This window comes from Bos indicus, chromosome 15 (genome assembly GCF_029378745.1).
Source record: "Bos indicus isolate NIAB-ARS_2022 breed Sahiwal x Tharparkar chromosome 15, NIAB-ARS_B.indTharparkar_mat_pri_1.0, whole genome shotgun sequence".
In the NCBI taxonomy this organism is placed as follows: domain Eukaryota; kingdom Metazoa; phylum Chordata; class Mammalia; order Artiodactyla; family Bovidae; genus Bos; species Bos indicus.
In genome coordinates, this window is record NC_091774.1 from 42,090,235 (window position 1) to 42,162,323 (window position 72,089).

The 72,089-nt window shown below is 43.8% G+C and overlaps 1 long non-coding RNA gene and 1 pseudogene across 1 annotated transcript; one reads left to right on the forward strand and one right to left on the reverse strand.

Moving 5' to 3' along the window:
- Positions 1 to 32,067: 32,067 nt before the first annotated feature.
- LOC139187306 (uncharacterized) lies at positions 32,068 to 59,736 on the forward strand. The gene is made up of 3 exons (XR_011570856.1): positions 32,068 to 32,290; positions 56,108 to 56,195; positions 58,434 to 59,736. It is a non-coding gene; the product is annotated as an uncharacterized lncRNA (long non-coding RNA).
- A 1,115-nt stretch (positions 59,737 to 60,851) lies between these two features.
- Positions 60,852 to 61,548, reverse strand: LOC109569198 (leydig cell tumor 10 kDa protein homolog pseudogene; annotated as a pseudogene).
- Between the last annotated feature and the right edge of the window lie 10,541 nt (positions 61,549 to 72,089).

Consider the following 72,089-nt stretch of genomic DNA (forward strand, 5'->3'; position numbering starts at 1 on the left):
AAGGAAGATTTCAACCTATTTTCCAGCATTTCTTTCAGTGGGAATTAGATTTGGGGGAACACCAGAGATGTGACATCCTGGAGGCCAAAGCAGACCTTTTGGAGTTTTCTTGCCCCAATCTGAAACTTAGGGCTCAGGTAAGAGGCCAGAAAATGAATTTCCAAAATTATTCTTCACTTTGAATGCTAAACATTTTGCAAACTAAGAAAGACTGGACTTTCCACTGATGTTTATGTCTTATAATGTCCCTTGGTCAAATTAATGAATAGTAGAGGTTGGAGCCAAATAATAAATTGCAATTCTCCAAGGCCATCTCAACATGACACTTCTGTAGAAATAACAATGATCATGTTACAACAGGAGGACAGTCTCTCTGCATACAACATCAGGGCTGACTACCCAGAGGCCAGCAGGGCAGAAACCCCACCCCCCTCCAGCCAGGCTTCCCATCCCCAACACTGGGCATTTCTATAGTCTTAGCTGGATAACAACCACCACCTCTCCTAGAAAATCACTGCTGCAGAAATGTTTGACACTGAAGACAAGGGAGGCAGCTATAATTTGTCATTATAGAATTACCCAGTGACTATAGCCACCTGTCCTCGCTGCCATCAGTCTGAACTCTGAGCTCCACTCTTGTCACAGCCAGGGCCTGCCAGGTGACAGCCACGGAAGAGCTGCTTCTTTCCCCATCACCTCAGGAAGGTCCAGCAGCCTCTGCTTCTGATAAAATAGGTGCCTCCGAGGTCTCCCCCTGACTCTTGCAAGAAGAGTAGATGATGAGCAACCACACCTGCTGACCTGCCACCCCCTCCATCACGGCCTGGGAAGTCACTCTTCCTCCTCACTTTCCCACAAGTGGATGGAGTGGCCAGTGACAAGCTAAGGCGCTTGGACTTCGAAGCCAGGCAGGCCCAGATTCAATCTATATCTCCAGGACATCCTAGCTATATGTGAGCCATACCGGGGAGAGGACCCTCCATTGATGGAATGTCCCAAGGCAGAAGCAAATGGATGAAAAGCAGCTGAATGAGTACAATAGTAATAAGCCAACACTTACAGGTATTAACTGTTTTACATGTACTAACTCATTTCCGTGAGGGCGCAGGAGGGCCCAGAGGAGTTATCCCATGTTGAAGGTCAGGAAGGGCGGTGGTGAGGAGATATCCCTCATCCAAGGTAAGGAGCAGTGGCTGCGCTTTGCTGGAGCAGCTGTGAAGAGTTACCACATGCCCAAGGTAAGAGAAACCCAAGTAAGACGGTAGGTGTTGCAAGAGGGCATCAGAGGGCAAACACACTGAAACCATACTCACAGAAAACTAGTCGATCTAATCACACTAGGACCACAACCTTATCTAACTCAATGAAACTAAGCCATGCCCAAGGGGCAACCCAAGATGGGAGGGTCATGGTGGAGAGATCTGACAGAATGTGGTCCACTGGAGAAGGGAATGGCAAACCACTTCAGTATTCTTGCCTTGAGAACCCCATGAACAGTATGAAAAGGCAAAATGATAGGATACTGAAAGAGGAACTCCCCAGGTCAGTAGGTGCCCAATATGCTACTGGAGATCAGTGAAGAAATAACTCCAGAAAGAATGAAGGGATGGAGCCAAAGCAAAAACAATACCCAGCTGTGGATGTGACTGGTGATAGAAGCAAGATCCGATGCTGTAAAGAGCAATATTTCATAGGAACCTGGAATGTCAGGTCCATGAATCAAGGCAAATTGGAAGTGGTCAAACAAGAGATGGCAAGAGTGGATGTCAACATTCTAGGAATCAGCAAACTAAAATGGACTGGAATGGGTGAATTTAACTTAGATGACCATTATATCTACTACTGCGGGCAGGAATCCCTCAGAAGAAATTGAGTAGCCATCATGGTCAACAAAAGAGTCCAAACTGCAGTACTTGGATGCAATCTCAAAAACGACAGAATGATCTCTGTTCATTTCCAAGGCAAACCATTCAATATCACAGTAATCCAAGTCTATGCTCCAACAAGTAACGCTGAAGAAGCTGAAGTTGAATGGTTCTATGAAGACCTACAAGACCTTTTAGAACTAACACCCAAAAAAGATGTCCTTTTCATTATAGGGGACTGGAATGCAAAAGTAGGAAGTCAAGAAACACCTGGAGTAACAGGCAAATTTGGCCTTGGAATACAGAATGAAGCAGGGCAAAGGCTAATAGAGTTCTTCCAAGAGAATGCACTAGTCATAGCAAACACCCTCTTCCAACAACACAAGAGAAGACTCTACACATGGACATCACCAGATGGTCAACACTGAAATCAGATTGATTATATTCATTGCAGCCAAAGATGGAGAAGCTCTATACAGTCAACCAAAACAAGACCAGGAGCTGACTGTGGCTCAGACCACGAACTCCTTATTGCCAAATTCAGACTTAAATTGAAGAAAGTAGGGAAAACCACTAGACCATTCAGGTATGACCTAAATCAAATCCCTTATGATTACACAGTGGAAGTGAGAAATAGATTTAAGGGCCTAGATCTGATAGAGTGCCTGATGAACTATGGACTGAGGTTCGTGACATTGTACAGGAGACAGGGATCAAGACCATCCCCATGGAAAAGAAATGCAAAAAAGCAAAATGGCTATCTGGGGAGGCCTTACAAATAGCTGTGAAAAGAAGAGAAGCAAAAAGCAAAGGAGAAAAGGAAAGATATAAGCATCTGAATGCAGAGTTCCAAAGAATAGCAAGAAGAGATAAGAAAGCCTTCCTCAGCGATCAATGCAAAGAAATAGAGGAAAACAACAGAATGGGAAAAACTAGAGATCTCTTCAAGAAAATCAGAGATACCAAAGGAATATTTCATGCAAAGATGGGCTCGATAAAGGACAGAAATGGTATAGACCTAACAGAAGCAGAAGATATTAAAAAGAGATGGCAAGAATACACAGAAGAACTGTACAAAAAAGATCTTCATGACCAAGATAATCACGATGGTGTGATCACTGACCTAGAGCCAGACATCCTGGAATGTGAAGTGGGCCTTAGAAAGAATCACTACAAACAAAGCTAGTGGAGGTGATAGAATTCCAGTTGAGCTATTCCAAATCCTGAAAGATGATGCTGTGAAAGTGCTGCACTCAGTATGCCAGAAAATTTGGAAAACTCAGCAGTGGCCACAGGACTGGAAAAGGTCAGTTTTCATTCCAATCCCAAAGAAAGACAATGCCAAAGAAACTCCAACTACCGCACAATTGCACTCATCTCACATGCTAGTAAAGTAATGCTCAAAATTCTCCAAGCCAGGCTTCAGCAATATGTGAACCGTGAACTTCCTGATGTTCAAGCTGGTTTTAGAAAAGTCAGAGGAACCAGAGATCAAATTGCCAACATCTGCTGGATCATTGAAAAAGCAAGAGAGTTCCAGAGAAACATCTATTTCTGCTTTATTGACTATGCCAAAGCCTTTGACTGTGTGGATCACAATAAACTGTGGAAAATTCTTCAAGAGATGGGAATATCAGACCACCTGATCTGCCTCTTGAGAAATGTGTATGCAGGTCAGGAAGCAACAGTTAGAACTGGACATGGAACAACAGACTGGTTCCAAATAGGAAAAGGAATATGTCAAGGCTGTATATTGTCACCCTGCTTATTTAACTTATATGCAGAGTACATCATGAGAAATGCTAGACTGGAAGAAACACAAGCTGGCATCAAGATTGCTGGGAGAAATATCGATAACCTCAGATATGCAGATGACACCACCCTTATGGCAGAAAGTGAAGAGGAACTAAAAAGCCTCTTGATGAAAGTGAAAGAGGAGAGTGAAAAAATTGGCTTAAAGCTCAGCATTCAGAAAACGAAGATCATGGCATCTGGTCCCATCACTTCATGGGAAATAGATGGGGAAACAGTGGAAACAGTGTCAGACTTTATTTTTCTGGGCTCCAAAATCACTGCAGATGGTGACTGCAGCCAGGAAATTAAAAGATGCTTACTCCTTGGAAGGAAAGTTATGACCAACCTAGATAGTATATTCAAAAGCAGAGACATTACTTTGCCAACAAAAGTCCGTCTAGTCAAGGCTATGGTTTTTCCTGTGGTCATGTATGGATGTGAGAGTTGGACTGTGAAGAAGGCTGAACACCGAAGAACTGATGCTTTTGAACTGTGGTGTTGGAGAAGACTCTTGAGCATCCCTTGGACTGCAAGGAGATGCAGCCAGTCCATTCTGAAGGAGATCAGCCCTGGGATTTCTTTGGAAGGAATGATGCTAAAGCTGAAACTCCAGTACTTTGGCCACCTCATGTGAAGAGTTGATTCATTGGAAAGGACTCTGATGCTGGGAGGGACTGGGGGCAAGAGGAGAAGGGGATGACAGAGGATGAGATGGCTGGATGGCATCACTGACTCAATGGATGTGAGTCTGAGTGAACTCCGGGAGTTGGTGATGGACAGGGAGGCCTGGAGTGCTGTGATTCATGGGGTCACAAAGAGTCGGACACGACTGAGCGAGTGATCTGATCTGAACTCATTTCCACAACAGCCCTACATAGTAAGTGCTATTATTATGTCTATTTTGTAGTTGAGGAATCTGTGGCAAAGGAAGGTTAAGGGACTTAACCAAGGGCACCGAGCTGTGAAAGGCAGACTTGGGATTCACCCCTAGCTGTCTGGTTCAGGAGTTGTGCTCCTAATGTTCTATATTCCTCTTAACAGCTATGACTGGTATCTGTGTCCCAGACTCTATGTGAAGTTCTTTATACATATACGTCTTTTAGTCCCCACAAGACATTACCACCAGTGGACAGAGTATTAGACTGAAGCACAGAAAACTTCAGTAAATTACCCACATCCACACAGGTGCTAGTAGCAGAGCCAGGACTCAAATCCAGGGTTTCTGGAACCATCTGTGTGCCAAGCCATTGTCTATACAGACCATGCTGTGATGCCTTGATTATTTAATTAATCTTCACAACAGCTCCGGAAGAAGGTACTACTATTAAATCCATTATATAAATTGGGAAGGTGAGAATTATAAAATCCATGCAAATTACAGTCAGTACCTGAGGATCCAGAACTCAAATCCAAATGTTGTCTGGAACACTCTATTTAAACCCCTAGACTGCAGTAACTTCCTACCCTAACCCAGCACCTGCTCATGTGAATTCACAGAAATGTGGATTTGAATTCATTTGACCTAAAGTGTGAATGATCTGCTCAACACCTGGTTCAGATGCCACCTCCTCTGAGATGGCCTCTCTCAATCCCCAGCAGAAGTCATCTTTCTTCCTCTGTTGTCTCTGGGTTGTTTTTTGTTGTTGTTTTTTCCCTGACTTTTACACTCAAACTCACTCTTGATCACTCCCGTTGTGACTGAGAGCAATTTTCTGTGCAGAGGAGTTTGGTGTGCTGTGGCCTGACCGAGACCTCACTGTTGCGACCCTGGAGAACAGGGTCAGTGAAAACAGGGAAGGGAGCCATGGGTGAGCATGGTCTACAGCCGAGGAGCAGAAGCCTTGTGAAAAACAAGAACCATGGAAATGTGAAAAATAGACAAGAGACCACAAGAGCAAGCTGTGGAGAAATGGTAAGTGGTCACTGACTTGGCAGATCTGAGGGAGCTAAACCCTAAATTGACAGTGGAGAAAACTAAGAGTTAGCACAATAATAAGAGGCACAGACACTGGTGCATCTGGGATATGGAGGGAGGAAGTAAAGCAAGTTGGATTGCTTGAGATTACTTTGGAAGCAGTTAGAGGACTTCCCTGGTGGTCCAGTGGTTGAGTCTGCCTACCAATGTGGGGACATTCAATCCCTGGTCTGGGAGGATCCCACATGTCACAGGGAACCTACGCCCTTACACCACAACTACTGAGCCTGTGTCTAGAGCCCTTGAGCAACTACTGAAGTCCATGCAACCTAGAGCCTGTGCTCTGCAGCAAGAGAAGCCACCACAATGAGAAGCCATGCAGCACAACTAGAGAATTGCATCTAGAGAGTAGCCCTCACTTGTCACAACTGGAGAAAGCCTGCACGCAGCAATGAAGACCCAGCACAGCCAAAAATAAGTTAATTAGTTTTTTAATCAGTTAAAAAAAAAAAGAAACAAACAGAAACCTTGATTCCTTCCCCAACTCTAAGCCCCCCAGGTGGCTGCCCTGCCCCAGTCAGGAGAAAACTGGAGCCTTATTGTCTGCAGAGGACAAAGCAAAGGGTATCTGGGTAAGAGACAACAGAATCATCTGAAGGCCAAGACACTGTATTGACTGAAGTGAACACACAGAATGTTCAGGCTCCCATCTCGCTTCCTGCCCTGGGCTCCCAGAATTCAGCAAGCAGGACTTTGCCCTCCAGGCTGGAGAGTGGAAGAGTCTATAAGAGGAATCTGGGTGATTCAAGAGGAAGGACTTTTAAATAGACATTGAGGTTTTCCCCCAACAAATGGCACAGCTGGGTTACCCTACAGAAAGTTCCCAGTTAACAAGCACCACCTACAGGGACTTTAGTTCCCCTCCTCCTAAGCATGAGTGGATATCAGGGGCTTACCGGGAAGCTCAGGAAGGTTCCCAACATGAAGGACAGAGACCAAGAGACCCAAATCTGTGGGCTGGGTCTCCAGATCGAAACGAACACTGAGCGCCCAGAAAAAAAATGGATACAAATGCCCAAAACAAAGGCTCATTAATGTGAAATTTCAAAATGCAAGGAACAAAGAGAAGAGGCTACAACTTTCAGGGAGATTGCAGGGGAGGCACAGAATAAAGAACCAGTTTGCATATGTAGAATTAGGAGTTAGAGATTTCAGACTTCTCAAAATAATTCCAGCAGCTAGAAGGCAGTAGAATAATGCCTTCAAAATGCTGAGGGAAAATAATAAAGCTGGGTAAGGTCTCAAAAAATTTATATCCCATACCCCATTTCTCAGGACTCTGCTGACAATGTCTCCACCCAAATTTGAGTATAAACCCCAAAACTGAAAGAATATAATATCAGAAACAGGAGACCCGACCCAAGAGAGAGGCCAAAGGAATTCCTATGGATGCTGAGAGGTCTCCGGATGACAGCTGTGCACTGCCAGGCAGGGCAGCCTGCACCAGCAGTTCCGAGGCCACGGAAGAGCCTTCAGGAAGATGAATTGATGGAATATCTGATGTGAATGAAGAGGAATATGGACAACCTTTGAAGAGTTTAGGAGCATGGGAAGATGGAAAGGTGCATATGTTTGGAGGCACAAGAGAAAGAAAGGGAGCTAAATCTTCATTTTTTTTTTTTAGAGTGAGAAATCAATAGATGCTTTCGAACTGTGGTGCTGGAGAGTCCCTTGGACAGCAAGGAGATCAAACCAGTCAATCCTAAAGAAAATCAACCCCAAATATTCATTGGAAGGACTGATGCTGTAACTGAAGCTCCAATATTTTGTCCACCTGATGAGAAGAGCCAACTCATTGGAAAAGACCCTGATGCTGGGAAAGACTGAGGACAGAAGGAGAGGGGGTGACAGAGGATAAGATGGTTGTATGGCATCATCGACTCAAGGGACATGACTTTGAGCAAACCATGGGGGATAATGAAAGACAAGGAAGCCCGGGGCACTGCACTGCATGGGGCTGCAAAGAGTTGAACACAACCTCACAACTGAAGAACAACAAAAACCAACCCTCTCCCAAATCAAGAAACAGCCACACACATAGATTGTTGGATATAAGGTGATAATGACCAACAGACATCTAGAAAAGATGAACACAGTTGCCTCTGTGGAGGGGAAAAAGGAGGAGGTGACTAGGGGCTGTTCTTTGCCTTAACAAACGCTATAGCAGCCATTGAACGTGTGTGCAGGTATAATCCTAACAAAAATTAAAACTTAAAAATAAAGTTTTCCCTGGATTTGGAGTGGCAACTGAAGAGAACAGGAAGGTGATCTCTGAAAGAACCTGAGCCCTTTCATGCTTTGACAATGAAATAAATACCTATTATCAGACTGCTGCACTTTTGCACCACCTTAAAGTTTATTCGTTCATTTATTCAACAAATATTGACCAAGGTCCCACTGTGCAAAAGCTATTTCACATCCATTACTTCTGATGATTTGGCTTTAGAAATTAGATGGAAGTAGCGTGGCTCATGACTCCCTCTCTCACCAAGTTTACACAGAGGCCCCCAACTCCCCTGGGAGGGAGAGGGTGGGTTCTGATCCAGTGATGCCAGGGGGTAAAAGAAGCAGAGGCAGGTCAGTTCCTCTGAGCTGCAGTGGAAGCTCCTGTGGTGTGTCTAAAATGAGACATCTTGCCACCCAAGGCTCAGTTTCCTCCCAAACGAATGCTTGCTCACAACATAAACTCATATTTGCTGTATTAATGGGATGCATGAGAGAACAGTGTGGGATGGGGAAATAGGTGTCTGTTCTCCTGTTTGTGGACTATTTGTGAACTAGAAAAGGGATGTTGTTGAAGTTCAACACATTCCCTGATAAATAGAGAGGAATCTATATAGCCTAGTGTTTGGTTCTATGAAACATGCCCTCCTTGAGCATGTTTTGCCCACTGTAAGTCACCAGAAATTCTCAACAGCCTGTCCATTCACAGGGAGCCCGCATCGCCTCCTCTAATTGGCAAGCCATTTTGACTTTCTTGGCAATGTCCTCATCCACAGGAGAAGTGTCTGAGCTTTTTGTGACTGAGATTGCCTTAGGATCAAGGTGCTCAAAGGCGAAACCAATGACTCCTCATGCAAGGAAGAGTCACCAGGCACTTGCCTACTCATCAGGGTAGCTACTCTACCATGGAGGAAGAGAGGAAAAGAGGGAGAGAGGTAGGTTCAAAGTGAAGATGCTTAGGCAGTTTCCCTCTACAGTCTGTTTAATATCACACTTGACTATCACTCACTCCTTTCATTACAGACTCCCCGAATCACAGCCAAGACAGAGGGGGGACTAGTCAACACTGAGATTATTTGTTGCATTTGCCTGTTGTAAAAGCTACATTTCAGAGCCAAAAGATGAGCTAATATTCTTCTTCAATGTCAGTAGCAGAAAGCAAATAACTTAGGGCATGAGAACCAAGAATAAGAAGGGAGCTTAATGCTTCCATAGAGAAGCAAATATTTGCACTTATTAATATCCTGAAACCCATGTTGCCATGAATAGTTCCTTCTCCTTTTATCCCCCGCCTTTTGTCTAACACAGTGATATATTGCCACTCTTTCAAAACCCTGACACAGATGACATTGAAGCAAATTATGTACCTTGGCCAGATTTCTCAGTTGAAATGGAGATAGCTGATGTGTACTTTTTTCCATCTAATTAACATTCCACAGTCTGAATAGCTGTTATCATGCCCTGGGTCCCATATGAATGGGTGAATAGATAGAAAGATCCATAACAGCTTGGCTTGCATAGAATGAGATTTCTCTTCAGACAAAGAGAAAATGGAATGAATCACTGTCATCTGGATGGTAGCAGTCATCAGAGACTAGCACACAAGCCCTCTCTCCCATGTGTGCAGAATACAAGTATGTTGCCTGGCACCAGCAGCCATCTCTACAGAATCTTTGCCCACTCCCTGTTTCTGCAGTTGGCCAAATAATTGTTTTCACCCAGGTCTTTGTTTACACTGTGTGGTAGTTTTCAAAATTATGTTTCCTAGATTTTTTGCTACTCCTCCACTCAGATTAATTCTCCTCCCCTTGAACTTAATGATTAGCTTCCAAATGAATAGAATATGGCAGAAGTGATGGTATGGAACTTCTAAGACTAGATCAAAAAGCACATTGCCCTCTTCTTCTCTCCAAACCCTCGCTCTGGGGAAAACCAGTTGCCATTATGAGAGGCAGTCCTATATAAGATGCATGCCATCCTATAGAGAGAAACCAAGGCCTCCTGCCAATATTCATGGGAGCAAAACGTCTGGAAGTGGATCCCCAGCCCCAGAAAAGCCTTCAGATGAGACCACAACCCTAGCTGACATCACGACTATAACCCCATGAGAGACCCTGAGCCAGAACCACACTGCTAAGCTGCTCCTGAATTCCTGACTCAAAAAAACTATGTGATATATTAAATGTTTGTTGCTTTAAGATGCTAAATTTGGGAGCGATCTTCCATGTAGCAATAGCAAACTAATACACACTGTGACTTCTCTTGACTGTCATCACCATATTTACGGAAAAAATTTTCTCCCAAATATTCAGACCAGAGTGACTACAGCCTTTATAGCAAGACCCTAAAGACATTGCAGAGTGAACATGAGGGGATCAGAAGCTTGATCAGATCTTCTATAAACTAGTCAAGCCCAATCATTGGGAACTACAGAGACTGCTGGAGAATGAAAAAGAGAGAACAAAGGGAAATGTCAAGGGCATGCCATGGGCCCCTAATCTCTCCCTTCCTCCTTCCTCTGTGAATCCTCCAAGCCTTGTCTCACCTCTCACAGAACTCACTGTGTTCTTCAGCCTTTTTCATCAGTGGTGTGTATACTTTGGCCCCTAACTAATTCCCTGTACACTGGTCTTCCCCCAGAAACCTGTAGCTGGCCACACTGGTGCTCACACCTGCAGACTCCAGTCCATGGCAAGTCCTGAGCCAAGCCCAGCCAGGACAGACGGTGTCAGAGATCCTTCAGTGCTGTCAAAGCAAGCTGGATATAGAAATCCCCATAAATAGAGTAACTAAAAACTAGTAGAGGCTAATGGTCTTTGTTTCAGAGCTAGACAGAAATGGGTTTGATTCCAGAATCCACTCTTGACTACCTGATTGATTTTGGAGAAGATCAGTAATCCTTGGGTTCCTCTGTAAAATGAGAACATAATACTACCTATCTTTAATAAGATTATATTAAATCTATATAACCTCTTAGCAAAGGGCCTGACACTTTGCTTAGTAAATATTGCTGTTAAGATCAGGAGTGGAAGGGTTGTTATCACAGCTTAGAATCCACTCCTAGCCTTCTGCTGTAACTTCATTCCATCTCATAAATGCTGGTGATTCCTCATATCCAAAGTGGGTGGTTAGTTTGGGGGAATTTCCCCTGCTATTTCCTCATTCTTCTGCAGTTTCTATCAGCCCTAGTCATGGCTCCTCCACTAACCCCCAGCCCATTCCTAGGCTCCTGTCATCTTCTGCTATTGTTGGTATCTGCCCACACGCACCTTTGAACACCCTGTCTCACCCTGGCCAGCCCAGCTAGTCGGCAGGGGACAAAGAGGAGCTTACCACCTGGACAACAGTGTGTTTCTACACATCTTTAAAAGATTTCCTGTTTTGTCTTCAGCAGGAAAGATGGAACCTAGGCACCTCCCTTCATGCAGGCCAACTGCCTATTCCATGGAACATCAGCTGAGGTAATTTAAATTCCCTGCTTAATTACTTCACTACCAGACTCCCAGCTAAACTGCCCTAGCAACACCTAGCAACCGGCTGCTGCCCTCAGCAGCTTCTGTAAGAGGGTTCTTCTAATTGCTTTATAAGCAGTCATTATTGGTAGCCTTGGTACAGAAATGAGTAAGTTAAAGTAAGACCGGGAGTGATATGTAAGCCAGTTCCATGCTACCCGCTTTACTTGGTTTTGCCTCCACTTTCCTGTGTAGGCCCAATGTCATTCCTCCCAGGGCTGAGCTTGCCTTTTCAGAGATGGGTAGAGGCAGTCATGGATGTGTTTCAAGCACATCTTTAGAGTCAGATGGACACTCTAGCTATGTGACATTAGGAATATTATTTAACGTTGATGCCCCTCAGTTTCTTCATCTGTAAAATGGGAGTGGTAACATACAGGGCCTGGCATTTAGTACATATTCACTGTTGGCCGCTATGATTATAAATAATCTAAGATGAAGAAACAGCAGCCAGTTTTCCAAACGATACTGCCGCAGAGCCAGCCAGCCTGGATACCCATGAGATTGTGAACTGCAGACAGTCTGTACTTGGCTGGCCCCTCACCCTCCTGCTTGGTCCCCTGGCTGTCCCCTACCCCTTGTGTCCCATCCCCCCTCCCTCCGTGACATAAGGTCCATAAGAGCAAGAATTGTTGTCAATATTTTGTTCACTACTATATGCCAACACAGTGCTTGACATGTAATAGGTGATCAATAAATATTTGTTGGATAAATGTTTGCAAACTACTGCCTTATGCATATGGGTTCCCTTGGGAATTTCAAGTGCTAGGACATGGGAATTCCTGGATCCCTAACTTTATACATCTTTATAACATACCAACCCCTAACAGCTGCTATATCTTGTCTTTGTATATGGCCAGATCTAACCAAAACCCCAAATGTAATATCTAAGACCATCCTAAGTGTTCGTTTCATTGCCAAGACTGTCCTATGTGGATACAGATCACAAATGAGAGTGAAGGTGTTGGTCGCTCAGTCGTGTCCGACTCTTGGTGATTCCGTGGGCTGTAGCCCACCAGGCTCCTCTGTCCTTGGGATTCTCCAGGCAAGAATACTGGAGTGGGTTGCCATGCCCTTCTCCAGGGAATCTTCCTGACCCAGGGATTGAACCCGAGTGCCCTCCATTGCAGGCAGATTCTTTACCGTCTGAGCCACCAGGAAAGCCTAAGTCACAAACTCTTTGCTAAAATTAAAGGTATGAACACAAGGGGGAAACTAATAAAATGAAATCCAGATTCCCAAGACCCAGAGTGGAAGGAGGGTGTTACCAGTGTACCATTCTCAGCTTGTGTCTCTAACCCAGCGGATCCGTCCTAAAGCAAAGCGTCTAGCGGGCAAGAGAAAAGGAAAGTCCGAACCAAGCAGAGAGAGCTTGTCAGGCTGTGAAGAGGAGGCAGGGCTGGAGCCAGAGCCAGCCCGCACCTGGGGTCGAGAAAGCAGAAATTTAAAGGAGGTCAGAGAATCTAAGCCATGCATTTGTAGGAAGAAGAGGGGAAAGCCACAAGTGAGGGTAACAACAGATTCATTGCCAATGTGATCTGAAAAGTGTGAGAGGCTACCTCCTGCAGATTTTAGGATCTTCCCAAACAGGCACCTTTGGAAGGCCCAGGCTTCATCTCCCCATTCTGGGTCTTCTGTTACATCAATAAATCAGAAGAGTTTTATGAATCCAGAGGAAGCACATGTTCCCACCAGGGCCAATCTCTTGTGATCCAGCTCATGTCCTTCCAAATTTTCATATTTTGGAAGCAAAGTTGAGAGGATCCCAGAACGAAACATCAGTTAGCAGGACTGCCAGGGTCCCTGCACAGACTGATGGTGGCCCTCCCCAACCTCTCCTAAGGGTCACTAATAGGAGTTTTCTCTGTCATTCCCAGTGCTTGGTTCCCTTGTATGTAGGTGGTCCAGGAAGCAGCCTCTCCCTGCTGAAGGCAGAATGAAGACCCTGCCACCAGGGTTCCAAAGCAGATGTGGATCAAGCTACACCAAATATCAAAGACCCAGCAGCCAACTGCTCCCTAGCATCTATGCCCATCTCTCTGGCCAACCTCTTTAGAGCCCAGGCCTTGACCCTTAGAGGCACAACCGGTGAGACCATCCAGTGAAAATCTTTATTTATAAAACTGTGAAACTGAGATTTAGAAAGGAGCCTGGGACTTCCCTTGTGGTCCAGTGGTAAAAACTCCACTTCCTTCCAACACATGGGGTACAAGTTCAGTCTCTGGTTGGAGAATTAAGATTCCGCCATGCCACACAGTGTGGCCAAAAAATACAAAATAAATTAATTTTTTCAAAAGAAGACAAGGAAAGCCTTCCTCTGTCTCCTGTAAAAGAGGGTCAGAAGTTAATTTTTAAAAAAGAAAGAAAGGAGCCGTGATTTCCTTGACACACATCAAATCCATGGGCAAGCAGAGTCCCGGACCCAAGGCTCCTGATTCCTGTGTGTGTGCTTAATCACTCAATCATGTCCATTTCTTTGCAGCCTCATGGACTGTAGCCCTCCAGGCTCCTCCATCCACAGAATTTTCCCGGCAAGAAATACTGGAGTGGGTTGCTACTCCAAGGGAACTTCCTGACTCAGGGATCAAACTCATGTCTTTGCATGTCCTGCACTGGCAGACAGATTCTTTACCGCTGTGCTGTCTGGGAAGCCTGGTTCCAGTTTTTCTTTCCAGTACTTCTGGACTCTGCATTAAGTCTCCTGGGACTGGCAATGCTCTGAGTGACCAGGAATATATTAGGTGCACTTCCCCTGGGGAAAGCATGAGATTAACTATCAAAAGACCTGATTTAGTGCTCAGCACCACCTCTCAGCAGCTGTGTGATGTAGGCAACTCATATAACCTTTTTGATCTGCATCAAGAATAACCGCGAAGCTGGGCAACACTAAAGGCCATACGTCATGAACTCATCTGGAGGACTCAATCAAAAATGTATTAAAAAGCTCTATTTTCAAAAGTAATATACGTGTAATTATCCTTATTTCTTCCCCACATTTTTCAGTGTTTTCCAAATTATCTACAATATTAATTTTAAAAGAAAGATTATACAGAACTTTTAAAGAAATGGTACCTTTTACCTATCGAATCGGCAAAGCTTTCATTTCTTACTCCAGCACTAAAGGGTACACAGAGATTAGCATTGTCAGGCACTGGCAGTAGAAGTATGAATTAGAACTAACTTTCTGAAAAATTATTTGGCAACAGGCATCAAGAGGCTTAAAAACAGTCTACGTCTCTTGTCCCAGTAAATCCACTTCTCAGAAATTATGTAAAAGAATCATTAGCTCTGCAGTTAAGAATAATTAATAAGGCACTTTGTAGCAGAATTTTACTTAACTATTCCTGAAAACTAGAAACAACTAAATGTTGTCCGATGAGAAATGGTTAAATAGCTTACAGTACTGCTTACAATAAAATGTCATAAAGGCCCTTAAAATCAACTTTTCAAACAATACTTAATGGACTGAGCAAATATTTGTAGTATAATATAAAGTAAATCAAATAGAATATTACACTGAATAGGTAATAAAATTCCATTTTCTAAACACAGATAGACACACAGAGAAAGAAAAACTCACAAAACCATTAACTGCATTCCCTCTGGATGATGGGATATAAATATTCTTTATAATTTTTTCTGCATTTTAAAATTAATTACAATGAGATTACTTTCTTTTACCACCTGAAAATGCTGTTGCAAATAAAAACGTAAGTAAATATTTAAAGTTGTAGGTTTTTACAGTCCACTTTGTCACCGTGGTAGCAATTATTTACACATACCTGTATCAAACCCTCTCTCGTTAGTGGTTTGAAGCTTTTATTAGCTTTACATTTCTTTAACTGGTTTTTGTGCTTTCTGCAGCATCTTTCCAATCCTAAATTCCCATTCTTACATTTTTCCTTTGATTCATTTTCACGTAATTTGGAGGCGAAATTGAGTCATTTTATAGAAAAAGTACTTGGGCGATACCTTTCTTAGCCTTTGGAGATGAGAGAATGTTGTCATCGATTGATGACAACGTGGCTAGGTGTCTTGGTTCATTCGGGCTGCTGCAACAAAATACCATAGACTAGGTGGCTTATAAACAACAGAAATTTTATTTCTCACAGTTCTAGAGGCTGGGAGTCCAAGATCCCATGTCTGGTGAGGGCTTACTTCTTTGTTCATATAACCTCACATGGTGCACGGCAGGAGGGAACTTTCTGGAGTCTCCTTGAAATTGTTATTTGCTAAGTTGTGTCCAACTCTTTGTGACCCCATGGACTGTAACCCACCAAGTTCCTCTGTCCATGGGATTTCCCAGGCAAGAATACTGGAGTGGGTTGCCATTTCCTTCTCCAGGGGATCTTCCCAACCCAGGGATCAAACCCAGGTCTCCTGCATTGCAGGAAGATTCTTTGTCATCTGAGCCACCAGGGATTTAAGGGCACTAATCTCATTCCTGAGAGCTTCATTCTCATGACCTAAGTACCATCCAAAGGCCCCACCTCCAAATAATACCACCACATTGGGCATTAGATCTCAGTATATGAATTGGGGGTTAGTTAGTTAGTTCAGTCACTCAGTCGTGTCCGACTGTCTTGCGACCCCATGAATCGCAGCACGCCAGGCCTCCCTGTCCATCACCAACTCCCGGAGTTCACTCAAACTCACGTCCGTCAAATCTGTGATGCCATCCAGCCATCTCATCCTCTGTCGTCCCCTTTTCCTCCTGCTCCCAATCCCTCCCAGCATCAGAGTCTTTTCCAATGAGTCAACTCTTTGCATGAGGTGGCCAAAGTACTGGAGTTTCAGCTTTAGCATCATTCCTTCCAAAGAACACCCAGGACTCCTGTAGAATGGACTGGTTGGATCTCCTCGCAGTCCAAAGGACTCTCAAGAGTCTTCTCCAACACCACAGTTCAAAAGCATCAATTCTTCAGCGCTCAGCTTTCTTCACAGTCCAACTCTCACATCCGAACATGACCACTGGAAAAACCATAGTCTTGACTAGACGGACCTTTGTTGGCAAAGTAATGTCTCTGCTTTTCAATACGCTATCTAGGTCATAACTTTCCTTCCAAGGAGTAAGCGTCTTTTAATTTCATGGCTGCAATCACCATCTGAAGTGATCCTGGAGTCCAAAAAAATAAAGTCTGACACTGTTTCCACTGTTTCCCCATCTATTTGCCATGAAGTGATGGGACCGGATGCCATGATCTTCTTTTTCTGAATGTTGAGCTTTAAGCCAACTTTTTCACTCTCCTCTTTCACTTTCATCAAGAGGCTTTTGAGGTCCTCTTCACTTTCTGCCATAAGAGTGATGTTAACTGCATATCTGAGGTTATTGATATTTATCCCAGCAATCTTGATTCCAGCTTGTGCTTCTTCCAGCCCAGCGTTTCTCATGATGTACTCTGCATATAGGGGATGCACAAACATTCAATTTATAGCATTAGTTAAGAGATCTCTATTTCTATAGGCATTTGTACAATTGACTTCTCAGATTTATTATTTCAGAGAAGAAGTCTAACATTAGTTAGATTCCTCTAAAATTATCCTTAGTTTTTCAGCTTATTTGCTTCTGGGACTCCTACATCCTTGAAATTGAATTATAGTATGACTCTAGTGACCCTGGAAACCAAGTGCCAGAAATCAGAGCAACTGCCAAAGCCCAGATCAAATGAGTAAGCTTTCACTGAAGGTTTCTCCACTATACAATCATCTACATTCTACTCAGAGTTCAGACTCACCTCTTTACCATCTCTTCACTTTTGTTGCAATAAATACAATTGCAGACAAAACCTTATTTCTTGGTCTTTTAATTTCTGCAGGATGAACCCCTAGAAATGAAACTGCTGCATCATGAGCATGTTTCCCACCTACCTTCAGTAAGTACCTTTAACAAGTATTTCTACGAGTAATACAAGAAAGTCCTTTCCCCAGCAAAAACCTCTATGAATTATTACCCCTATTTAATTTTTCCCAGCAGGGTGTGTGAGAGGTCTTATCTCATTGTCCTGCTGATTTGCAGTTCCCTAACATCTTTCACATTGTATCTGGATTTCCTCTTGGATGAATTGACTATTCATATCCTTTGTTTATTTTCCAACTGGGATGTTTTTCTTTATCAGTTTGTAGAGATGTTTAACAGAGAAGGCAATGGCACCCCACTTCAGTGCTCTTGCCTGGAGAATCCCATGGATGGAGGAGCCTGGTGGGCTGCAGTCCATGGGGTCGCTAAGAGTCGGACACGACTGAGCGACTTCACTTTCACTTTTCACTTTCATGCATTGGAGAGGGGAATGGCAACCCAGTCCAGTGTTCTTGCCTGGAGAATCCTGGGGACGGGGGAGCCTGGTGGGCTGCCGTCTATGGGGTTGCACAGAATCGGACACGACTGAAGCGACTTAGCAGCAGCAGCAGCAAAGGTGTTAAAATATTTTGAACATTAATCCTTTATCTGTTTTATAGGTTGCAACTTTTTCCCAGTCTATCATTTGTCAAGTAGATATGACTATCTTTCCATTATACTATCTACATTTATTGTCTTGGTTTAAAGATCTCCCAAGCCACCAAGCCATAAATGCACTCTCTTAAATTTTGCTCTTGTATTATTTTGTCCATATTTTACATTTAAATACTTGATCCATCTGAAATTTATTTTAATATGTAGAGTTCTCTTCCATTTTCTTTTGGATGGATAAGGTCAGTTGGAGAACACGATATAATACACAAGCCAATCTTTTTCTTCTCACCAGGGCTGGTGTCACAGATGTGTTTTTTACTTGTGCAGTCATATGGGGCCTCACTATGTGTCTGGTTTAATGCTCTGACCTTGAAATTCTTAATAATTTGATCTTTCAGTTTGTGTTTTGTAAGTGAATTCCAATGGCGCGTTCAGTAGGGGACTTGGATCCTCAGCACAGTTCCATCCCTCTCTGCCTCTCTGCCTCCTTGGGATGGTTCTGGGCCTCCACCTTGCCTGGTGCCTGGTGCCCTGGCCCTGCTCAGCTTCCCCCTTGCCACCTCTGCTCTTCTTCAGACCTTTGCAGACACACAAGTTCTCAAAGAATTTAGCTATCTGCACCCTTTCTGAAAAAGAAACTGGGAGATATACTCCAGCAAAACAAGAGTAAAACAAGATAGAGGAAAATATGAGTTCTGGAAATAAAAACCCAGCGTGGTAATGAGAAAGAGGAATTCAATAAAGATTCAGCTGGTCCTGAAGCTAGACAACAACTAGTCCAAACCACGTCAAGAGGACAGAAGATGTACCAAGGGAAAGAAAGGAAACTGCTAGATTCCCTAGTGTGCTTGCTTGACCTTACTCTGAAGAGCTTTATAGCTCTGTGGAAGAGATGGGGCAAAAGGGGAAAATGTTCACCAAAAAATCCCTGGAAACTGAAAAAATAAGACAAATTATTAACTCCAAGGAAAACTAAATGCCTTGAAAGTACTCATAGATTACCTATTGACTGCTGCTGCTGCTAAGTCGCTTCAGTGGTGTCCGACTCTGTGTGACCCCATAGATGGCAGCCCACCAGGCTCCCCTGTCCCTGGGATTCTCCAGGCAAGAACACTGGAGTGGGTACCTGTAATATAATTATGTGGTCATAAGCTGGTAAATACTGAATGTTGATCTAAGAATTATGGTGTGGTAACTCTTTGGAGAGAAGTTTGGGTGGGAGGGAGAAAAGGAGTACGAGAACTGGAAGATTACTTCATCTCCATTGTGGGATGTTAATAGGGAATGTCTAAAGTTGAAAGCATGACAAAGACATGACAGAATAAGCCTGTTATTTAAAAATAAGGATATACGTGCCTGTAGAAACAGCTAGAGTTAAACGTGTCTCTGGGAAGCAGAAATCAGGCCTGAGTTTCTGGGAGCAGGCAAAAGTGGTTGTTTTTCTTTAAAATCTGTATAGTATTCTTTGCCTTTTTAAACTATATAGTCATATTGCTTTCTTAAAATAAAAATTAATTTTTTTTAAGTAATAGGCATGTAAATCCAGGATGTGGCTCCCTTCACATAAATGAGAGCAGCTCTAGTCATTCATTACTCTTGCCTGGCAAATCCCATGGATGGAGGAGCCTGGTGGGCTGCTGTCCACGGGGTCGCTGGGAGTCGGACACGACTGAGTGACTTCACTTTCACTTTTTACTTTCATGCATCGGAGAAGGAGATGGCAACCCACTCCATTGTTCTTGTCTGGAGAATCCCAGGAATGGGGGAGCCTGGTGGGCTGCCGTCTCTGGGGTCGCACAGAGTTGGACATGACTGAAGCGAGTTAGCAGCAGCAGCTAGTCATTCATTGAAGGCTTTTAATGTCCAGACCAATCTCTGTCCAGTTTGATTGCCAGCACTAAGGTGTTGATCAGTTTTATTGATTAGCTTTATTTACTTCAATTCTGTGAAACTATTCAAGAATTGGGCTTCCCTTGTGGCTCAGCTGGGGTTGGGAAGATTCTCTGGAAAAGGGAAAGGCTACCCACTCCAGTATTCTGGCCTAAACAATTTCATGGACTGTATAGTCCATGGGGTCCAAACAGCTGGACAAGACTGAGCAAGTTTCACTTCACTTCACTTCATCCAAGAACTGCATGACCCAAAGACAGTTAATCTTTAATTTCAGCATTTTTAAAAATTAGTCAATCATTTTTCATGTAATTTTCATAACAGTCTCTGATCTGCTTATTAGTGTCTCAGTTCCCACACCTGTTATCATCTTTTCCATTTCTTTCAACTCCTGTTTTCTTTAAATCCCAAGAGTGCTTTTCCAAATTCGACCTCTGCTACAAAGGCAGAACTTGCCTCCCAACTTTCAGCACTTGATCCATTTTTCATAAATGGCCTAGGACATTTTAACACCAAGACGGAGAGAAAGATCAAGGTTCTTCCTTAAAGAATAATAAAGAAAACCATAATTACAGAGAGCAATCATCGCTAGCAATTGAAACCTAGCATGAGAGTCTCTATGTTGTACTTAACATAGTTATATTTATTTCTGAATTATCATTTCATGTATGTTTAGTAGCAATTCAATTATTTTAACACAGGATTTTGATGGGAGAAGAGTGACTAGACCAGTGCCTCTCAATCACCTGGGAAGCTTTTAAAAGTACTAATACCAGAGAGGGTTTCACCCTGAGAGATGCTGATTTAACTGGTCTGGGTACAGCATGGTCATAGGAATTTTTTTCATTCCCATTGTTATTCTAACATGCAAAAAAATTGGGGTACCACCATACGGGATCACGTCCCAAGTGTTCTCTCTCAGTCAAAACATCTAAGAATAATCTAATTCAATAACCATAATTCAGGCACTGAATTCACCTGGTAGCATGTGCCCTTATGGCATATGAATTCCTGGAGGAAATAACCAGCTGCTGCTGCTGCTGCTGACAAGTCACTTCAGTCATGTCCGACTCTGTGTGACCCCATAGATGGCAGCCCACCAGGCTCCTCTGTCCCTGGGATTCTCCAGGCAAGAACACTGGAGTGGGTTGCCATTTCCTTCTCCAGTGCATGAAAGTGAAAAGTGAAAGTGAAGTTGCTCAGTCATGTCTGACTCTTCGTGACCCCATGGACTGTAGCCTAACAGGCTCCTCCATCCATGGGATTTTCCAGGCAAGAGTACTGGAGTGGGGTGCCATTTCCTTCTCCAGAAATAACCAGAGGGTCTTGCAAAATTAAACCTTAAAGTTGCAGGAACTGTCAAACCGCCACCCCTGGGCCTCCTCCTCCTTTGCAATAGGTTCCCAAAATGGCGGGCCAAGGAGAGCATAGACAGGCTCGTAATGCCCCCCTATTATGTCTCTGCACAGACAGTGTTCATTTCCAGACAAGCAGTTTATTCAAATTACAACATTGCCCATTTTAGAGCCACCCTGACTGCCCAAACAACCAGCTCTTAGCTCCCCAGCCAGGGATCAAAACCAAGCCCCCTACATTGGAAGCACAGTCTTAACCATGGGACTGCCAGGAAGTCCCTTCCCTGCATTTTTTAATCAAAGAATTGGATTGTCCAATTCTGGTTAATTCTAAGTCTTTTGGTTGTGGTCCCTAGCACATTCAATGAACAAAGGTTTTATGGAGCCCATTTCCTATGTGGAATTAGAGGACATTTTGTAAGCATATGCGACACGGCTCTTCAACAACTACAATATTGTCTGCCCCCTCAAAAAGCATGTGTTTGTAGAGGATGAATCAAGTCCCACAGCTGAGACCCGAGATTGGTGACTGCTGTCAGCAGTTGGAGCCTATTAGTGAAGCAGACAAGAGGGCTGTTAAAAGGAGGGCTTACTGAACAGACTAGGCCAGGGAGAGCATGTCTGAACTGCAGCAGGCAAGGGGTAGGTGCCACTGGGATCTGGAGCCCAGGTAGAAGGAGCCAGGCTAACATGGGGCCATACTGGCCTGACTTCCAGAATAGAATCACTACTAGACTCTTAGAAATGCAGAAATAGATTCAGGGAACATAAAAGGGGGCAAGAGAAAAAAGAATGTTGTGATTATCTTCCTGGAGATCATCAGCAGTCCCGTCAACTTGCTGAAGCAGTAGGGTGAGGAGAAAGGACCCAGGGAGCATCTCTGGGGCCACAACATCTCAGAGCCAGAGGCCTCCAAGAGCAGGAAGAGAGCCCTCACGAAAGGAGCCCTAAGGAAAGCCATCTACCCAAGCCACAGTCTGCAGCCCCTGCTCATACCTGGATGGTATGTCCCCAGTTTCTCCATAACCAGTGTGAATGTAGTCAGGCCATTGTTCAGGAGCTCAGCTCAGACCTGAGTGAAGGGGAGCACACTCAGAGTGCCCCCGAGCCTGGGCCAGGCAGGGGCAGGAAACCATCACTAAGTAATGACTGCAACCATACTTAAATGGAAACAGAAGGCCACAGCTGGTCAGCCCTTGGAAGGCTGGACCAATTTCTAATTTTCCTTGTTGTACTAAAGAACCAACATCTTTGAGCTAATGCATAAGATGAAATATCATCCAAAATCCATCCCAGTTATTATGAAAACTGAGAATTGTTATCCTCCTCCATACACGTTTAAAATAATCTTGATCTCTAAATATTGGAAAGTCAGACCCAATCCTCCTAAGCCAGCCCCTTTAGTTCCTAAACCCTTTGAAAGCTGAGAGTTCCAGAAAAATGCTGGCCTTTCTTCCTAGGTTCTAAGTATTGGAAAATCTCTACAAATTTGCCAAAGATATTAAACAGAATCACAGAGTTATGGTCTGTAATATCTCAGTTATCAACTATTTACTGAGCACCTATTTTAAATGAGGGACTGAGGATACAGAAATAAATCAGTCCGAACAGCTGCCTCCAGAGGCCCTCAGTGAGGGGGAGATGCAGAAATAGATTATCTCAGTACAATACCACTCATGTAAACCACAGACATACGAGTAAGTGACAGGGAGTTAGACCCTGCATGAGGAAAGGCTTCCTTGAGGAAAGGGTCCTGGAGCCTAACAATGAAGAAAGAGTAAAATAAAAGTTGAAACGCTAGCTGTGATATTTCATAAACCACAAAGTTCACACAAGGAGTGAGGGGCGTTGTGGAGGTTGGGGAATAATGCAGTGTTCATGACAGAAGGTCTAAGCAAAGGGTGGCCAGAAGGCCAAGAGCTGGTTCTAGAAGAGCAGAGCTCATGTTAATAGCCAGGGCTCAACCCCCTGAAGCCTCAGAGAAACTGGAAGTCCCCACTGTCACTCCCACCCACCTAACTCGAGACCCAAACAGCCCACTACATGGAGATGCAGCTGGGTCAACAAACTTTTCCCCTGGGAGGCAAACAGTGTGAATCTATCAGCCACCTTGAGTTTCATCATTTCCATCCTAAGAGCTCAGGCTCCAAGGGTTGGAACTTAGATTGGGAGGGAGATGGAGAAAGGAAAGGAAAGAGAAGAGGAGGGAAGGAGGACATTCACACAGGCCAATCTCACCACCTCTTCTCCCAGCCCCCACACACAGCCTCCCTCTCTAATGGCATCAAAGCCACGACGGGCTGCCCCCACTGACGAGGGCCCTAAGCCTCAGTGTCAGGGACATGCAGAGCAGGGATTCATTATCTTGGACCCTGCGCTGGTTCCCGAGAGAGGCTGTAACAAAGGATCACAAACAGGGTGGCTTAAAACAACAGAAAATTATTCTGTCACAGCTCTGGAGGCTCGAAGTCCAAAATGAAGATGTCTGTAGGGCTACACTTCCTCTGAGACTCTGGACAGAATCCTTCCTCGCCTCTTCCAGCTTCTGGTGGTGCTCAGCAATCGTTGGCATGACTTGGCTTGCAAGCACATCACCGCAGTCTCCGCCTCTGGCATCATGTGGTGTTCTCCCTGAGACTCTGGCTCCACACAGGATTCTCCTTTTCTCATAAGGACACCAGTCACGTTGGATGAGAGCCCACCCTAATGATCTCATCTGAACTTGATTACATCTGCAAAGACTCTATCTCCAAATAAGGTCACATTCCCAAGTACCAGAGCACTGTGGACTTCAGCATACCATTTAGGATGACACAGTTCTACCCGTAGCTGCCCCTTTATTCCTTCCCCCTCTGGGACTTGTGGCAATAACTAAGGAGCAACTGCACATCTTTCCCAGAAAAGATAAGCATGTCATTCCCAAGCTAGTCACCCTCAGTGAATCTGGAAGGCAAAGCAAGGGGATACCCTGTCTTCTGGTCCTTCTAGAATATATAATAACATGCTGACTCACCGGTGGCTGTGGGATTGGGAATTTCTCTGTTAAATCGTCCTGTGCTCACCCTGACTGACAGCTTCGCAACCCAGGGAATCCTATGGAAGCTGCAGTCAGGCCCTGGTTACATAAGCCCCCTCCCCTCAGAGCCCAGATTTCCTCATCTGTAAAGTCTAAAGAGACTCCTGGTGTCTGATGGTGACTATAAAGGGGGTACATCTGGCCCACATCAACTCCACATCTGAATCCCCAATTAATACACAGCCATTCAGCAAGTGTCGCTTGAGATCTACAGGAAGGCTCGTTAGAGTGCCTGAAGCACCTCCCTGGGGACAGCGCGTATCTCAGGATGCAGATTCTGAATTGAGATCATAACGAAGCTCCTGCTCTGCTCCTCCCAGGAGCCCGTGCTTTGTATTCACACAGAATATCTGGACACCCACGCAGACACCACTAACATACATACGCATGAGAAATCGTGGCGGGTGAGAGCCAAATGCAGCACAGTGTCTGAATTACAGAAGAGGTGGAATCACTCAGCAACCAGTGTCCTCTTGGCTTCAGTCTGGCAACTGCATAGAAGCTAAATAGCTTCCCCTACAGAAGGAAGGGAAAGAATCTATAGCCCAGCAGGACATAGATGGGAACAACACACAGTTAGGGGCCCTTGAGGGTCAGCAGGGCCATCTGAGAACCACAGCCACAGGCCACAGCATATCGAGCAGTCAGCCATGAGCCAGTTCAGCAGGGCCCTGCTGGGGGCTGGGGGGTGAGAGGATGAGTCCAAACTCTCCAAGGAATTATGTGCCCCAACCCCTGAGAGGACTAGGCAGAGAATCAGGACCCAATCACGCGGCTCAGTCATGCTAGGGCAGGACTCCTGGCCCAGCCTGGAAGCCCATACCCTGCAAAGGATCTGATGGGGAAGACGTTGACTGAATGAGAGGGTCGGGAGGACAGACAGGAAGTGAGAGAAGTGGGAATTCAGTGACCAAGGACAAGCCATGTGATGGGTGAGACAGTATTTGACTTGGGGGGCTCTGGAGACTCAGGGTTCCCCCTGGCAGGTGAACCATCAGGCCCCTGAGTAGCAACTACAACCCCGCCCCCACTGCCATTCCTCACCTGGGTCAAGCAGGCTGGACCCCACAGGGCTGGAGGGCAGATAGACTACACTGTGCATATGACACAGTGTGCACGGGTCCCCTGCTCTCCTCTGCCCCACCCATCTTCCCCTTACCCCATCTGTTGGTGAAAAGGCAGTGTCATCAGAGAACAAGATCTGGGCTCAGCCTTTACTGGGCAAATAATACTGAGCAAATTATTTAACCAGACTAAGTTGCTATATCTTCATCTGTAAAATGGGAAAGTAATAGTATCTGCTTCCCAGAACCGCTGGGAAGACTAAGTGAGATAATGCATGTAAGTAACATAAGGGTGGACATGGTACCTGACATACAATAAGCCCTAATAGATACATATCCCATAGCCCTTATAGAAAATGAGAATAAAGGGAACACTGTCTGCAGGACAGAACCCAGAGTCAGTCTTGAAATCCCTCAACCTGGCAGATTCCATGCACCAACAGCACTTGGAGCCCCCGAAGGCACTGCTTTGTGTCTAGAAATGAAACAGCAAACAGAGGCCTCTTTTTCCAGCTCAGAGGAGCCTGCTCATCCTCATACTAGTAGCTCTGGAAAAGGTGCTCTCTTACTGCCTCACGAAACATGTCCCCAACTAATTAACAGTCTGGCTGCTGAATAATACAAATGAATTTACTTACAAAACAGAGACCCTCAGAAAACAAATTTATTATGGTTGCCAAGGGGAAGAATGAGGGGAAGCGATGGTTAGGGAGTTTGCGATGGACATGTACACACTGCTATATGTAAAATGAATACCCAAAAGGATCTACCTTATAGCACATGGAACTCTGCTTAATGTTATGTGGCAGCCTGGATTGGAGGGGAGTTTAGGGGAAAATGATACATGTATATGTACGTCTGAGTTCCTTTGCGGTTCACCTGAAACTATCACATTGTTTGTTAACTGGCTATACCCCAATACAAAAAAGGTTTTTTAAAAATGTGATGCATATGTATATTACCATATGTGAACTAGATCACCAGTCCAGGTCTGATGCATGAGACAGGGTGTTCAGGGCCAGAGCACTGGAATGACCCTGAGGGATGGGATGGGAAGGGAGGTGGGAGGGGGGTTCAGGATGGGGAACACATGTATACCCATGGCTGATTCATGTCAATGTATGGCAAAAACCACTAAAATATTGTAAAGTAATTAGCCTCCAATTTAAATTAATTAGTTTTTAAAATGTGATATATATAAACATGGAATATATATGTATATGTATACAAAAATATATGTGTGTATATATGTATACATAAATATATATGTATATTAAAATGGAATATTATTTAGCCTTTAAAATAATAATAATATATTTTTTAAAAAACAGTCTGGCTGCTGCCCTGGGTGACTGATGGCTGCCCCTCCTCTCCCTGGGAGGCTGGGGATGTCTCAGGAAGATTGCCCACACCCCCTCCACCACCCACTTCACTCATTGAAAACACAAGATGCTGAAGGGTGTGCGTCCCCCTTACAGAGCTCAGACAGCTCAGAGGCATGGCCTGGCCTCACTGTGGTCTGACGAAAGAACATCCGTTGGTATAAGGCAGACCCTCATGACTGTCCTGATAAACTCAGAACCACTCAACTGGCTTCCCCCTAGATAACTTTGCTAACTCTGCTAGGAAGAGAGCAGAGAAGCAAGGAGAGATTAACAGCCTTTTCTTCTTAAATGAAGATGCCTAACTAAAACCTTTGTCTTTGCCATCAGCCCATCCCAGCTTTCCCCAGGGGCTGGAATCTTTTCACAGGTTCCCCATCCATTTGTCTTGATCAGTGCTGCTGTTGAGCTGTCTCCCTTCCTCCACAGCCCTCTTCCTAGGGATTGCAGGGTGCTATCCAGGGAAGCGACTTGAACATAAGAGCATTTTCCAAGGTGGCCTCTGCTCCCCAGCCTCCAACATCTTTATGTGTGTGTGTGTGTGTGTGTGTGCTAAGTTGCTTCAGTCGTGTCTAACTCTTTGCGACCCCATGGACTGTAGCCCCCCAGACTCCTCTGTCCAAGGGATTCTCCAGGCAAGAATACTGGAATGGCTTGCCATGCCCTCCTCCAGAGGATCCTCCCTACCCAGGGATCAAACCTGCGGCTCCTGCACAGCAGGCAGATTCTTTACCGCTGAGCCACCAGGGAAGTCCCAATGTCTTTATAGTAAATGACTATCCATAGCAACAAATTCTGAAATCTTAAAACAGTTGATAAACGGACACACTTAAAAAGCTGAGTGTGAATTTTATAAACTGCCTGCAATTACTAAAAGGGGTGGGTCTTTTTTATTTAAGAGAAACATTAGTCATGGAATTGTAGCATTTTAAGGCTGCAAACTTTGAGTGCCTACTGCTTGGTTTTATTTACATATTATATTTGGAGGCCCTACCATATTTCAGAAAGGTTTAACATATTCACATCGCAAATGCCTGTCTAAGCAGGGCTGTTTTGTGGATCAGAGGTGGGGCTGTGGGTGTGGAGGGAAGAGCCCTCCAAAGGGAGAGAGAAATCTGGGACTCCAGTTCTCAGCTCTGTAGCTAACTTGAGTGTGACCTGGTTCACTCAGCTCCCTCCATGCTGGTATAGTGAGTGACAGTACAGAGGAGAGGTTGAGTCAGAGATCTTGGCTGCAAGCAACAGAAGGGACTCCAAGCAACAGAAAGGACTCTGGCTGAATTAAGCAGAAGGGAATTTACTGCTCCGATTGCAGGATCAGAATCAGGGGATGTTGGAACACCTGGCTTGGACTAGACTTGCTAGGACCTAAGGTAGCCAAGCCTCCAAAACCTAGGCAACACACGTGATACTGATGGCCCAATCAGCAGGAGGCTGCTGTTGCCCCTAACAACCTCCCACCAATCCAACTTAGCCTTGCCAGACATTTGCTCTGGGACTCACTGAAAAAAAATCAGCCCCGAAGGCTGAGCAAAGGTCACAACCCACCGAGGCTTAAGGTCGGCACTCCGTGGGAAAAAATTAAGCTCTTTGGCCTTTGACTTTTAAAATGAGAGAGTACAGTGACAGACCATGTGAGGAAAGTCATTCTTTGGTGGTGGTTTTACTTCTGGTGGTGGTTCTCCAAGGGTGGTCTCGGACCAGCAACATCAGCATCATCTGAGAATTTTTTAGAAACTGCATTCTCAAGCCCCACCCCAGATCTACTAAATTGGAAACTCTGGGCCGAGGGGCCCAACAATCTGTTTCAACAAGCCCTCCAGGTGACAGTAATATACACCAGTCTGAGTGTAATACACCTCCACCCAACTGCCCTACAAAAAATCCGAAGGCTACTTAAAAGGTTGAATGTCTGCCATCATGTTAAAATAACAGTTGGCCAGTTTTAATGGGTGAAAAGCCAGAATTTGCAACCAACTGGCAGGTAAACAAAAATAAAATATTGGGGTAAGGGTTTTCTTTAGACAACATTTTTTTCCTACTGATGTGTGACAGTGAGCTTGCTGTGCAAACACAGCTTCGAAACAAATTCGACCCTTCCTTCCAACCACACTGCCACCTCTTCACCTTCCTACAAAAACCCTGGGCCCACCTGTTTCTCAGGCCCCACTCCAACCCCCTCCTGCCTTCCCTCCAATTACAAGACCCAGGAAACAGCCCTTCTAGCATGCAAATCTAAAACCTTCCTGTTCCCTTTCTTCAGACAATGCTAATGAACTGTCAATGTCAGAACTGTACATTGAGATACTCAGAAGCAAACAAACTGCCATCCCCTGGCCTTCTGTCACCTCTGCCCTTCAGGCCATAGTGCCTTTCCTGCTCCAGCAGCTGGAAGCTGGCTTAATGGCTTAGAGTCCTCTCAGCTCCAACTAGCCCTTGCCTATCAGCCAGGAGGAAACTGCGTCTGAAGTCTGAAAGGCTTAGACTGAGCTGGAGGGACACCATGTGGCCATACTTGGTATGACACCCCAAGCCAGGGGCTTCAGTTTTTTCTTTTTTGGCCGGGCCACAGGGCCTTGGGGGTTTTAATGAACTTCGGTCCTCAGCAGTAAGAGCGTGAAGGCCTGTCCACTGGACTAGCAGGGGGTTCCCAGGCTTCTGTTCTTTAGGTGATCTTTTTGTAAAGACTACGAAACAATGACCTGAGGATATGTGGTGAAAGTTAAAAAAAAAAAAACTGAACCCACAATCATGTTAATGGGATTATTTTTATTTGTTCTTACTCTTAAATATTTTCTGACAGTTACAACCACAACACCCTCTCCATGAAGCATCCCTTTCTTTTCCATGGCTCTCTGATCATCAGTATTTTCCACGCTAATTTGAGGTTTTAGCCACTGTTCTCTTCAGTGACAGTCACTAACATGTTAGTGCAATGAAGTGGAACGAAAAGGCGTTCGACCGCTCGGCAGGTGTGTGGCTAAGCGCCCCATTTCGGGAATGACACGGGCAGGGTTTCAAAACCCAGCTCTGCTACTTACTTAGCTGTGTGATCCTGGGCATGTTTCTTAACTTTTCTGTATCTCACGTTCCTCATCTGTGAAATGGGAAGAGGGAAGACTATGACCTACTGAATAGGGCTGCTATGAGAATGAAATAATAATATGTGAGGAGACTCTCAACACAAGACCAGGCCATACCCCCGCTACCAGCATCATTCTTTCTAAATGCGTCCTCATGGGAACCATCACACACAGCTGATGCCCACTGAGGACCTCTCTTGGATGGGAGCCCTGAAACTGCAAGTCTAAGCATGTTTCATAGCTGGAAAAACGTAAAATGAGGCAGCTGAGATTTCAGAGACTAGGACCTTGGGACAGGCAAATGGGATTCGGGGGCAGGTCCCCTGTCCCCACTCCTCAGCATCACTATCAAGCAGTGTGTCCCTGGTCCCCACTCTTGCCAGTTGCAGCAGGCCCCAGATTCCTCACCTACAAGCCAAAAAAGGAGCTTAGCTACAACTGCCTTCTTCTAAAACACAACGTGCTCAAAAATGTGGCTACAAACTTAGGATTCTCTCCAGGACACAGTACCTCACGAGGTCCTTGAGATGCAGTCAAGGTCAGCTTGACTTGTAACTGCCTAAAATCTGCCGTGTACTCTGCCAGAAGTTTCTCTACAGGAAACCGTCTTGCTGCCAAGTGAGGCCCAATGAACAAAAGAAAACAGGGAAGAAAAACTCAGAGACTCCCTAGAAGAGGATGTAAGGGAACTCTTCCTCAATGACACCCTCCAGAGAGCCAGACACCCACCTGGAGAACGAGTCTTCATGAGACCCTCTGCTGTGTCAGGCCAGGGGACAGAAGATAAATGGGGCTGTTCCTCTGTCCTCAAGGCCTCAACTTTTTGTCAGAGGCAGGCTTAGGAAGAGACATAGACACATAGAGCAACAACTCTGATAGTTTCATAAGTTATAACACAGGGCTGTTCAAGGTGCAGTGGAAACAGAAGTGAGCCATTAATTCTGCCCTGAGCAGTCAGGGAAGGCTTCACTAAGAAGACCTTTTTTTTTTTTTTTTTTTAATTGGAGGCTAATTACTTTACAATATTGTAGTAGTTTTTGCCATACATTGACATGAATCCACCACGGGTGTACATGTGTTCCCCATCCTGAACCCCCCTCCCACCTCTCTCCCCATCCCATCACTCAGGGTCATCCCAGTGCACCAGCTGTGAGCACCCTGTCTCATGCATCGAACCTGGACTGGCAATCTGTTTCACATATGATAATATACATGTTTCAATGCCATTCTCCCAAATCATCCACCCTCACCTTCTCCCACAGAAGACTTCTTTTAAAGGAGGATCAGATTACAGGTGAGACTCCAACAGGGCTGGATCCACTAGAAAGCTGTTTATTGTAAATCACACAATTACCCCTGAACTAGGACAGGGCCTTGGGCTAGTGTGGAGGGAAGGGATGCACCAGAACTAGCCGAGGATGCAGGGAGGTGGGGAGCAAGCTAAAACATAGATTTCCAAGCCCTGCCCCGAAGACCCAGACCCAGTAGGCTTAAAGAGGGGCCCAAGACTGAATATTTAGCGAGCCCCTCCCCCAGGATAACGCTACTGCAGGTGAGTCACTTTCCCACCACTCTCGTTAGCCCCACAGCCATCCGGGTCACATCCTGGTCACCCTTCCTTCTTATGGATTCTGTGGCTTCTGCCTGGGAGGTTCCTCCCCTTCTGCTCCCCCTTGACTGTCTTCTCTTTCAAGACCCAACAGCTCAAAAACACAGATAAGGGGACTTCCCTATGGTCCAGTGATTAAGAATCTGCCTACCAATGCAGGGGACACAAGTTCGATCCCTAGTCCAGGAAGATTTCACATGCCGTGGGGCAACTAAGCCAGTGAGCCACAACTACTGAAGTCTGCGTGCCTAGAACCCAAGCTCCGTAACAAAGGAAACCACTGCAATGAGAAGCCTCCACACTGCAACCAGAGAAAAGCCCCCAACACAGCACAACTAGAGAAAGCCCAAGGGTGGCAATGAAGACTCAGCACAGCCAAAAATGAAATAAATAAATAAAATTTTAAAATATATATATATACTGATAGGTAAACCCTTTCAGATTTCAGAGTATAATCTTGTGCCAGGCACCAAGTTAGTTCTTTACATAGATGATTTCATTCAATCCTCAAAACAACCCTATAGAATAGGTCTCCTAATAAACCCCATTTTCCAGATGAGGAAACTGAGGCACAGAGCAGTTAAGTAACTGGACCCTGGTTGTACTGCTGGGGCTTGTGCTTCATCTGTATCCCCCACTAGACTGCTCACAAGATGTGGCTGAGGCTGTGTCTCTGAAGCCCTAGAGCCTGGGGCAGTGCCCAGCACAGTTGCTCAGTAAATGTTTGTCGAGCAAATAAAAGAATAAACAAACACCGCCTCCTTCCATCTGTGACCCTCAGCCAGCACCCAGGCAATGAATCTGCCCGCTCCCACTGCCACCTCCAGGAAGTACTCAGCAATCAGGGCATAATCCGCCCTGTTGTTGACCAAGTGACTCCGCAGACCAAGAAACATGACTTCCTGGACTGCTGAGCCTTTTTATTTGGCGATACCAGAGAGGGAGCAGAGAAGGCAATGGCCCCCGACTCCAGTACTCTTGCCTGGAAAATCCCATGGACCGAGGAGCCTGGTAAGCTGCAGTCCATGGGGTCACTGAGGGTCAGGCACGACTGAGCGACTTCACTTTCACTTTTTTCTTTCATGCATTGGAGAAGGCAATGGCAACCCACTCTAGTGTTCTTGCCTGGAGAATCCCAGGGACGGGGGAGCCTGGTGGGCTGCTGTCTATGGGGTCGCACAGAGTCGGACACGACTAAAGTGACTTAGCAGAGAGGGAGTGCTCTCTGTCTCAACTGCAGACAGGCCTCCTCAAAGTCTCCTCCTCCTCCTCCTCAGGGCTGCCTGCCAAGCCTCTGCCTCGCAGCTGCCTCCCCTCCCGCTCTGGCTCCGTCTCTTCACCCCACCTGCCTTTCTGCTCCCCTCCCAGCATTCTTCCCTCTCCCTTCCCCCTTTATCCTCCTCCGACTTCTCTCTAGGTTTTCCTGCCTCTTTCCTTCTCTCCCTTCCCCACCTCACTCCCTCTCTGCAGCTAGCTCTCTTTCTGTTGATTTGTGTGTGCTGTGCGTGCGTGCGTGCATGTGTGTGTCTGCTGGTCTCTCTCTGTTTCCCTGTCTTTCTGTTTCTCTCTCTGTCTCTGTCTCTCTGCCTTTCTCTCTCTCCTCTCTTCTCCCCACTTCTTCCCTTCTTCTTCTTTTCCCCAGCCTTCACTGTCGCTCTCCCTCCCGGAACCCAGCATCACTTCCTCTCTGGCCTCTCCCCAACTCCCGGAAGGAGGTCAGTTGGCTGCCCTGGTTCCCTCCTCTCTGCGTCAGAGCCTCAAGGCCTGGGGGCCTCTGGGCCCTTCCCGCCAGCCTCCCCGCTTGTATCCCTTAGGCTTCTTTCTCCTCTGAGTCCTCATTAAAGGCTTCTCCCGCCAAATCCTGCCCCACCTCCCTCCTGAGGGCTGCCTCCTCAGGTTGCTGGGGACTGTTCTCCCCGACCTGCCCAGCAGCTCTGTCTCCCCAGCTCCCTGCAGTGGTAGGAGGATCTTATTCCTCAGGCTGGGCCTCAGGTCCTGCCAGTGGAGGCCCGGGGGCCTCCACTGGCCCCCTCTGCTGCCTTCAGACAAACTGCAGAAATCCTGGAGCAGAGCCAAAGGGGCCGGTCCCTGCTTGGAGGCCACCCAACTGAGAAGCCAAGGGGCCTCCATATGGAGTGCAGCCACCCTACCAGCTCTGCCGTCAACTCCAGCACTTTGAGCCACAGCCTTAGGCCCTCCCCGGGCCTATAGGGCCTAACTGGCTCCACAGGGGCTGGGCCATCCGAGAAGGCCAGGAGCTGCAGGGAGTTCAGGACTGTTCTGCCCTCACCAGATGCCTGCAGAAGCCTTTGTTTCCAGGGCAGAAGCTTTCAGAAGACTCCAAACAGGCTCATGGGTGATAGTGGGGTCCTCTGGGGGCTTAGCCAATAAGCATAAAGCTAGGGCAGCAGGGGAAGAGGAGAGCTCAAGGAGCCCCTACCCCAGATCTCCAGGCAGCTCCCTCCATTCCCGTCTTCAGTAAACATTTAATTTAGAGCCCAGTGTGTGCCAGGTACTGGGTGCCAGAGATAAGCAGAACGGTTGTCCCTGCCCTATATGGGCTGGTGAGAGAGAAAAACAACTAAACGGCAAATACAATGTGATAAATGAACTCATAAAAATGGATAATTAGGAAAGGAAACATTGAGCACGTTATGAGCAATGACCAAATGCTGTAAATTGGCAAAAGCATTTTATGGTATCTTATTTCAATCCTCATCTGCACAAAAGGTTTCATCTCCATTTTGCAGATGAGGAAACTGAGGCTCAGTTAGATAACTTAACTGCACAGCTAACAAATAGCAAAGCTGCCTAACTGACCCCAAAGTACTGCTCCCTTCTGATATAAAACACTAAGGACAAATAGAGAGGTGAGGGGGGTTGGGGTATAAGTGGACAGAGTGGGTACGAAGGCTTCACAGAGAAGGTGAAGCCTGCTGGGTGTTTGAAAGGTGAATAGGAGCTCCCCTGGCAGCCAAAGAACACAAGGGCAACGCAGACCAACAAATGCTGTGTCCAATCTCCTTTGATTTCTTGCAAATTTTTTCTCTAATGAATTTTTTCCCAAGCTATTCAAACTCCAACAACATTTGTTTACTAAGTACCTATAATGTAGCAAGCACTTTTTAAAATTTAAGTATAGTTGATTTACAATATTATATTAGTTTCAGGTGTACAACACAGTGGTTTCGTATTTTTGTAAATTATACTCAATTTAAAGTTATTATAAAATAGTGATTGTTTTCCCTGAGTAGTACAATATATCCTGGTAGCTTATTTATTGTATATACAGTAGTTTGCACCTTTTAATCCCCTACCCTTACCTAACCCCTCTCCTCTTCCCCTCCCTATTGATAGCCACCAGTTTATTTTCTGTGAGTCTGTTTTTGTTATGTTATATTCATTCTCTGTTTTTTAGACTCCACATGTAAGTGATAACATCCAGTATGTCTTTCAGCATAATCCCCTATGGGCAGAATTTCTTTTTATGGCTGAGTAGTATTCCATTGTATATGTACAGCACATCTTTATTCGTTCATCTGTTGATGGACACTTAGGTTGCTTTCGCATTTTTGCTGCTGTATATCATGCTGCTATGAACATTAGGGTGCATGTGTCTTTTCAAATTAGTATTTTTGTTTTCTTCAGATAAATACCCAGCAGTGAATTGCTGGATCATACGACAGTTCTATTTTTAGGTTTTTAAAGAACGTCCATACTGTTTTCTGTAGTGGCTGTAGCAATTTACATTTCCACCAACAGTATACAAATGTTCCTTTTTCTCTACAACCTTGCTAACACTTGGTATTTGTATACTTTTTTCATGATAGCTCCTTCTGACCAATGTGAAGTGATATCTAATTCTGGTTTTGAGTTATATTTCTCTGGGGATTAGTGGCGTTGAGCATCTTTTCATGTGGCTATTGGCCATCTGTATATCTTCTTTCAAAAAATGTCTATCAGGTCTTCTGCTCATTTTTAAATTGGGTTGTTTGGTTTTTTGATATTGAGTTGTATAAACTGTTTCTATATTTTGGAAATTAACTCCTTATCAGTTACTTTATTTGCAAATGTTTTCTCCCAAGCAGTAGGTTGTCTTTATTTTGTTGATGATTTGCTCTGCTGTGCTAAAGCTTTTAAGTTTAATCAAGTCACACTTGTTTATTTTTATTTTTGCTTCCTTTGCCTTAGGAAACAGATCCAAAAGAGTTGTTGCTACAGTTTATGTCAGAGAGTGTTCTGCCCCATATTGTCTTACAGGAATTTTATGATGTCCATTCTTATGTTTACATCTTTAATTCATTTTGAATTTATTTTTGTATATGGTGTGAGAAAATGTTCTCATTTCACTCCATTACATATAGCTGTCTAGATTTCCCAGCACCACTTATTTAAGAGACAGTCTTTTCTCCTTTGTATAATCTCTCCTCTTTTGTCAAAGATTAATTGACCCTAAGCGTGTAGATTTCTCTATGGGCTCTCTGTTCTGTCCCGTTGATCTCTGTGTCTTTTTTGTGCCCGTACCATAATGTTTTGATGACTGTAGTTCTGTTAGCATAATCTGAAGTCAGGGAGTGTGTGATATGTCCAGCTTTGTTCTTTTTTCTCAAGATTTTTTTGGCTATTCAGGGTCTTCTGTGGGTCCATACAAATTTTAGGATTATTTATTGGTTTGAGTTCTGTGAAAATTGTCATGGATATTTTGATAGGGGTAGCATTAAATCTGTATATTGCTTTGGGTGGTATGCCCATTTTAACAATATTAATCCTTCCAGACCATTTAATGAACTTTTAAAATCTAAATTTCTGGCCACTAAAATTTGCAAAAAACGTAATTTTCAATTCAGAAATTTCCTTAGGATCCTAACATGACTGAGCTCATTAAAAAAAAAAAAAAGCAATTAGCATTTAGCAGTAATTTTAAAGTCAAGTTTAAAGAGGAAAAGAAAATCATTCATAAAGCCACCATCCTAACACAGCTTTTTCAGTCATTCTGTTTGCTTCCAATTCTTATTCATAAATGTGTAACCATTTAACATGAGCAGTATGGAAGACAGCCTATTAATTTTCTTCATTAGTATGGCCAAGCACATGTGAGTCTTTGATGAGATTTACAAATATCCTCTAAGTGGCTGCTTGTTTATTAGCAGAGTTTCTTAAACTATCTGAGTCAGCATTTTTGTGTAGAAGAAACAATTTATTATCTCTGTAGAAGTTATTCATTTCTTGTTTTACAAAGAAGACATAGCCAGTACATGTGCACCTGCTTAAGGGAACTCTCTTCACAGAGGAGACTGAGTCCTTAGCTGGTGACCCAGCTTCCTTCTTGCTCCCCAAAGCTTATGCTACTGTCAGGCAACCATGCCTCCCAGTGTTCTTAGAACACACCAAGCACACTCCCATCTCTAGGGCTTTGCTCTTACCCTTCCCCCTGCCTCCATTATTTTTCTTCTTCTCCCTGCCTTCTCCAAATCTTTTCATTCTTTAGGATCCAAATGAAGTCCCCGTTTGTCAATAAAGCTTTTTCAGAACCCTCAGGGATTTTTCCTACCTCTGAGCCCTTCCACTTTTAACAATCAACACCACTTATTGCTTTATACTGTTGTATCATTTACAGACATGCTCCATCTTCTAAATTTGACGACTATAAAGGCAAGGACTAAATCTGATTTCTCCTCCCCTGCCTTCTGCCCACAGCTGACAGTTTGCAAATGTGTGTGGATTATAATGATGCTGTTCATATGTGTTACAAAACTCTAGCTTTCTAGCCAGAAAAAAACAGTGTGAATTTGAAGTCAGAATGAGCCAGATTCAAATCCTTAGTATATCTATTTACTAATGATAGGACCTTGAAAAATCTTCTAAACCTCTCTGAGCTGTAGTTTTTTCATCTGTAAAATGGGGGCAATAATAGAGGTATTGGCTGCGATTCATGGGATCGCAAAGAGTCGGATACAACTGAGCGACTGAACTGAACTGAGTGAGGTAATGGTTAACACAGTATACAAAGTGCTTAGTATATCACCAGCATTCAGTAAACACTGAATGCATAGTTGACACTATTCTTTTCTCCTACTAATAGTAATGAAAAATAACAATAAGACTAGAGTTTGCAAACAAATTCCAAAGAGCATTAGTTTAATCAAAGTCATTATCTACCAATATCATGAAATTGTCCATCAAAGAATTTCACATTAAAAACTCCTGACAACTGAGTGGTTTTAGGGACTTTGCACTTGAGTTGAGTTCTGTATCTCTGAGATTTTACTGCTGCTGCTGCTGCTTATAAGTCGCTTTAGTCGTGTCCGACTCTGTGTGACCCCATGGACGGCAGCCTACCAGGCTCCCCCGTCCCTGGGATTCTCCAGGCAAGAACACTGGAGTGGGTTGCCATTTCCTTCTCCAATGCATGAAAGTGAAGTAAAAGTGAGATTTTACTATCCAGTGCCAAATGTCTGTGACCACCACCCCCAGAGTTACCAAAAATACTCTAATTTGAACAGTTGTTACATTGTTTCCATATTTTTAAAAGACTGTGCAGTTCAGTTCAGTTCAGTCACTCAGTCCTGTCTGACTCTTTGGGACCCCATGAATCCCAGCATGCCAGGGCTCCCTGTCCATTACCAACTCCCGGAGTTCACTCAGACTCACGTCCATCGAGTCAGTGATGCCATCCAGCCATCTCATCCTCTGTCATCCCTTTCTCCTGCCCCCAATCCCTCCCAGCATCAGAGTCTTTTCCAATGAGTCAACTCTTCACATGAGGTGGCCAAAGTACTGGAGTTTCAGCTTTAGCATCATTCCTTCCAAAGAACACACAGGACTGATCTCCTTTAGAATGGACTGGTTGGACAGTCAACATCCAAACATGACCACTGGAAAAACCATAGCCTTGACTAGACGGACCTTTGTTGGCAAAGTCATGTCTCTGCTTTTGAATATGCTATCTAGGTTGGTCATAACTTTCCTTCCAAGGAGTAAGTGTCTTTTAATTTCATGGCTGCAATCACCATCTGCAGTGATTTTGGAACCCCAAAAAATAAAGTCTGACACTGTTTCCACTGTTTCCCCATCTATTTCCCATGAAGTGATGGGACCAGATGCCATGATCTTCGTTTTCTGAATGTTGAGCTTTAAGCCAACTTTTTCACTCTTCTCTTTCACTTTCATCAAGAGGCTTTTTAGTTCCTCTTCACTTTCTGCCATAAGGGTGGTGTCATCTGCATATCTGAGGTTATTGACATTTCTCCCGGCAATCTTGATTCCACCTTGTGCTTCTTCCAGCCCAGCGTTTCTCATGATGTACTCTGTATATAAGTTAAATAAGCAGGGTGACAATATACAGTCTTGATGTACTCCTTTTCCTAAGACTCTGCAAACTAACTCCATTTCCTAGAATGTTAGAACTTAGAGTCATCCTAGGGACTGCCCCTTGTTCTACAGACAAGGAAACAGTACTCCTCACAGAGTCCCTTGGCAGGTAGGTGACAGAGCCAGAATTTTGAACCCCAATATCCCAATCTCTAATTCAAAACTCAGCATTCACCATGTCATTCTGACTCCTTGGAGAAAGAGAAACTCCAAGAGACTTGTACCCCATACACAGGGACATTGGGATTTGATCTCAAAGTGTATTTATTTGCATGAGCTCCACTAAGTGGGTGGAGCTCCTCTAAGCTACAGTGGGTGGTTTTAATTATTCCATTTTCTGATAGAATCGTTCATGCACAAAGATGCTAAACACTTGCTATAATACACATCTTCTCTCAAGTGTTCCTGCTTGGCATTTAAATCCAGCCTCTATGCTGGAGTTTTGAGTAACCTCACTGCTTTAAAAGGTAGGTCTGGGAATAGTAAAGAGTCACCAACCCTCCTGGGATTCATACGTAGAGTCACTTCTGTGTATGGACGCAAGCAGGAGGAAAAAGTCTGCATAGAATCATGCCATGCTCCTGGCATATTGTGAGTCCAAATAAGTGGTCTTTCATTGCTACAGTTTCACCGAGGAGGAAAGCAAGGAAGGAAAATGGTGTTTGTTGGCTGAATGACTGATTACCAATGGCGTAACTCAGCAATCACTCACAGCACCATCACTCACGCCTAAGCAATTAAAATTTCACAGACACAACCATCACCCTGACAGGGCAGAGCTTGGCTCTTATATCAGTGTTCTGGGGCTCTCTCAAGTGACAGATTGTAGAAGTTCCTGGCGTGGAGATCTCACAATAAAATTTACCCAGTGGTGCATCTTGCTGGAATCAAGTTTAACAGTCATCATGGCCCTATAAAAATGCTGGACAGGGAGGGGCCATCCATGAGCAGACACATGTCTTGATTCATGAGGAAGCCCCATCAAAGCTGAAAGTGAAAGTTGTTCAGTCATGACCGACTCTTTGTGACCCCAGGGACTATACAGTCCACGGAATTCTCCACTGGAGTGGGTAGCCTTTCCCTTCTCTAGGGGATCTTCCCAACTCAGGGATTGAATCCAAGTCTCCTGCATTGCGGGCGGCTTCTTTACCAGCTGAGCCACCAGGGAAGCCCAAGAATACTGGAGTGGGTAGCCTATCCTTTCTCCAGGGGATCTTCCCGACCCAGGAATAAAACCAGGGTCTCCTGCATTGCAGGTGGACTCTTTACCAACTGAGCTATCAGGGAAGCCCAAAGCTGAGGCCGGAGCTAAATCCAGCTATAGCTCCCTTTTGCTCTTCATCTCCTATGAAATCAGTTATAACTCTTATCCAGGGAATCAAGCAGATCTGCTTCTGGCTCGGTGTGACTCCATCAAGTCTAACCCTGGCCTCATCCCCATACATATGGCCTCAGAGCCTTTCACTCATGATTTGTGGTCTACACACATGATGATAATCCTGAGTGCCCTGCTCTACACTGGCTGACACCACAGGGTCCAGAACCCACCATGTCATCCCCTCTAGAAACAGTGACGTGTGCCATCTCCCCCACCCGCCAGGCTAACTCTCCAGGTCTATAAGCATTGCATCTGCAAATGCAGAGAATTCCAGATGGGCCCACTGAGCACTTCTTGTGTACCAGGGACTTAGCTGACTGTTTGATGGGCATTATCTTATTTTACTCTCCTGAGCCAAATGAGGAATACTTTATTATATCAATTTTCTATGTGAGGAAATGGAAGTCAACAATCAAGTAACTAGTCTGAGGTCACATAGCAAACCAGGGACAGAGTTAGGATTAGGACCCAAATCCTACGCTCATAGCCTCTGTACTCTATAGCAGCCTCTGTCACATCATCCTTCATTGCTGAAGGAAGGCGCTGCACACATATGCGTGAAGACCAGACAAGCAGGATGGCTAGGACTGCCCCTAGCCTAGCCTCACTCATGCATCCATTCATCCCTCCAGCAGATGTTGGTAACTACTGTGGGCCAGGTGCTGTGGCAGGAATAAAGAGCACAGCAGTCCTCTCCTTAGCAAGAGGACCTCAAAGACAAACACGGACTTATTTTGGAGACTGCTCAGTCTGCAGCCCACGAGTGTCCACTTTTCCCTCCAGGAGCCATCTTTACGGGGAACTTTAGGACTGGACCTTGTTGACTCTTGAGACCCAGATCCCACAGAGTCCTGAGGGCAAGGCCAAGTGCCACTGCTGTTGATCCCAGGCTAGCTATTTATCCCAGGGGAACCTCAAACCGCACAGTGACCGAAAGCCTCTCCTTCCCACCTGTCTGGAATTGCTCTTTGACTACATCCTTGCATGACTCACCAGGAGCAATATTTTTGGAGCGCTTCCAATTCAAGTGAAAGTAGTTGGTGTTTCTTCAGTTACCAGCTTAACCTGACATAAGAGGGCTGGAAGGTCCTGAGCAAGTTCTGCTTGATGGACCCAACACCTGCTAACACTCCTCATGTAGTTAATGATAATGTCTTCCTTCTCATGGGAAACCATCACACCAAGTCAGTGGGCATACTTTCAGAAGACTATGCTTCTTGTAACCAGTGGAACTTGAAATGGGTACAAGATTGCTGCAATAATTTCTCTGTGTCCAAAAATTATATTCACTTCTCCTTTAAATATTCTTCTTAAAGGTAGAGAAAGCCTCCCCTCTGAGGCTGCCTACATCAAACAAAGGGACACTCCAGTTTGTTCCCCAGGGGTGGTAAATAGTACCATCACGTAATAGCCTGATAGTGTTCAGAGGACTCGGGCAAGAGCTGCCGGCAAATGACTTCTGTCTTCACTCCCTAAGACCAGGTGGGCCATTCCAGCCAGGGAAGTCCTAGAATACAAAAACTGCCGGAACAACCCCATTCTGGGTAAAAAGATGCAAACCAACACAGGTCACATCTGAATGCTGCTCGGCAATGCTTTTCATAGAGAATAAAGTAAACAAAGAATATTCCTTTCTCTAGTCTCCAGTTCTTGATGTCCTAAAATAGTCATCTCATTCCTTAATAAAAAGAATGTAGGTCAGCCTAGCCCATAGAAGGTACATTGCTGATACTGGCCACACTCTGAAAAGAGGCCTCTTAGGAGGGTAAACTGTTGGTCAAAAAAGCATTATGTTCACTAATGGGAAAATAGCTTAAGTTTTGCATTTTATTCCTTTTGTGTACCTGTGGTTTTATATTATGCTGATTTATGGCAAAGTGCTCCAGATGGCCTTTGTCCCCACAAAGTGATACAATCTACTCCTCTTTGGCTTACTTGATTCTACCGAAATTCAGTTCCCCACTCAAGACTTGCCGCCTCCAGGAAGTCTGCTCCGACTTGCATCCTGAGAATTTTCCCAGTCTTTGTAGGTTGCTCCCTCTAAATGTTGGTCATAAAGCATTAATGGCCTCATATGATTCCAAATCAGGAAAGGAATAGTCATCTAAGGAAAACATGCCCTTTGCCCACTGAATGAGAAAGCAGATGGAAAATCAAAACTGCCAAATGACTTTTCAAGGACAACTCAACTGTCAATCAGGAGACCTTTCCCAGGAAATTACTAAATGTATACAACTGCACAGAATAGGGTTCTTGTACAAAGTAGCAACAAAATACTGATATTTCTTTTACTTTTCTGCCGGCTATGAAAAAAATTGCTTATGAAAATGTATGTGGTGGTACAGCTTTCCTGGGGAACACATCCACTTCTAAAATTTATCCTAAGGAATTAACTGCAGCTGTACACAGCAGGTGTCCTTTGCTATATTTATGATGAAGCTGAAGCTCCAATGCTTTGGCCACCTGATGCAAAGAACTGACTTACTGGAAAAGACCCTGATACTGGGAAAGACTGAAGCCAGGAGAAGGGGACGACAGAGGATGAGATGGTTGGATGGCATCACCAACTCGATGGACATGAATTTGAGCAAGTTCCGGGAGTCGGGAAGCCTGGCATGCTGCAGTCCATGGGGTCGCAGAGTCGGACACAACCGAGCCACTGAACTGAACTGAACTGATATTTATGTAATATGGAAAAAATGCTGGGACACATTTGTAAGTAAATTGTGATACATCTATTGGGGAATACTAAGCAATCATTTAAAATCATATATGTATGCTAACTTGTGCCCAACTCTTTGTGAGTCCATGCACTGTAGACAACCAAGCTCCTCTATCCATGGAATTTTCCAGGCAAGAATACTAAAGTGGATCACCATTTCCTTCTCCAAAAATTATGTACAATAACATCTAAAAATTCGACAAAATACAATATATTGCTAAATTAAAATTTTTACATAGTATGCATGGTATTATCCCAATTTTGCACATGAAAGAACTTAATGTCATAAACACAAGGAAATAAAGAAAAATTATTATCCAGGTTTTTTCCCTATATTCTTCAATTTTTCTGCAAGAATGTATTTTTAAAGTAAAGAGAGAAGTTATTTTTTAAAAATATGAGATAGGGGGCACTCTCGGTCCCCCTGCTGATGTCTATGTCAGAAGCTTTCTCTGTCCTTTTTTATACTTTAATAAAACTCTGCTTCACCGAAGGTCTGAAGTGATCAAGCCTGGTCTCTGGTCCCGAAGCTAAATCTTTGGAGATCACAAATCTGATATCGTACACCATAAGGTATCATCTTGAGGGCTCATCTGGGATCTTCAGGACAAGCCCAGGCCTGATCCCTCTGGACTACAATGCCCCTAATGGAAGATGGGTCCTACTCAAGTGTAAAGAATCAGACAAAGGGTTAACTGGACTTAGAGTGGATACCAAACTACTTTTTCTTTTTTAAGTTTGATAGAAGCAAACAAAATGTTGAAAGAATTAGAAGATATTTGCTGCGTTGAGAACTTGATTTGTATGTGCTTTCAGCACTGAATCATCCTAGCATGGTATAAGAGAAAGGTGTTGGATTAAAAATAAAATTGATAAGATAAACAATTGTAGTAAGAATTTGGAAAAAGAAAGTCTCTGTCATTGAATACTAATAAAGCTTTAAGCTTTCTGACAGCTGAAAGAAAATATAGTTTTCATGTTTCATAGTGATTATTGGATAAATGTTTATCTTCTAAAGGACACTTGTCTTTATCCTTGAAGTAAACTTGTGAGTTAAGCTCAATGTAACACAAAACGCTTTTTATACTGTAGACTATTCTAAGGGGTCAAAAAGGGAGTGGATGATTTTAAAGTACTGTTTGTCCTGGGCCTCAGTTGTTTTCACTATGCAGCATGCGTATAACTTTCTTTTCTGTGCCCCTATTTTCCTCTCTGGAACCAACCCTCACGCTCATGAAGTCCCTGTACAAAGGGCAAGGTGACTAATCCCTAATTCCAGGGATGGGCATGAACTCGGGCCTGATCAATTATAGCATCATAGTCCCTGGCCCATACTAATTGCTTACAGGATAAACTTTGACCTAAACACAGTCAGTGAAATACAACAAACCTTTTGAGGGACTTCTGAGAGAGAAACACATACTCTTTTCTGCTGCTGCTGCTGCTGCTGTGTCACTTCAGTCGTGTCCGACTCTGTGCGACCCCATAGACGGCAGCCCATCAGGCCTCCCGTCCCTGGGATTCTCCAGGCAAGAACACTGGAGTGGGTTGCCATTTCCTTCTCCAATGCATGAAAGTGAAAAGTGAAAGTGAAGTCGTTCAGTCGTGTCCGACCCTAGCAACCCCATGGACTGCAGCCTACCAGGGTCCTCCGTCCATGGGATTTTCTACTGAACTTAAATGCAGGACAAAAGGCTGCTCAAAACCTTCTTTTCCACTGCTTAGAGTCTGAAGATAAACCCAGTATAGGGACAACCAGTACCAATAAATAGAGTGAGATTTGGTTCTAGTATTAAGCCTCTGGATCAAACTATACCCAAAGATCTGTCTATCCTTGAACTTATTAGTTGCATAAGCCAATAAATTCCCTTTTTATTGCTTAAGCAAGGATAAGTTGAGTTTTTTTTATTTGCAACCAAGAGAGTCCTAAATGATACACTCTCAATCAATTTCCAAATATTCATTTCCAATTCTACAGGGATGGTCAAACACACCCTTTAGAAATTATAAATATACTGCAAAGGGTGAAAAACTCCCCATGAGAGTAATTCAGGGATAAAGAAAGTGTTATTATTCCTATTCAGATATCTGAGACCAAATGTTTTTTTCTTTTTTACATTAATCATCTTCTTTGATTAGAGTTTAGTTTTGATTCAGGAGTTATACTTCTGAATAATAACCCCTTTCTCAGAATGTTGTTATGAAGAATAAATGAGAATAAAAGTTTATGAAAATGCTTAGAACAGTTCCTGACACCCAATGAGTTCCCAAGAAATTTTAGTTTCCTTCCCCTAGAACATTATTGTCAAGAAACAAAATAGACAGACAAGCTATTTGTAAATTATCAAGACCTCCAAGGTCGTGCAAAACAATGTTCTTCAAATTTCTTTTGAATTGAAATATGACCAGAGGATATTTGCAAGAAAACATCCATAAAGCAGTGATACTGCTATATATACAAATGATGGGCCAAAGCGCATGCCTTAGGAAAAAGACACCACAGTGGGCACTTTGGCAGAACTGTGGATGCACAGAACTGACTCTGAGCAGAGTTTGTCAGAAGTGAAGCAGGAAAACCTATGAAGGACTCGGAGCAGGGACATGTTTGATGTGCCAATTCAGATAGCAAGGAGCATGAAAACAGCTCCAGGTATGACTCCAAGGACAGATATGCCCCAAAACCTGGGATTCTTTTTGGAAATGTTGCAGGTGATCCTAGGAGACTAATGTGGTACAAAGAGCATGTGTTTTAAGTCATAAGAACCTAAACCACAACCTCAGCACCTCCACTTACTTGCTAGTGACCATGAGCTATTTCTTTAACTCTCAGGGGTTTTTTTTATCTGTGACATTAGAATAATAGTATGTACTGGTCGTGGCTCCTTTTCTCCAAGATGTGCCAGGCATTAGGGAAGCTCACAGATAACCTGGTTCTCCTGCTCGGTGTATGATGGGTTTGTACTTCTCTATCCCCTTGGAACTTGGATGTGTTCTTGTGGTTTGTTTTGGGAAATTAAATGTGACCCAAAGTGCCTTGTATCTAGTGAGGTGGAAGCTTCAAGAGCCAGAGCATGATTTCCTAGGTCTGCTTCTACCAGATGAGGTGATTCTAGACACAAGATTGGATCTCTATCAGCCTGAATTGCCTGATATCATATGGTATTTGTCTTTCTCTCTGACTTACTTCACTTAGTATGATAATCTCTACGTCCATCCATGTTGCTACAAAGGGCATTATTTCATACTTTTTATGGCTAAGTGGTATTCTGTTGTGTGTGAATATATATACACACATATATATTGTTGTTGTTCAGTCGCTCGGTCATGTCTAACAATTTGCAACCCCATGGACTGCAGCATACCAGGCTTCCCTTCCCTTCACCATCTCCTAGAGCTTGCTCAAACTCAGGTCCATTGAGTCGGTGATGCCATCCAACCATCTCATCCTCTTTTGCCCCCTTCTCCTCCTGCCTTCAACCCAGCATCAGGGTCTTCTCTAATGAGTTGGCTCTCCACTTCAGGTGGCTGAAGTATTGGAGCTTCAGCTTCAGCATCAGTCCTTCCAATGAATATTCAGGATTTATTTCCTTTAGGATTGACTGGTTTGGTCTCCTTGCTGTCCAAGGGACTCTCAAGAATCTTCTCCAACACCACAATTCAAAAAGCATCAATTCTTAGGTGCTCAGTCTTCTTTATGGTCCAAATTTCACAACCATACATGACTACAGGAAAAACCATATTTTTGACTCTACAGACCTTTGTTGGCAAAGTAATGTCTCTGCTTTTTAATATGCTATCTAGGTTTGTCACAGCTTTTCTTCCAAGGAGCAAGCGTCTTTTAATTTCATGGCCACAGTCACCATCTGCAGCTCTTTAACATTCATTTGTCAATCTGGACATTTAGGCTGTTTCCAAGTCTTGGCTATTGTAAATAGTGCTTCCAAGAACATAGGAGTGTACATATCTTTTTGGATTATGTTTTTTTTTTTCCAGATATATGCCCAGGAGTGGAATTGCTCAATCATATGGCAACTCTATTTTTAAATTTTTGAGGCACCTCTGTACTGTTTTCCATAGTTGCTACAACAGTTTACATTTCCATCTACAGTACAGGTGGAGAAGGCAATGGCACCCCACTCCAGTACTCTTGCCCGGAAAATCCCATGGACGGAAGAGCCTGGTGGGCTGCAGTCCATGGGGTCGCTAAGAGTCGGACACGACTGAGAGACTTCGAGTTCGCTTTTCACTTTCATGCATTGGAGAAGGAAGTGGCAACCCACTCCAGTGTTCTTGCCTGGAGAATCCCAGGGACGGGGGAGCCTGGTGGGCTGCCATCTATGGGGTCGCACAGAGTTGGACACGACTGAAGTGACTTAGCAGCAGCAGCAGCAGCAACAGTATAGAAGGATTCTCTTTCCTCCACACATTCTCCAGCATGTTATTCGTAGACTTTATCATGATGACTGTTCTGATTGGTGTGAGGTGGTACCTCATCATAGTTTTGATTTGTATTTCTCTAATAGTTAACAATGATGAATATCTTTTCATGTTCTTATTGGTCATCTGTATGTGAGAAGAGTTATGTTTAAAGTGGGTGTAATCAAAGGATTGTTGTTTAGTCACTACATCGTATCTGGCTCTTTTCCAGCCCAATGGACTGTAGCTCACCAAGCTCCTCTGTCCACAGGATTTTCCGGGCAAGAACACTGGAGTGGATTGCCATTTCTTTCTTCAAGGGATCTTCCCAACTCAGGGATCGAACCAGTGTCTCCTGCATTGGCAGACAGATGCTTTACCACCTAGCCTCCAGAGCAGCTGATAATCCAATGATACCAAAAGCTAATCAGCTATATTCAGCCCTGAGAAAAGACATTTTTTAAAGATTGTTCAGCATGGAGTGTAGGGAAAAAGTCCAGTAGCCAAAATGTGTCACTGTGTCCAGAGCTGCTCTATCCAATAAGACAGCTACTAGTCCCACAGCTATTGAGTATCTGGAATGAGGTTAATCCACATTCATGAGATGTGCTGTAAGTGAAACATATTCACTGGACTTCAAAGACTTAGTATGGGGAAAAAAGAACATAAGCTGTCTCAAGAATTTTAACATAGACTATGTGTTGAAATGACATTTCAGATATATTGGGTTAGATAAAATACATTATTTAGATTAATTTCACCTGCTACATTTTACTTTTCTAATATTGTTGGGCTAGAAAACTTCAAACTCCACACATGGCCCACATTTTATTTCCAGTGGATGGTGCTGGTCTAATTATTCTCCAGAGGAAAGAGTGTCAGTTCTTGGTTAAATTACCTAAACTAACTCATCTAGAATTTAAATTTACAATATTTCATGTCTGATAGAATGGTTTCCAGTGCTTTTTTAAAAGACTGACTTTTTTTTTCTATTTTCCCATTTTTGAGTACTTTCAATATATTTCAGATAGTTTATCTAAAGCTTCTTGTCTCATTTTTAAGCTTAAATACTAATCAGAAGGTGAGAATATTTGAAGAAAATTCAACACATTCAGAAAACAGGGAGGTTATTCCCTATCACTAGGAAAACCAATGTAGAATTTCACACCAATTCCGTTACCACTCTCCTTTCTTTTCAGTGAACAGAGAAAAGGTAGATGGCTCAGTGCAAAGAGCTCAGAAAGTGCAAATCCGGCCCCTCCTGTGGGTAACATTTAGCAAGTAGTGAGATCCTCTCCATAGATTTCATGCCAACATAAATTCCAGATGGATTAAGGAAACACTTTTAAAAACCATAAGAAAAACAAGAAGAATATTAAATGTACTACACAGTTAACCATTGGGACAGGAGGATTTTAAACATAATAAAAGTATATTTTAATTCACTGATATAAAAATAACAATATTTACTAAAAAAAGAGAGGATTTGTGTAGATAGAAACTGATTCACTTTGCTGTACAGCAGAAACTAACATATTGTCATAAAGAAACAATACTCCAATAGAATTTTTTTTTTTAATTACAAAAAAATAACCCAATATTTAAAGGAAGGCTTGACTCTGTTTTCAGATGCTCAACCCAGGACACATTTTACTTTCCTTCCTTCACGTATAGAGTCAGGCCACCAATTTATAGATTGGCATTTAGGCTCAAATTAGAGGTTGACCTGGGGCTTCCTTGGTGGCTCAGTGGTAAAGAATCTGTCTGTCAGTGCAGGAGACAAGAGTTGATCAGAAGGATCCCACATGCCGCAGAGCAACTAAGCCCATGTACTACAACTATTGAGCCTGTGCTCTAGAGCCCAGGAGCTGCAACTACTGAGCCCATGTCCACAATCACTGAAGCCTGCAGGCCTGGAGCCAGAGCTCTGCGACAAGAGAAGCCACCACAACGAGAAGCCCACACATTGCAACTAAGAGTAGCCCCAGCTCACCGCGACTAGAGAAAAGCCCAGGCAGGAGCAAAATTAATTAATTAATTTTAAAAATTAGAGGTCAACCTGACTGGCCCTTGCCAGTCTCTTAGAATAATCTAGTCTAGTTTTCTTTTTTTTTAATTGAAGTATATTTGATTTACAATATCATGTCAGTTTGTTATATAGCACATTCAGTTTACACATATTTAAATATTCTTTTTCAGATTCTTTTCCCTTATAGGTTGTTACAAAGTATTGAGTATAGTTCTTTGTGCTATACAGTAGGTCCTTATTTTTTATCTCTTTTATATTTAGTAGTATGTATCTGTTAATCCTATACTCCTAATTTACCCTCCCCCACCTTTCCCCTTTGATGACCGTAAGTTTGTTTTCTATGTATGTGAGTCTCTTTCTATTTTGTAAATAAGTTCATTTGTATCTTTTTAAATTCCACATATAAGTGATAGCCTATGATATTCATCTTTCTCTGTCTGACTTACTTCACTTAGTCTGGTAATTTCTAGGGTCCATCCATGTTGCTGCAGGAACAGGAGGATTTTTAAAGTAGCAAAGAAAAAGAGGGGAGAAAAGATGGATAGATTAGACAATGTACACATTTTAAACTTCTAGACATAAAAGATATAAATGAGAGACAAGAGAAAATATTATAGCAAATATCACAAATACTAAATAAACTTTTAAAATGTATAGCTATTAGATAGACAAATTAAGTTAAAAACTATTTTGACTCCCAAATGTAAAAGGCATGAATCAATAATTCATCAAAGAACTATAACTAGCAAATGATCCCATGAGAAAATGTTCACTTTCGCTTGTAAACAAATGAATGCAAATTAAAACAAAACGAAATTATCTATTCTACCTACCTGATTGGCAAAGTTATTTTTGTGATTGCTGTTTTATTTGGTGCTGGTGAGAATGTAGTAAAATGGGTACTAACATATATCTTGATGGTTCTGAAAATTTATATAAACTCTTGGAAAAACATTTGCTGTAAAAAGACTTTGATAAAGTAAGTCCATGTCTGGACTCTATCCTTAAGGGAAAATACAAGCAAAAAATCTTTAAAGCAAAAACACTTGTCACAGAGATATTTATAATATTAAAAAATTAAAAACAACTTAAAATTAAAACAATAAGAAAAGGCATAGGCTAACTGGAGCCTATTATACAGAGTGAAGTAAGCCAGAAAGAAAAACACCAATACAGTATACTAAGGCATATATATGGAATTTAGAAAGATGGTAATAATACCCTGTGTACGAGATAGCAAAAGAGACACTGACGTATAGAACAGTCTTATGGATTCTGTGGGAGAGGGAGAGGGTGGGAAGATTTGGGAGAATGGCATTGAAACATGTATAATATCATGTATGAAACGAGTCGCCAGTCCAGGTTCCATGCATGATACTGGATGCTTGGGGCTGGTGCACTGGGACGACCCAGAGGGATGGTATGGGGAGGGAGGAGGGAGGAGGGTTCAGGATGGGGAACACACGTATACCTGTGGCGGATTCATTTCGATATTTGGCAAAACTAATACAATATTTTAAAATTTAAAAATAAAATAAAATTTTAAAAAATAAAATAAAAAAATAATAATAGCTACTAAAAAAAAAATGTTCATAGTGCCTAGGTTTATTCTAAGTTAAAAATTGCTATATTGTTATATCTGTCACAAGCTTGTCAACAAGAAAGTACCTCTAAACAACAACAACAAAACTAAAAAATGTAAATGTGATATGAGCTTTTAGATAAACTATTAACAATAATTATACTCTAAAATATCTGCCTATAATAGTCTTGATTGAAGGCAGAGGAGAAGGGGACGACAGAGGATAAGATGGTTGGATGGCATCACTGACTCGATGGACATGAGTTTGAACAAGCCCCTGGAGTTGGTGATGGACATGGAAGCCTGGCGTCCTGCAGTCCACGGGGTCCCAGAGAGTCAGACACGACTGAGCAACTGAACTGAACTGAACTTACAATCGTTTCTCCAGGTGTTTTAGTTACCTGAGTTTCTATCCTTGTGCTAAACTAAGTGACGACAGTGTATTGAATAGCTAGGTCATTTCCAAATAAGTTAAAGTTCTGAAACATTCAAAAAAAAAAAAGAATCTTATAGGACTTCTATGGTGGCTCAGTGGTTAAGAATCTACCTGACAATGCAGGAGAAAGGAGTTCAACCCCTGGTCTGGAAAGATTCCACATGCTGTGGAGCAACTAAACCATGTACCACAACTACTGAGCCCACGTGCCAAACTATGGAAGCCCAAGAGCCCTGGAAGCCATGCTCTGCAACAAAGAAGCCACTAAAGCGAGAGGCCTGCGCACCACAACTAGAGAGTTGCCCTTGCTCTCCGCAAGTAGAAAGAAGCCTGGGCAGCAACGAAGGCCAAGAACAGCCAATAAAATTTTTAATAAAAATTAAAAAGAATCCTGTAAACATCTTCCTCAGTAGTGATGGGGTTTGTCTTCCTGGGAAAAGGATGTTCACTTGGTATAAAATCAATGGATACAGTGAATGTATATACTTTATTTTATTTTTATACACATAAACATTCATGGTACATTGTGATGGGAAATATTTTGGGGTTGACACCACTAACAGTGACGTTTAGGGTGACAGATATTTTGGAAAACACAACCCAAAAATTCAAACACACAAAGAATCACACTATTCATTATACATAAAAACACACCCAGTCCCATGGACACAAACCTACACTATTAACCATAATACAGCTTCTTCCTGGAACTACAGTAATCATCCACATTGATCTCTTGTAAATTACTTTCTATCACCAGGGCCCCTATACTCATTCCCAGCAGGAATTTGGAATCAGTTTGGCCTCTACACTAAAACCAGCGAGAAAGCCCCAACTTTCTCATCTACAAAGTTTTTTCTTCCAAAGGGAATGATTCTAGAATACATACCACTTTCACATCCTGAAAGGGCCACCTGCAAGTACAGAAGAGAAGACGCTATGAGGGTAAGATCACATAGATGCACAGCCTTTGGTTCATTTGGTGACAGTAGAAAACCTGATGAGGAGCAGTGTGGAGTCCAGGGAACCCAGCAAGATCAGCACACACATACTCAGGATGAAAGGCAAGACCTGTGCCTGGAGGATGGAACTCCAAGTCCATTTAGGCTGGAAATTGCACAGTTCTTTTCCTAGAAGAAATGTTGCTGCAGGAGAGAGAAATCTGTACTCTACAGAGTGTAATGGATGCTAAAAATTTTAGTATCTTGTGGACTGAGGAATCATGAGTTGGTAATAAGACTCTCATCTACATTATCCCAACAAAGGGAACTGTCTCTAAATGAAACAAAAACCATCAGAGTCACAACTTAATTCTACTGAAAGAGAAATGAAACAATATTTCTATCTCATACCAAAAAAAAAAAAAAAACAGCTTGCCTTGGAGAAACACTGAGTCTCTTCTGTGTTGTCACATGGTGGGTTGACTGGCAGGTCCTCAGTGAAGTCTAGAGGGACACAGAGTAGCTGTTAGACAACTGGTGAAGCTGTTCAGGAATCATTCAAGGGGTTTTCTCTTTGTGTGGACACGAGGTGGTGTGTCCAGATGTGGGAGGTTAATAAGCATGAGGTGAACTTGTGTTCATCCATCCTCTTTGGAGAAGGAAGGAAAGTAAAGGAGAGGAAGAAGGAAATGAAAATAGTACTTTGGCTTTCTAGCTAGAGGAACCTAATCAACATGAAATATTCAATCTAAAAAAAGGAAAGCTCTAAAATGTGTGTATTGTTCAATGAAAGAGACTCATGACTCCTCCTGCTTATTGTGAGGTCCTGCTAAATTACCACTGTCCCTTGATTTTTCCCAGATCACTCTTCTCCAGGATCTACAGTTGCTGATATTCTAATCATCATGTTTTGTATGAGACTTTGTACTTGATTAAAAGTGATCTCTGTTAGAGAACTGAATTCAATATTGGGCAAAGTATGCTATTCTCTTAATTCACTAACCAATTTTCTTAAATGAAATCAAATATGCAGTATTTGGCAATACTGAATTCCTGCCATTTAATAAGAGCCACTATGAATGATAAAAAGAAAAGGCTTAAGTGAAATATGGTATATTCATTCAATGGAATACCATGTAGTCAATAAAGCTATGTGGTCAGGCTGTACACTAACATGGAAAATGTACTATGATATAATATTTTGTGAAAGAGCAGTTCCAAATTGTGTACATACATATACATTGTATAATCATAACTATGTAAAACTGTTCATTTTAAAAAGATGGAACAAATGTTCATTATGTCTACCTTTCAGTAGTCGAACCATGATTTATATTTTTCTTTCTATTTTTATGACTGTATTTTATTAATACCTATGAGTGATTATTATGGTAGGCCAAATAGGATAAATGAGTATTATTGTAGACTCCCCAAAGATATCCATATCCTTATCCACAGAGCCAGTGAACATGTTACTTTACCCAGTAAAAAGGACAGTGTAGATGTGATTAAATTAAGGATCTCAAGAGAGAGATTATCTTGGATTATCTGGTCCAATATAATCACATAAGAGGAAGTCGGGAGTGTTAGAGAAAGAAAGATATGATAACAGTAGCAGCAGCTGAGGCCAGAGAGATTTGAAGATTTTTCACTGCTGACATTGGAGACAGAGGGAGGAACTATGAGCCAAAGAATGCAGGCCACCTCTGGAAGCTGGAAAAGGTAGGAAATAGATTTTGTCTGAGAGCCTCCAGGAGAAACACAGTCCTACCTTGATTATATTTTATTTTTATGTTTTGCACATTGTTAAACTTATTTCTAAGTATTATTCTTTTTTTGGCCATGCTGTGTGACATGCAGGATCTTAGTTCCCCAACCAGGGATCGTACCCATGCTCCATGAAGTGGAAGCGTGGAGTCCTAACCACTGGACCCCCAGGGAAGTTTCTTACACCTTGATTTTAGGACTTCTGACCTCTAGAACTATAAGATAATAAGTATGCATTATCTTAAGCCACTGCTGCTGCTAAGTCACTTCAGTCATGTCCGACTCTGTGTGATCCCAGAGATGGCAACCCACCAGGCTCCGCCATCCCTGGGATTCTCCAGGCAAGAACACTGGAGTGGGTTGCCATTTCCTTCTCCAAAGCAGGAGAGTGAAAAGTGAAAGTAAGCCACTAACTGATGGTAATAACTTACAGCAGCAACAGGAAACAGATACAGGTATATACCGTGTTTATGGTGAAAACAAATTGTCTTGGTTAAAAATCAGTTTTTTTCGTAAAGCTTTTAAAATAATGTGTGGGGTAATATTTGTAGTTCAGTAATATTACTTCATGATTTAGATGTCAGAAACTGCAGTAGAGCTTAATACATTTCTGATGAATTTGTCTCATCTTTCCACTCCCCCTATCAACACAGAAATGTCTCACTACAGAGCAATAAACATTGAATTTGGGATAATTTCCTTAATACTGAAATCTAGTACACAAATGTCTGAGAAACAGGCAACAAACAGCATGCAGGAGAAGTTTTTAAAAAGGGACCAAGACGATGAATCATAAGTAAAACACTCCCTTAGTTGAGCAACTCCAGATTTATGCAAATTCAACATTGCACAAAATTTTCCAAAAGATACGTAATATGATTTTAAAGAAACAGAGGACTCTAAGATAGTTCATGAGCAATGGAAATACAGAACAACTGTTATTATCTCCTCACTTGCTTTCAGCCTGTTCTCCCTTCAGTTCAGTGTCTCGTCCCATCCTCGACTCCTGGCTTGACTTCTTGTTATCGGGTCCTGTACCTGCTGCTTTGATCTTGGTGTTTCAAGTCACCTGGAGGGTCTGATTCTTGACCTTCAGCTCCTCCTCCAAAATTCCCACCCATCATTCTCAACATCCACCCATTTTCCCCATTGGACATTATTCCTGGTCTTCACTAGCTCACCCCTGAAGACCCAATCTCCAGTCTCAGGCTCTAGGAGATGATGGGGACAAGGTTGATGTGGGAGGGAGTGGATAGAGGTGATCTTAAATAGGGTTAGAAAAGAAAGGAAAGAAGGGAGAGATGGGGATAAAAGCAGAAAGAAAGGGAGGGAAGGAGGCAGGGGAAGAGAAAGGGAAACGGAAAGGAAAAAAGATGGAACAGAACTGTACAACATAAAAGAGTTGCCAGTCAACTTAGGGGGAAAATACTCAGAAAGCTGTGGAAACCATTCCATCACATATGAAATGTTTTTTAACAAATACTCATTCTAGGTTAATGGCTCATATGCTGACCTGACTTATGGGTGAACTGGTTTCTGTGAGTTGATCTGTTTTCCAAGCATGCCCTAGCACACACACTCATGTACACCACATGGCAGGTTCAGCACATCCTGGACCTACCGGGAAAGTGCCTCCGACCATCCTCGCGTGCACACAGCCCGCTCAGATCCCCTAATTATCTGGCTCTGTCTGCATTCATCAAGCTGCCTTCTCATTATAATGTGGCTTTCCATGTAGATTTTCCCACCGGGAGAGAACAGGCTGACCTGTAAGTCGGAGGATTCTGGTCCCATTGGCAATCAGTCTGTATGGAAATTAATTAATCAAACTTCTCCTGGGAATTTGATTTGCAGGTCCATTCTCAGAGTCTAAAATAATTTTTTACTGCACTAAAAAATTATTCTGTTAGTGTCTTAGTTAAGGCAATTCAGTGAAACCCACTTTAGGTAGCATTAACACAAGTAGGAATTTACTACAAGATGGTAATGGGGTGTCAGAGAACTCAAGGGCAGAAAGGGCAATTAGGACTAGAACCAGAAACCAGAAAGCACCGAGGACCGAATCCGCCGCCCTTGCTCATCGTCTGCATCTCACATTCCCAAGGCTACCCGCCTTTTTCTCACGCTGCAAGGCAGCACGGACCTCATTCCTGTCCCACACCTTCTTCACTTTTTCCTCTCTACAGGTTAGCTTTTTCTGCTTCTCAGACATGCAGCTGGAAAAGGCTACCTCTCACCTGCCTCAATGCCAGCAACCAAAGGAGACAAGCACTGGTGAGTGCCAATTCTAAATTCCCACACACCGAATCCAATTGGCCCAATCTGGGTCAGGTATCCACCCTGATCAAATTCTCTGTGACTGGTTGGGGGAGCTGGGAGAAGAAGGACAGGTTAGGCCCAGTTGTGTGAAATGGAGAACCATTCCCAGGAGAAGGAAGATTATGTGAATGGGTAGGGAAAGCATCCCTCAGATTGCCACAAACTCCAAGTCAGAGATGTTTCAGAATTTGGAATATTTTTTTCTTTTTGGAACTTTCTGGGGTTTGCTTTTATTGAAGTATAGTTTATGTATAGTGTTAGCCTCCAGTGTATAGCAAAGTAAATCAGTTATACAACCATACATATATTCTTTTTCATATTCTTTTCCATTATGGTTTGTTACAGCATGTTGAATACAGTTTCCTGTGCTATACAGTAGGATGTTGTTGTTTATTTTATATATAGTATTTTGCATTTGTTAATCCCAAACTCCTAATTTATCCCTGCCCCCCTTTCCCCTTTAGTAACCATAAATTTGTTTTCTATGTCTATGAGTCTGCTTCTATTTCATAAATAAGTTCATTTATATCATTTTAGATTCTACATATAGGTGCTAACATGATATTTGTCTTTCTCTGTCTGACACTTCACTTAGTATGATACTCTCTAGGTCCATTCATGTTACTACAAACGGCATTATCTCATCTTTTTACGGCTGAGTAGTATTCCACCGTATATATATTCCATGTCTTCTTTATCCATTCATCTGTCAATGGACATTTAACTTGCTTCTGTGTCTTGGCTGTTGTGAATAGCACTGCTATGAACATTGGGGTGCATGTATCTTTTCAAATTAGAGTTCTCTCCAGATACATACGCAGGAATGGGATTGCTGGATCATATGGCAATTCTATTTTTAGCTTTTTAAAGAACCTCCACCCTGTTTTCCATAGTGGCTGTGCCAATACATTCCCTGAAATTTGGAATTTTTATATTCTAGTACGGTCATGTACCTCATATAATATCACACCCCCAACAGAGTCTAAAGCAGCTTCCCATAATCAAACACATTGATATTTTTAGAATGAAAACATGAATATTCATACAAAATAGGATTATACATAGTCTCACGTGAGTTCAAGTTTGCCTCCAAAGAAATTACGAAAGTGCTTTTGGTTTTCAGAGCATCTGAATTTCACAACTGCTGATGAGAGGTTTCGACTACACTACTCCAGGCTTGCAGAGCCGAGGACAGGCCACTTCCGCCTACATGCTGGTCTCTGGACCAGCAGCAGCAATGTCACCTGGGAACTTGTTAGAAGTGCTGAATCTCAAGTCCCATCCTAGCTCCACTGAATCAGAATTTGCATTTTAAAAATGTACATAGTGGGACTTCCCTGGCAGTCCAATGGTTAAGGACTTTACCTTCCAATGCAGGTTTGATCCCTGATCAGGGAGCTAGGATCCCACATAACTTGCATTCAAAAAACAAAAACAGAAAACAGAAGCAATGATGTAACAAACTCAATACTTTTAAAATGGTCCACTTGAAAAAAAATTTTTTTTAATTTTAAATAGAAAGATGATAGTGTCATAGTCCATTCAGACTGTTTATAATAAAGTGCCATAGACTGAGTGGCTTATAAACAACAGAAAATCATCACAGATTTGGAGGCTGGGAAGTCTAAATCGAGGTCCTAGCAGATCTGTTGTCTGGTGGAGCCTTCTTCCTGGTTCGCAGACAGTTGTCTTTTTGCTGTATCCTGACACACTAGAAGGGGTTAGGGAGCTCTGTACAACCTCTTCTAAGGAGCACTAACGCCATTCATGAGAGCTTCACACTCAAGGCCTAAGCAACTCTGAAGTTCACCTAATAGCATCATCTGAGGGGTTAAGATTTCAACACAGGAATTTTAAGGGGACTCTAAGATTCAGTCCATTGCACTCTAGTGCTTCGTATGCATATTAAAGCTTGAGACGCACTGCTCCAAGTGACCCTGGACATATTTTTTTAATCTCACCTCCCTGGGTCTCAGATTCCTTGCTCCCTAACCCAATCTCTCGTGATGTGGTAGTGGGTGCGTGTTCAGTCATCTCCGACTCTTTACAACCCCATGGACTGTAACCGGCCAGGCTCCTCTGTCCATGGGATCTCCCCGGCAAGAACACTGCAGTGGGTTGCCCTTTCCTTCTCCAGGGGATCTTCCTGACCCAGGGATCAAACCCACATGACCCTTGTCTCCTGCATTGCAGGTGGATTCTTTACCACTGAGCCACCTGGGAAGCCCTACCCTACGTTTCACGATGAATGAGTGAGTGAGTGATAGTCGCTCAAGTCATGTGCGACACTTTGAGACCCTGTGGACTAGAGCCTGCCAGACTCCTCTGTCCATAGAATTCTCCAACACCTCATGATGCATCCAAAGTAAATCTTCAGTTATGTAATTTCCTAGTTTAAAACAAAACAAAATAAAACAAATGCATGTTGTTAAAAATCTCAATGCTCCCAATTCCCTACCACAGAGATTCTTTTTTTGTTCCTTTTCTTTTTTCTACAACTGAGATTCTTAATATCTGTATCTTCTAAAATTATCCATAAATTTTTGAGTGTATATTTATTTTACTGTAGAGTAGATCCATGATTCACACTAGTTTTTCAAAGGGGTTTGTGACCCCATAAAGGGTAAGGATTAATCTTCTGGTAATTCTGATTTATTTATAGTTTCCCATGTTTTGTGTGTGTGTGTGTGTGCTTATAACATTTCCTCTGCTGAGATTTCTTTTATAAATGCACTGGATTGAATGTCTACCATGTGCTAGGTGCTAGAAATACCACAGCGAATAAGCCAAGAGGGCTCCTCTCACCACTTGGATCTGGCTTTTGCTCATCCTTCAAGGCTTAGCTCAGCCTCATCTCCTCCAGGAAGGCTGAGATATGCCCTTCATTTTTGACTCCTTGACACTTTGTACTTATCTCTGACATTTAAAGGAAAGGTATCTGATTGTGTCATCTTCCCCACTATTAGCAACATGTAACCTCTAGCTAACTTTGTATAATACAATTCCTGTTTACAGTAAGGGTTCAATAAACATTTATTGTAATGAAAAAGAAAAGTTCAAGATTGATTCTTCTTTCTCTGTAATGGAAACAAATAATCTATTCCCTGTTGATTTTACAAAACTATTGGAAAAGTCACATCAGGATAGAAACTATTTATAAGACTCTATTCAGAATCAAGATGAATTTCACAGTTAATTGATCCTTCCATGAATCTCTGAGATCAAAGTCAACGGAAAAACAATGCTAAGGATGGGGCTTCCCTGGAAGCTCAGTGGCAAAGAATCCACCTGCCAAACCAGGGAGACAGTTTGATCCTCGGTCTGAGAAGAGTCCCAAAACTAAATCCCTGCACAATTATTGAGCCTGTGCTCTCAAAGCTGGGAGGCACAACTGCTGAAGCCCACGTGCCTTGCAGCCTGTGCTCCACAACAAGAGAGGCCTCGCCATAAGAAGCCTGTGCACCACAGCTAGAGAGAAGCCCATGCAGCAGCAAAGACCCAGCACAGCCAAAATAAATACATAATTTTTTTTAATGCTAAGGATGATGGTGCTGTGAAAAAAGTGTGAATGGCTACTAGAGGAGCCTTATCCCTGGGACCTGGTGCTGAAAAAGGTCCCATGTTTCAACATGACACAGATCCAAGAGTGAAGCCTGGAATCCTACACAGAGTGCCCCTCCGGCTCTGTGGAGCAAGACCTTTGGGGGCAAGACTTCTGCTTGCTTCTTACTTCTCACCTGCTCCAGAAGCTTCATCCTCCACAGCGTCCTTAAGGGTATGGCACAGTCATCCTTAAACTGTCATCAGGATGCTTTTCTCATTTGCATTTCCTTGTTCTCCATCTCTCCCCCAAGAGTCTTGTTCACTGCCCGCAGGGAAGATTAAGATTGTTATACTGAAATACAAAAAGAAAGACTCCAAAATGGGTTGATGAAATCATTCGGTAGTCATAGCTGCAGGAACAAAAATAACAAAAAAAGCATTTTGCCAAAGCTAAGCTATTTGATAGAAAAAGAGAAGAGAAATTATTGAAATTCAAAGGGCAAACTATTAAGGGAATAAGGCATGGTGTTTGTCTGTTAATGAAAAAAATGTGAGCCTTCTACTAAAATTGCTAACCAAATGTAATCAAGCCTTTAAAATTAATTTCCAGCTTATAAGGGAAAAAAGTATATTAAAAAAAAGTTTAATGACACCACAAGGAAATGATTAGGCAAATCAGAAGATGAGACATTCTACATGACAAATCAAATACCAATGTAATATAAAAGAAAAAAGTAAGGGGATTGTTTTAGAAAAAGATTAAAAACCTTAACAAAAAGTAATGCAATGCATTTACTCTGATTAGATCCTGGTTCTAAAGTATCCATTTTAAAAATTCATATTGGGAGAATTTGAATATGTAATTTAAATTAGATTATATTAGCAAATTATTATTTATTTTCTTAGGTATGATAATGGTATCATTATATAGAAGAATAACATTCTACTTAGTAGATGCATATTGAATACTGAGGTATTTAGGAGTGAAGAGTTTACCACTTAAAGTGTTTCATATATAAAACTTTTTTTTTTTTTTTTTTTACCTGGAAATGCGGCTTGTGTGTAAACTGGGGCTGGCTGGGCGGTCCAGGCACCTGGCCTGAGGCCCCAGCACGGCCTGCTCACAGAAGCATGTGACCATGGAAGGAATGACAAAGTCAGGTGTCTTGCTCCAAGTTATCCAGACAGGATGTGGGAGGGGGTAGTGGGGACACAGGAAGTCAGTGAAAAGATCCCCCTGGCCTTGGCCTGTGCGAAGACCTCGGCACCTACGAAGCCAGTCCATCAGTGTGCTTCTGACCTGCTACTCACTGGCTCATGGGCCAGGGCCCAGTCAAGTTCGAGGTGCAATTCAAGTCTTTGGAGAGCACAGTTCCTCTTTCCCGTGGGGTTACCTGCACAGGTCTGAGCACAGAGGAGGGGGCTGCAGTGGTGGTCACTGCTGGGGCGCATCCTTAGGCAGGCATCTTGGTGGAGGAGGAGGCCTCCTTCTTCTTGGTGCTGGCCTTCAAAAGCGCCAGCTTTTTGGGCAGGCTGGTGCTGGCTTTCATCACCACATCATGCTCAGTCTTCTTCCGGATCCCAACCTCCAGGTTCTTCTTGAGCTGCTGCTGCTGCACGATGCGTGCCTTCTTGGGTGCGATAACGCGACCGCCCTTCCTCGGGCCCCGGTTCCGCGCCGAGGCCGCCGCCGCCGCCGCCTTGCTCTTCGCTGGCTTCTGCGCCTGGAACTTGCGCTGCCCCTGCGCCATTATCAGCCACCAAAACTTTCTATTTAAAGTAAATATGGCAAAATGTTAACAAAAGTTTAATCAAGATATCGTACATGCAAATGTCATGGTTCTGTTCTTCTTCCTTATGCTTGAAATTTTCTGGAACAGACAGTTGAAAAAAATAGCTTGAAAAGAAAACAGATGAAGACCTAGACCACCCAGCCCCAAGAGGTGGAATTGGAGTTGCTGTTGGGGTACAGGGGGAGCACCAGAATGGAAGCCAGTGGAGCCTCCAAGACTGGAGGAGCCACTTGAAGGTAAGATTCACATCACCTGGGCCCAAGTGAGCACTGTCAGTGGCGAGCGCCATGTGCCACATGCTCAGCCAATGACCAGAATTCAGCCAACGTTCGGTGCCTATGCCAATCAGCCCCTTTTGCTGCACTCACTGTCCCCAAGGGAGGGCATCCCCCTAGGAGTTGCCTTTGTGTGGCTTTCATGGTCCAGCAGGGACAATGCCCACCCATGCCTTGGTATTTTCTTAGCCCAAGAGACCTATTTAATGAGAAAGATCCTATTTTCGGTGGCTCAGGACACTTATAAACCCCACTGAGGGGACGATGGGGATTTAAAACATCCTGGCCTCCAGTGCCTGTGCTTGGGTAGAACTGAATAGAACCATTTCTCGATTTCTTCTGGGATCAGGAGTTGTTAAAAACCCACTCACATGACATAAAGAAATCCCCACACATTCCTGAAGGAAACTAACCTATATTAGCTCAAAAAAAAAAAAAAAAAACACCTTGTCACTTCTGAGCAAACACCCTCCAGATCCCAGCAGTCCAAGAAAATGATAAATGGGACCTTGGAAGAAGCAGAAACTGCTGATGGCACAGCCACTCAGAAGCAGAGAAAGATTTGACAAACTTCCACACAGAAATCTATATTCCATAGGTTTCAAGACTCTTTTGCCTCCTACTTTCTCAGTGTCTTTTTGTTTTCTGAAAATGTGACTAATTCCAAAATCAGTTTATAATAATGATGATTTCATCTGTTCTCAAAGTCCCTGTTTCATAAATGAGCCAAAAGTTAAGAGGCATTGTCCGTCCATATTTTTATCCGTCCATAATTTAAAACAAACATTTTAAATTAGATGAGATTGTTAAATTCGTAATCTGTTGGAATAAACCACATCATCATTGTGCTATTAACAAATCAAAACATATGTAACCCAAAGTCTCACCAGCCAGGAGGTACAGCTATGGTTGCACTTGTGTTAATATCTGAATCCCAGTGGCCCAAACCCCTAGCCAGTCAGTCAAGAATTGCAATGTCTTACTCACCCGGTAAAGAATCAGCCTGCAATGTAGGAGACCTGGGTTCGATCCCTGGATTGGGAAGATCCCCTGGAAAGGGACATGGCAACCCACTCCAGTATTCTTGCCTGGAGAATCCCATGAAGAGGAGCCTGGCAGGCTACAAGTCCATAGTGTTGCAAAAAGTCGGACATGACTGAGCTACAAGCACAGCACAGCACAAAGTTCTCTCCAGAACTTTCCAGAGTCTCTAAGGGGGCTGGCATACAAACATGAAACAACTTGGCCTTCCCAGGCTACAGCCTCTGTTCATGCAAAAGACAGCTGCTAATGCACCCTCCACCAGACCTGACATCTAGGATTCCTGCCCCCATCCCGTCGTCACAGATTTAGCCCACTACTGTCACTGCACTGACTCTGCCAACCTGGATGGAGACCCTATCTCTGAGCCCAGATTGCTGAACCACTGATGCCCATGAGGTGCTTCTGTGTTTTCCATAAGGAAATAACTGGCCCTCTTCAAGCTGCTATAACTCCCCCCAGAAGGTTTGCTTTAGGTCCCAAAGCATTACAGAGTTTAGTTAAATGGGCCTTCTAATTTTCACATGTCTGCACCTCCCAGAGTACTCAGGAGTCTCCAAGCCGTTCCCCGAAGGTGCTCAGGCCCCACTGTTGGATCTGGCTCACCATGCCAGCCTGTGTTCTTCTCTTTCAGCGAATTCTCCCTGGAGGGGAGAAACCTTTCTGAAACAAGGCTTCAATCAGAACCCTGCAAACTATCAGCTGTGACACCATATGCCTGAAATCCTTTAGTGGGCAGGGGTTAAGTGTTCTTTCTCAGGAGTTCTTCCCTTCCCAGATGAATCATCCAATACAAATTAACACTCAGGAGGAAGGGCGTTGCCCAGAAACACATACCAAGTGTTGCCCTCTCACTGAGCCCCACCCTAGTTGAGACTCAGGTACAGATGCATGTTCAGTTGCTCAGTAGGATCCAACTCTCTTGCCATCCCATGGACTGTAGCCCGCCATGCTCCTCTGTCCATGGGATTTCCCAGGCAAGAACACTAGAGTGGGTTTCCATATCCTACTCCAGGGCATGTTCCCACCCCAGGGACTGAACCCGAGTTTCCTGCATTGGCAGGTGGATTCTTTACCACTGAGCCACCTGGGAAGCCCCCATACACAATGTATTTTATTCCCTGTTTAAGAAAGTAACTTCACAGCTACAAAACAAACAAACAAATAAGTGCATATGTCCATTCAGCCTTTCCCCCCTAATTTACAATGGTTTCTGGGAGAAAAAAATTTTTTTTTCTCTTGCTTTAAATTTGATCTCTCTATACACAAAGAAACAGACGTGGATGAACCTGCAGGACATTATGCTAAATGAAAGAAGTCAGACACAAAAGGACAAATACTGTGTGAGTCCCTACAGTAGTCAGACTCATCGAGACAGAAAGTTGAATGGTGGTTGCCAGGGGCTAGGGAAGGGAAATAGGACGTGTTGCTTCAACGGCACCCCACTCCAGTACTCTTGACTGGAAAATCCCATGGACGGAGGAGCCTGGTGGGCTGCAGTCCATGGGGTCGCTAAGAGTCGGACACGACTGAGCGACTTCACTTTCACTTTTCACTTTCATGCATTGGAGAAGGAAATGGCAACCCACTCCAGTGTTCTTGCCTGGAGAATCCCAGGGACGGGGGAGCCTGGTGGGCTGCCGTCTATGGGGTCGAACAGAGTCGGACACGACTGAAGCGACTTAGCAGCAGCAGCTTAACAAGAACAGAGTTTCAGTTTGGGAAGGTGAAAGACGTTCTGGAGGCAGAGGATGACACAACAGTAGGAACATATTTAATGCCACTGAACTCTACAGCTAAAAATGGTTAGAATGGTAGGTTGATGTTACATCTATTTCACGACAATACAAATAGAAGAACTCATAGATCACTCTTAAAACAAAAATGATTCGAAAGTATCATAAAGGAGGGGAAGAGGCTGGTCCAGCCTCGAGAGACCAAAGTAAAGTGATTTGCCTGAGATACTGAGGACTAAAGAGAAGAGAAACTCTCTCTCTTTTTTTTTTAACATGGTGTAAAGTAATAATTATTGCTGTCAGGAATGTAGCATCTTAGTTTTCCAAGCACTTCCCGGAGTGATCTAACTTGCTGTCATAACAAGCTGGGAGGTAAAGAGTGAAGAGTGGGGTTCAGACTCCAGGGCTACAGAGACGGGGCTACAGAGACGGGGAACTGGTCCTGCCTGAGGGATGCACACAGCTTCCTGGGGGAACTGACACCTCATGTTTCCAACAAGGGAACTGCAGCTCAGGGAGGCAGACTGACTTGCCCCAAATCCCAGTGATGGGCACTCAGAGCAGACATTTGACTGAACCTCCTGACTCACTCCACAGTGCTCTCTCTGCAACCAAGTATGAATTCAAACAGAATGCCAGTAAGAAAGTCAAAAATAATTCCTGACTGCATCAAAGAATGAAAGAATCCTGATTCTGCATTAAAACCAAAAGACAAAAGGAGATAATTGGGGGATATATTTTAAGCTTTATCCAATCCTCCCACCCTGCCTCTGAGTAAGAAAGTGGGTAAAAACAGAATCTGGGGTGAGAAGTCATCTGACTCACCCATGATGTGGTGGAGAAGAATCTGTAAGCAAACACCCTGCGTTTATTTCCAGCTCTGCCTCTCCTTCTGCCAGCCTTGGCAGCTGGCCCACCGCATTTGCTCCAGGGGCCCTCCTTCAGAGACATGGTCAGAGCCCTATTTTAAGACAACAGAAGTAGCCTAAAACCTGTGGCCTTTCAGCTAGAATTTAAAAGGACATGAATTATTGCCATTTGCAACAACACGGATGGACCTAGAGGGTATAATATTGAGTGAAGTGCAGACAGAGAAAGGCAAATATTATATATCACCTACATGTGAAATCTAAAAAGTAATACAAATGTTTTTATTTACAAAACAAAAGCAGACTCACAGACAAAGAATACAAACTTATGGTTACCAAAGGGAAAACAGGGGTGGGGGAAGAGGGATAAAATAGAAGTACGAGACTAACAGATACACACTACTATATATGATATAGATGGACAGCAAAGATTTACTCTGTAGCACAGGGAAGTGTATGCATTATCTTGTAATAACATAATGTAAAAGAATCTGAGTATATATCTGTACATATGTAAGCTAAATCATTTTGTTGTACACCTGAAACTAACACAATATTGTAAATTGACTACATCGTTGCTGGTTAGTCACTAGGTCATGTCCGACTCTTTTGTGACCCCATGGACTGTAGCCCACCAGCCTCCTCTGTCCATAGGATTTCCCAAACAAGAATACTGGAGTGGGTTGCCGTTTCCTTCTCCAGGGGAATCTTCCTGACCTAAGGATTGAACTCGTGTAACCCTTGTCTCCTGCATTGCAGGCAGATTCTTCATCACTGAACCACCTGGGAAATCAACTATACTTCAGTTTTTAAAAAGAAAGAACTAAAAAACAATAACAACAATACAATAACAAAGGGACAGACCCAAGCAGAGGATGGGTTAAGCCATCTGGCTGCCATAGTATGCTAAGGGTTAAGCATCCAGATGTGAGCCTGGGCCTGGCCTGAGACGGCGTAGCCTTATCCACAGCACACCATCCCTGTGTCCTGGCCTGTTCCAGAAAGCGGCCTGGGAAGTTGCTTACGAGAGAGACCACATGGTCTCAGAGGTGAACCGGGGACACCCTGTGAGGTGCCAAGGATTTATCTGAGCAGCCAAATGCACACTGACAGACAGGTCTGTGTGCACTGGAGAAGCCCGTTCCGCAGCTCAGATGAACTCATTGCGGAATTCACCCACAAAGGGAAGTGAGTTAATGACTGGGGCGTTCCGCCTTCTGCCTGGATGCGTCATAAAATCAACTTGTAAAGCCTAGCTCTGAGAATACACTTGCTCACCCAAACGTGGTTCTGTGCGGCTTCAGGACATTTCCAAGAGGGAACGCTAACAGAGGAGAAAGTTCTTAGGCTTTCTGTGCTAGGAACGGGACCAGTGGCCTGAGCCCCGCAGCTGGTCCAGGCATGGTCAGATTCGCTGACAAGCAGCCCCAAGCTGCCTGCCACAGTATCTGCTCCACGTCTGGGACTTGTGACTCATCACACTCTCTTGCAGCCCTACATTCTCATGCAGGCCTAAGCATGCAGGCCCCAGGGTGCTGAGGGCCCAACGTATCAAGATCAGTCCTTATCTCCAGGTTGCCTTCCTCTGCCTCAGACCCTCATCCGAGTCCACCAGCTCCTGGGCCAGGGCAAATTGCCTAGACCATCTCAGATCCAGGCTGAGATCAATATCATAAGAGGCTCCTAGGCTGAGATGGATTCAAGATCTCGTGGACACTGGTGTCCATTCCAGCCCTTTAAATTTAGCAGCCCACGCTCCCACCGTGCCCAGCTGGCCCACCGTAGTGAGCTACCAGCAGCACCTGTTCTAGGCCAATCCTGTTTACTCTGGACATACTATTTTTGTTCTCACCTCTCTGGTTCTCAGATTCCTGGCTCCCTACCCCGGCTACCATAGCTGCCTCTGGCCCCTTCACTTTGGTGACCCTTCGGATTTCCCTTTTTAGACCACAGCCTCTCACATGTTTCTGACTCAACTTGCTTCTGCAGTGCTGGCTTCACTCTTGGTCTCAGGTGAGCACCCATGATTCAGCCCCAGCCTCTGGGTACCCCCTCAGCTAGGATGGCTCCCAGGAAAGGCAGAGGGTCAGGACTTGTTCCTAAGGTCCCTGCTTGCTTCCCTGCCCTCGGCTTTGCTTTGCCCTCCAATTCCAGCACTTGGGAGGGCTCCCCAGTCATGCCTCTGGTTGCTGGCCCCACTTAGGTCCCTCACCAGAGATAGCTCTACCCTGAGCTCAGCACCTGATTTCATCCTGGCCTTGCCGGGCCTCCACCAGGCACCCCCAACCCCCACCCACAATCTCATTGAGACCATAGTAGGGGAGTGAGGGTCTGAGAGGAGAGGGAAACACTGCCTCAAGTGGATCCCAGACGGGGTGCAGAGCCTGGGGAGAGTTTTGCCTCTGTCTCCTCCTCTGGGAACACTTCCATTTACAGATTGAGGGTTACCCATAAGAGAAGCCTAATGGGGCAGTAGAACGCAAGGCCCTTGCCATCTCAGGCCCTTGCTTCCTACCCTCTAAATTGTGTACCGGGGGAGGGGTAGTGTGTTGCTCCAGATGATATCTTAGCCTTCTGGGTGTAAGATCCTGGAAGCTAACAGTAGTCCCATGTGGTTCATTCCTTTTCCTTGTCTGCCAGATCCCATGCTTGACTTTAGGGACACATCTGATCCTCCAGCCTCTCCACCAAAGAACAAAGGAGTCCACCCAGTCTCCTCCACTCGAAACCTCTCTATTCCCTCCACTCCAGAAGGTGCAGAAACCACGAACCAGCCCTTGCTCCCCTCCTTCTCCTCTCCAGCCTTCATCATCCCCTTCCCTGGAAGCCCAGGAACCCAAAGACCATCTTCCACTAAAAGGTCTGCCAGCCACTCAGTTTTCCTTTCCATGAGCCCTACAAGAATCATCTCTGCTTCATGAGCACGCACATGGGTGAATGTTGAGGAGCAAGACTGGTCACGCCAGGTGCCCTCAGCTCTGCCACTTACTAGCGACATGAGCCCAGACAAGTGATTTAACTTCTCAATGCCTGTTTCCCCATCTCCAAAACTGGGGTGCTAATAGCCCCTCCCTCGCTGCATTGTTAGGAGGATTCTATGAGTTTATTCACACAGGAATGGTGCCATTTGTGTCATAAATGTTGATGCTACAAGCTCACATTTACTGATTACTCTCTGTCAGGCCTTATTCTAAATACGTGACATTCCAATAATTCATTTTTCCTAAGCAAAGTAAAACAAGAATGGAGGATCATTCCATAATTCCAATTTAAATTATCCCTAACGTTTCTTGTGCCCATCAACAGGAGTTGAAATGCACATTCCTGTTTCTCCAAAGAATCAAATTGTTTTTATTTTGTAGTGCCCTCTCTACTAGTCTTGGTAAGGTTTGTGTGTGATAAATATTCACATCTGGTCAAAAACTAAGTTGTAAGAGGCTAGAGAATTCTCCCCATCTGAACAAAAACCCAACGCTTCCTAGGCCCATCTGGAATACCACGACGATATTCTGACTACCCAGATGAGACACTACGTGAAATACTATTTCACCCCAACAAAGGCAAAGCACCTAGAGGTCAGAGACTCCCAACGGTGCCCCTCGTATGGATACGAGCCAGAGTGTGTCACAGTCTAGGCACTGTAATTCTATATATATCTTTTGATTTAACATTAAATCATAAATAGTTTTCTTACTGTTTCCCAGGATGGAGGTGAGAGGGGAGCAGGAAGAAAGAGAAAGGAATTAGCATGTGCCGTTGAGTGTTAGGCATGATGCTAACTTCAAACTGAATCCTTGACGGGCTGCGATCCAGCTGGTCCCATTTTGTTGTCATTGATGTTGTTTTGGCCATTTATGAAAACGCTCACCAAGCAGTACACTAGAAGCTTTGTTCACTTGATCTCATTCAATCCTCACAGCCATGCTCTGAGGAAGATATTATTATCCCCATTTTATAAAGGAAGAAGTAGGAACTCAGAGAGATTCATCCAAGGTCGCACAGCTAACAAATGGGAGAAACTGGGTCCGACCTTACACTCTGTCTGCTCCACCACACCATGTTCCAGCCCTTCCCCCAGCCCTGAAATTGCAGATGGGATTTCCACCCTCTGCAGGATGAAAGGTAGAGATGGGCATTGGCGGGGAGGGTGAGCTACAGGGCTTCTCTGCAGAGGACCGAAACCTTTTGGCCTTCTGCCCACAAACTCTTTCCCTTTTCTTTCTTGCTGGGGAAAAGCATGATATTATAGGTGACTTTGTTTTATACACACACATACACACACACACACACACACTCCAAGGAGCTGCTACTGCTACTAAGTCACTTCAGTCGTGTCCGACTCTGTGTGACCCCACAGACGGCAGCCACCAAGCTCCCCCATCCCTGGGATTCTCCAGGCAAGAACACTGGAGTGGGTTGCCATTTCCTTCTCCAATGCAGGAAAGTGAAAAGTGAAAGTGAAGTTGCTCAGTCGTGTCCGACTCTTAGCGACCCTGTGGACTGCAGCCCACCAGGCTCCTCCATCCATGGGATTTTCCAAGCAAGAGTACTGGAGTGGGGTGCCATTGCCTTCTCCGACTCCAAGGAGGGCTCACTATATAGAGAGGATCAACCACTTATCAAAGATGCTGAAAAAGGACTTATCAAATGTCCTTTGAGGCTAAGTATCTCTCAGAACAGGAATTACTGAACCTGAGCACATGGACTAGGGATTGGGCCTATCCTTGTTACAATAGCTCTCCAATGGAATTACTTGATCTACCCCAACTTTGCCTACATTTTAATATCTGAATTAAGTCATCTAACCTCAGAATACATTAATTCTAGCCTTTTCCTCCCCTACCTGGAGGTGGGGAGGGGCCATGTTATTTTCCCTTCATATTTTAGAACACTGTCTCTCCCAAACACAGTGAATTCATGAAATTCCAGATGTTGCTCAATGAGTGATGCCTCTGGGTCACTGATATTCTGGCTGTCATAGTTAGGACTACCTAGGAACAAGCTGCAGCTGGGTAGAATTTATGGAAAGAGAGGGGCTGGGACCCACACAGATCAAGAAGCTCATATTTAGTGAAACAAATGGGTTAAGGAGCCACTGCTTTGGGTGGCAGGGATCATCCAGGTGGTTCCATGAGCTGAGTGCTGCAGTATGCTGACCTGTGCATACCATGCAGACCTCAGGCCTCTTTCAGGTACAAATGATGGAAACCTCACTAGTGGAAGCAGAGGGAATTTATTAACACTTTGCTGAAAATTCTGAGGGTGGTCTTCAAGTGTAACTGGATCCAAGTGCTTAAATGTCACTAGGAATTCATCCCCATCTCTTTGCTCTGCTTTCCTCTCTTCAGAGGGATGACAAGATGACCACCAGTAGATCTAGGCTTGTTTTTCACACAGATCCCCGTGGATGAATATGTATTACCCAACTATTCCATTAAAAGTCCCAGGACTGACTCTCCATTGGCCAAAATTGGCTCACATGGGGAACATCTTCAGCTTGATCTTCAAATCCACTCTCCATCCTTCTTCCTGCTCAGTAACTGGGAGACTAGCCTGTACAGATGTTCCAATGGCTCCTTCCTTTGGGTATTGTCAGTGGGAAGACCAGCGGGAGACTAGAGGAAGAGAGAAGAGTAAGGCCAGAATGTTTGTTTTCCCCCAGATCCCTTTGCAAGGACCAGCATGGGGTAGCTATGTCTCTTGGCCAATAGTCAGAGGTCCTACCCTGCTCTCTTCATCCATCTTTCCCTCTTTGAGATCCAGTAGTGCCTCCTCAGTCTTGCCTCTACAAGCTGTTCGTGGTACCAATGACCCACTATGAGTAACCCCAGGAACTACATTGCCTCTTAAGGTCTTCCTATACTCTGCCTTACTTCTATGGGAAGGTTATTTGAGAGTTTCATCTGTTCCCATGATCCTGACTGACAGCTAACATACCCATCCCTAAACCAAATCCATGTTTCTCATTGGACAGGCCTAGGTCACATGCCTACCCCTGAAGCAAAGGTGTGAAATCAGCTCCATCTAAACCACAGGTACTGAGAGTGGAAGAGGTGGTCAACGGCCAAAGAACAGACAAAAACAGCCTCTGATCAGTGTTTTTAGCAAAGTAGATAAGAAGGAATTTTAATCAGTTTTAATCATCACTAAGTGTTAGACTGCCAGACATTCTTCAGAAGCAGCATTTACCACATAAAGAAGGATAAGTTTCTTCACCCTTTGCTAAAATAGCAATAAGACTGACTTTCACCCACGGACGCTCAATGCCTCCAGAAGAACTGGCTGCTCATTTTCTGAGCTCTGGGCCTGTTGACAACTCTCTACTGAAACAAATTGAAATTTCTATCATCAATTCACTTCGAAATGTCATAAAGCCGCTTAGGCCTCGGCTGGCTGAGCAGTAAAGCAGGCCCTCTTGGCAGCTGAAATGAGCTGCCCCTGACAGTAAGACAAGGGACAAGGCATTAAACATCGCCAAGAATGGACAATTTGGAAGCCGCCTAGTGGCAGAAATGACAAGGCTAAAATCATTACCACTTTGAAAGAAATGACATCAGTTGAAGGATAAACATAAAATGGGACGATAGCAACC